Source organism: Elaeis guineensis, chromosome 15, assembly GCF_000442705.2.
Source record: "Elaeis guineensis isolate ETL-2024a chromosome 15, EG11, whole genome shotgun sequence".
Taxonomy (NCBI): Eukaryota; Viridiplantae; Streptophyta; class Magnoliopsida; order Arecales; family Arecaceae; genus Elaeis; species Elaeis guineensis.
Window position 1 is genome coordinate 61,251,489 of NC_026007.2, and position 72,089 is coordinate 61,323,577.

At 34.8% G+C, this 72,089-nt stretch overlaps 4 protein-coding genes across 5 annotated transcripts; 2 read left to right on the forward strand and 2 right to left on the reverse strand.

Moving 5' to 3' along the window:
• The first annotated feature begins 17,056 nt into the window (after positions 1–17,056).
• Positions 17,057–23,617, forward strand: LOC105058130 (microtubule-associated protein 70-4). The gene is made up of 11 exons (XM_010940939.4): positions 17,057–17,399; positions 19,553–19,638; positions 19,797–19,862; positions 19,962–20,132; positions 20,209–20,379; positions 20,470–20,625; positions 20,715–20,861; positions 21,174–21,245; positions 21,338–22,129; positions 22,236–22,384; positions 23,337–23,617. Exons 1-11 carry the CDS (start codon positions 17,303–17,305, stop codon positions 23,377–23,379), a joined length of 1,950 nt encoding a protein of 649 aa, XP_010939241.1. The 5' UTR covers positions 17,057–17,302; the 3' UTR covers positions 23,380–23,617.
• A 1,827-nt stretch (positions 23,618–25,444) lies between these two features.
• LOC105058131 (cysteine synthase 2) lies at positions 25,445–33,401 on the forward strand. Of its 2 annotated transcripts, XR_012137154.1 has the most exons (7): positions 25,445–25,714; positions 25,861–25,935; positions 26,431–26,574; positions 29,448–29,837; positions 29,935–30,170; positions 30,875–31,126; positions 32,655–32,841. XR_012137154.1 is itself a non-coding variant. In XM_010940942.4 (6 exons), exons 1-6 carry the CDS (start codon positions 25,487–25,489, stop codon positions 32,875–32,877), a joined length of 1,296 nt encoding a protein of 431 aa, XP_010939244.1. In that variant the 5' UTR covers positions 25,446–25,486; the 3' UTR covers positions 32,878–33,401. The 2 variants fall into 2 exon arrangements, 1 of the variants encoding a protein (XP_010939244.1); XM_010940942.4 differs by lacking the exon at positions 30,875–31,126 and having other exon boundaries at positions 25,446–25,714; positions 32,655–33,401.
• A 2,659-nt stretch (positions 33,402–36,060) lies between these two features.
• On the reverse strand, positions 36,061–37,468 carry LOC105037549 (pentatricopeptide repeat-containing protein At4g16390, chloroplastic-like). Its single transcript, XM_019847840.3, has one exon. It carries the CDS (start codon positions 37,181–37,183, stop codon positions 36,191–36,193), a length of 993 nt encoding a protein of 330 aa, XP_019703399.1. The 5' UTR covers positions 37,184–37,468; the 3' UTR covers positions 36,061–36,190.
• Positions 37,469–50,519: 13,051 nt separating this feature from the next.
• LOC105058133 (uncharacterized) lies at positions 50,520–55,071 on the reverse strand. Its single transcript, XM_010940944.4, has 3 exons — positions 54,816–55,071; positions 51,096–51,193; positions 50,520–50,970 (listed from the first exon to the last, which is right to left on the reverse strand). The coding sequence occupies exons 1-3, from the start codon at positions 54,865–54,867 to the stop codon at positions 50,689–50,691; spliced, it is 432 nt and encodes a 143-aa protein (XP_010939246.1). The 5' UTR covers positions 54,868–55,071; the 3' UTR covers positions 50,520–50,688.
• Between the last annotated feature and the right edge of the window lie 17,018 nt (positions 55,072–72,089).

The window sequence follows — 72,089 nt, forward strand, 5'->3', positions numbered from 1 at the left end:
ATAGAGAGAAAAAGTGGAGAGAGAAAATAGAGAGAGAAAATTTTTATATCCTTCAGACGAGGCAATCATAATCGAGATCATCAAAGATCATATCAGGGTGACTCAATATGGATTAACCATGATTGATGTTATCAATTTCGAATAAAGATCGGATCGAAATCTAATCTACTGCACAAATTTCGAAGCAATCTCAGGTCATCATATTTTTATATCAATTTTATCCTAGGATTCGTGATGAAATCAGAGAGAGAAAAGTCTAGAGAGAGAATCTAGAGAGAGAAATTTGGAGAGAGAAGGTAGAGAGAGGAGAGAGGAAAGAGGAAGAGAAAGGAGAGAGAGGAGAGAGAGAAAATTATCTCTCTTTTTTTTTCTTTTCTTTTCTTTTCCTTTTTTTTCTTTTCCTTCTTCTTTTTTCTTTTTTTTCTTTTCCTTCTTCTTCCCGTGGCCTCCTCTCTTGGGCCGAAACAGAGGACTGGCAAGTCCCCTCCTTTTGACCGGCCGTTCGGGCCATGACCGACACGACGAAGGCCGGCAGCAAAGGGGGTAACCCTCATGGGTTTAGAGAGGCCAAACCGGTGGTCGGCGGTGACCACTGGCGTCGAAAAATCGAAGAAAAATAGGCAAAATAGAGGTTCTTCCGCAACAAAATCTGACGACTCCGGTCACCGACGAGCATGCACACCAGCACGGAAAGGAAAGGAGAGAAGAGAGGAAGGAGGAGGAGGCTCACCTTCGACACCGGCGAGGCTTTCCAGCGAGAAACTGGGACGGGCACAGTAAGGATATCCACAGCACTTTTCCCAACGATCGCCGTCGATTGACCCGAGATTCTTTGATGAGAGGGAGAGAGGAGGGTTCTCCTCCTTAAATAGAGCCAGAGGGGGCTCTTTCCGACTCCGATGAACGGAGGAAGAAGACTCCCTTCGGGAGTCTTCTCCCCTGTTTTTTTTTTTTGTATGGACTGTGGGCTGATTCTGGGCCCAATTGGGTCGGGGTGTTACATTCTCCCTCCTTCAAATAATTTCATCCTCAAAATTAAGTTATATCGTTCGAGATACATATTTCAAAGTATACATTCTTCATGTCATTCTCAAGCTTACGATAATGCCTTATATATTATTTATTTCTCATGATCTTGTTATAACAAAAATTATTTAAAATTTTAAATTCATCTCCTCTTATTGATTTCTCAATTTTTTGAAAAACTGTAACATTTTAGACTTGTATTAATATACCATCGTTATTTATCTAATACATTCCACTCGAAATTCATAATTATCTTAGACTACTCTTGATAGAAAAATAAATAAAGGTCAAACATCGGACACTCTTCACAATCATCGATTTCTTTCTTCTCTTGACCTTCCAACAAATTTTATATATAGACTCTCATCTTAAGAAAACCTCAATCTTCTATATCAATCCAAGTAACAATATTAAATTTAAAAAAAATATGAGATCTATGTCAAGACATTCTAAAAGTTTGAACTAATATTAGAACTATCAAACTGTTAATAAACTTGAGACATCTAGAATTTCTTGGTATTATCTACAATGAAGCAACCTACCGACAAAAATTATCCGGCTATGATCAGATTAGATCAAAATTTATAGCATTCTTTCATTATCAATAAAATCCTTCCTTATTTGCAACTAATATATTTTATCATAATATATTTTGATTTAAAAGATTAATATTTCTAATCAATTTAATCCACCACACTTTTGTTGTGCACTCTGATCTTAATTTATCAAATTATATAAGTCTATCAAAGATAAAAAATATCCTTATATGTTAGATCAATCCAGGATAGATCCAACCTTCAAATTTCATATAAGACTTACGACAAAATTTTAAGTTTCTTTATCTTTACTACCTTTGAGTATAGCATATAAAAATTAAATCTTGATCTACTTCCTATGTTTAAAATCATTGTATAAGCTTCATCACTCTTCAAAAATCTAACATGTCTAGAATTAATTGAAGTTAACCTTAGATTTACCTTACAATCATTTAGATGATTTCTAAATCAATCTTTTTTTTTAAAAGAATTAATTCTAACTTGACAAACTAGAAGAATTCAAGCCAACATCTTTAAGTAGAATCAACTTGATTATTTCTTATAGATCTCCCTTCATCACAACCCTTAATATTAATCAATAAATTCATACAAAAATCTTATCCCTTGTATAAGTCATTCAAAATTTAACACTAACAAGATGTCTTAGTTCAATTTAAAAAAATCTAAACTTTGACTTGAATAATTAATACACTTCACCATCTTCAACAATCATAAAAAAATTAAAAAAATCTAATCCAAAGATAGTAATATGAATTATTAAAGATTTCATCATAACCTGTATATCATACTCTGATAAAATAAATTTTCTTCTTTAATTTAACAATAATATCAAAATACTTTTGATCCACTTAGAAAAGTAAACTTTTGACTTGAAATTCAATGCAACTTGAAAGATCAAGGAATCATATTCAGAATATGATATTTTGAGTAACCAAAGATTTCACCAAGATGTGTATCTCATATTCTCATAATAAAATTCAAGTATATTTTTCATCTAAGATTGAGTTTCATATATGACCTCTTATAGGTTCAGTGTTCAAAATATTTCTCTCTCATATGATGTAATTTTTTCTTAGACCATACCCTAATTAACTTTCTTTGATAAGTCCAAAATTCATAATGCTCAGACAATTATCATCGAAATTAAAAAAATATCATGATCTTCAATCATATAAGTTTTACATTCCAAAATCATCTAGTATACTCAACATAACTTATCAATACCTCCCACTTCCTTCTAAGGTCAACTCTTCTTATATTCAGACCACCCTACTAATTGAAATCCAAGATATAACTCGTCAATTTTATTATGGACATCATACGCCACTTATGCATAAATTTCATCTTAATATCTATTGATTCGAAATCTAAATATTGAATCTTCTCTTTTATATCTATCATGTTCCTCATGATCATAACCTAAGTTCAGATATCACTAAAATTATAATTCTGAATAATTATAACCTTAAATTCAAATATCACTTAAATCATATTTTCTAGTGATCATAACCTAAACTCTAATATCATTCTATCATACCTTTAATGATCATAATCTTAAACTCTGATATTATCAATCATACTCTATTGATTATAATCCCAAAGTTTTGATATCACTTATATGACAATCCCTAGTAACCTTAAACCTGAGCTCTAGTATCATTTTATCAATCCTAATCACTTATATCATAATCTCCAATGATCATAACCTAAACTCTGTTATTACTCTGTAATATTTAAATCACTTATATTATAATCCTTAATGATCATAACCTGAGCTCTGATACTACTTTGTCACATCCTATTAATCTTACATAAAGTTTTTAATATCTCTTCATAATCTCTGGTGATCTTAAACCTAAGCTCTAATATTATTCTATCACATCCTAATCATTTATATCGTAATCTTCAATGATCATAATCTAAACTCTGTTATTACTCTGTAATATTTAAATCACTTATATTATAATCTTTAATGATCATAACCTGAGCTCTGATACTACTTTGTCATATCCTATTGATCTTACATAAAGTTTTTAATATCTCTTTATAATCTTTAGTGATCTTAAACCTAAGCTCTGATATTATTCTATCACATCCTAATTATTTATATCATAATCTCCAATGATCATAATCTAAACTCTGTTATTACTCTGTAATATTTAAATCACTTATATTATAATCCTTAATGATCATAACCTGAGCTCCGATACTACTTTGTCACATCCTATTGATCTTACATAAAGTTTTTAATATCTCTTCATAATCTCTGGTGATCTTAAACCTAAGCTCTGATACCATTCTGTCACGCTCCGAACCTAATACCCGGGTTGGATACGTGATGGTCGCACACTCCATAAAGCAAGCCCTAAAGAATATGCAAGGCCAAATTAAATCGTTACAATCTTAACATCCATAATAATTTATTTCAACAATAATTCATAAAATCTTGCATAATTACAATTTAAATTTCTTCAATTCTCTGATCAGATACTATGACACTCTATTTATCCTTCTGTTCACCCATAAATCCAAGCCATAGCCAATCATAAGCATCCTGTAACTCTGAGAAGAAAAAGAAAGATGAAGAGGTGTGAGCTTTACAGCCCAGTAAGAATTCTCATATCACACTGATATAATAATATAATCTAAAAATAAAGATAAACAATAAAATATAAAATTCAATGTTCAATATTCAGAATAATGTAAATATCCATAAATTTTCTGTCATGTTAAAATAGATGCATCATCATATGTTAACAGGTGAAACACTTTTATTCAATAATTATTTTATATCTTATCTTTCATTTCTCTTTTCATAATCACATGATTTTTAACATTTTCTTTCTGACTTTGGACTAACCAAGTCTATACCTCAGTCATCATCCGGATCGAATCCACTTAAAAAGCCTTTCAAGACTGTCCCAGGATGAGCTCCTAACCGGCTGTCCCACATACGAAAGCCCATGAGAGACTGTCTCAGGCATAAGCTCCTGACAGGCTGTCCCAGGTATGAGCTCCTGACCGGCTGATTCATCTGTAAGCCAGTGGGGACTGTCCCAGGCATAAGCTCCTGGCGGACTGTCCCAAGCATAAGCTCCTGGCCGGCTGTTCCACATGACAAAGCTAGTCCATACCATATATCTCTTTCTTTTCATTTAATCATTATGTGTTGATTTCATCAAATCAATTCTGTCTTACATTATGATCAATTCAGATATGTCATATCCATATAATCATGCCATCAATCTCTGATACATATATATTGATATAACATACTCATGCTCAAAATCAAATAACAGTATCTCAAGTATAATAAATTCATCGATCTCAAATCCGACGATGCAAAACCAATTATGCAAGACCAACAGTAAAATAGCATATATATAATAGTGATCATGTACAGAGATTCTTACCTTTATCGGTGACTGATCCAAGCACAGAAATCAATGTTCTTCTTTGATTTATAATTTTTTTAATAAAATATTTTACTCGATATCATATGCAGACAATCATCTCTTCATAATCCTGATCAAATATAAAAATTATATATGAAAAAAATTACTGATAATCGATCCTATAACACAAATCGAGGACCTCTCTTAGGATTAATCAAAATTAAGATTTATCTAAGTATCTGGATCCTCCACTGATTCATAAGACTTCTAGAGAGAGAAAATTCATGAAGAGAGAAAAAATTTTAGAGAGAGAAAGTAGAGAGAGAAAGTGAAGAGAGAAAATAGAGAGAGAAAATTTTTGTATCCTTCAGACGAGGCAATCATGATCGAGATCATCAAAGAATGTATCACAGACACAATGTATACAATGTGATAGAAGAATAACTTATTTATTGATTTATAGTCAAAATTATAAATTTATCCTTAGATTTATACAGGAATGTGTCAGCCAATCTGACATCTAGGACACACATCTAACAAACTCTCACTTGACCTAATACCAATTGGCTACATATCTAAGTCCCATCTTCTCAAGGTGGGCTTCGATCTTTTGCTAGCCCAATGGCTTAGTCAATGGGTCTGCCACATTGTCTATGGAGTCGACTCTCTTGACCTCGATATAATCCTTTTCAAGGTAATCACGGATCAAATGGAATCGCCGCTCGATGTGCTTGGACTTCTGGTGAGACCTTAGCTCCTTAGCTAGAACTATGGTGCCATTATTATCGCAGTAAAGAGGTATGACATTCGATGACATCACTCCAAGCTCTGTGGCAAATTTTTTGTACCAGAATGCCTCCTTCGTAGCTTTCGATGCAGAATGTACTCTGCCTCCATGGTGGAATCAGCAATCACCGTCTGCTTAGAACTCTTCCAGCTGACTGCACTACCATTGCAAATGAACAGACTCCCAGATGTCGACTTTCGATCATCTATATCAGGTATAAAGTCTGAGTCTGTATATTCCTGAATCTGGAGTTCTCCATTCCCAAAGACTAGAAACATATCCTTAGTCTTTCTCAAGTACTTAAGGATACATTTCACAGAAGTCTAGTGCTCTTCGCCTGGATTCGACTGATATTTGCTTGTGACACTCATAGCATGGGCTGTATCAGGTCGTGTACATAGCATGGCATACATAAGACTCCCTATTGCCGAAGCATAAGGGATCTTGCTCATGCGTTCAATCTCCTCAGGTGTGCTAGGGCACATCTTCTTGGAGAGATGAATGCCATATCTAAAAGGTACTAAACCTCTTTTGGAGTTTTCTATGCTAAACCTTTTTAGCACCTCCTCTATGTACATCTTCTGTAAAAGTCCGAGCATCCTATTTGGTCTATCTCTATAGACCTTAATATCCAGTATAAAGGATGTCTCTCCTAGATCTTTCATAGAGAACTCCTTAGACAACCATACTTTGACTGAGGTCAACATGGGAATGTCATTTCCAATTAGGAGGATGTCATCTACGTACAATATGAGGAAGACAACCGCACTCCCACTAATCTTTTTGAACACACATGGTTCCTCCTCGTTCTTGATGAAACCAAATATTTTGATCACATCATTGAAACGAGTATTCCAGCTCTGAGATGCTTGCTTAAGTCCATAAATGGACCTTTGCAGCTTGCAGACCTTGTGATCATCATCACTGGATGTGAAACCAAGCGACTGTTTCATATAGATATCTTCCTCAAGATATCCATTTAAGAATGCCGTTTTCACGTCCATCTGCCATATTTCATAATCGAAATAGGCTGCAACAACAAGCAATGTGTGGATGGATTTTAGCATGGCTACGGACGAGAAGGTATCCTGATAGTCAATGCCTTCGTGCTGACTATAACTTTTCGCTACGAGCCTAGCCTTGAATGTCTCCACATTCCCATCTACACCTATCTTTCTCTTGAAGATCCATTTACACCCAATAGGTACAATACCTTCAGGTGAATCTACCAAGGTCCAGACTTGGTTTGAGTGTATCGAGTCAATTTCTGATCTCATTGCCTCTAACCATTTCTCGGAGTCGATATCTGATATCGCCTCGTCATAGGTCTTGAGATCATCACCATGAACCCCATTTTTCATGAGGAATATTTTCTCTACATCCTCTTGTATGGTATCTAAGTACCTTTCAGGAGGATGAAAAATCTTAGTCGATCTACGAGGTGGAAGAGGTTGTGTTAGGACTGATTCTGATTGATTGGATTCCTCAGGTTCTTTAGCTCGTTGCTCTTGGGAGACATTCTCCTTGAGCTTAATTATTCTTCTGATGCCACCATCTTGAATAAACTATTTTTCAAGAAAAATAGCATTTCAACTCACAATCATATTGTGATCTTTCAGAATATAAAAATAGTATCCTAATGACTCTTTAGGATATCCTATGAACCAAGCTCTAAAAGATCTGAACTCTAACTTATCCGTCTGCTGTCTCTTGACATGAGCCGGACAACCCCAAATTCTGAGATGATTCAGACTTGGCTTCTTACCAGGTCATATCTCATACGGTGTAGTAGGAACAATTTTAGAGGAAACCCTATTCAATACATATATTGCTGTCATGAGACAATGTCCCCAAAAAAATTCAGGGAGATCTGTGAAGCTCATCATGGAACGGACCATATCTAATAGGGTCCGATTTCTCCGTTCTAAAATCCCGTTGAGTTGAGGCATTCCAGATAGAGTCCATTAAGAGACTATACCATTATTCTTAAGATAGTCTAGGAACTCCCGACTAAGGTATTCACCTCCTCGATCTGATCGAAGAACCTTAATGGACTTTTATGTTTGTTTTTCTACCTCATGTTTGAATTCTTTGAACCTTTCAAAAGCTTCAGACTTGTGTTTCATTAGAAACACATACCCGTACCTAGACATATCATCGGTAAAAGTAATGAAGTAGACGTAGTTGCCTCTAGCTGGCACATCAAATGGGCCACACACATCCGTATGTACTAGGGCAAGTAGATCTGTGGCCCTTTCCCCATGTCCCACAAAAAGAAGCTTGATCATTTTGCCTTGAAGATATGATTCACAAACTGGATATGACTCGAAAGTCAACGGACTCAATAGCTCGAATTTTTCCAATTTGTTAACCCTGTCTTCCGCTATATGACCTAGCCTTAGGTGCCACAGATACCTATTATTTAGACTATCTTTAGGCCTTTTAATTCCTATGGCATTCACATTTTGCTCGATATTAAATACAGATACATCAACATGTAACTGATAGAAACCATTAATGATAAAATTATTTGCAACTTTATTATTTTTATAAAAAATATTACAATGGTCCTTATGAAAGCTAATCACATAGCCTTCTTATGCTAAACATGAAACAGAAATCAAATTCCTGCTTGCTGCAAGTACATAATAACAGTCTCTTAAAACTAAATCTAATCCTAACGGTAATCGTAGAGGGTAGGTTCCCACGATCACAGCAGCAACTCTTGCTCCATTCCTAATGCGTAGGATCATCTCTCCATCCCTCAACCTCCTGCTCTCCTCAAGATCCTGCATAGAAGTGCACAAATGAACTCTAAAACCAGAGTCAAGCACCCAACTAGATGCAGAAGAAACCGTAAGATTAGATTCTAAAATGAGCATACCTCCAGAAAGACCATCCTTCTTGTTCTTTAGGGTGGCCAGGTACCGAGGACAGTTCCGCTTCCAATGGCCGTCTGATTGACAGTAGAAATATTTTTCCTTATCAGCAGCCTTCTTCTTCGGTTCTGTCTTCTTCTTCTTGCCATCCACCTTCTGCTTCTTCGCAGACTTCTTTTTCTTTCCAAAAGACTTTCACTTGGAAGAAGTCCGCTCCACAGTAAGAACTAAGCCTTTTGAACCCTTCATAGAAAGCTCAGCCGTAACCAGCATGTTCATTAACTCGGCCAAGGTACACTGCATCTTATGTATATGAAAGTTCATGATGAACTGACCATATGCATCGGACAAGGACTGAAGGATCACATCAATCTGAAAATCTTTGTCTAAGATGATACCGAGCTTTTCAAGCTCCTCAAGATCCTTGATCATTATCAAACAATGATCTTGGACTGACTGCCCATCACGTATCTTGGCCTTAAAAAGTCTTTGACAGACTTGATACTTAGCCGTGCGACTCTGTTCACCAAACAACTCTTGCAGGTGAGCCAACATTTGACGGGTAGTCAAAATATTTTCATGTTGGCACTGCAAGTCATCAGACATTGCACCCAACATGTAGTACCTTACTTTGTTATCATTATCCGTCCACTTTTTCAAAGACGCTCTCTATTCAGCAGTCGGACGTGTTGGCATGGCAGGTGGGTCCTGGTCCAAGATATGAGTCAATTTTTTAGAATCCAGAATAATTCTGTAGTTCCTCAATCAGTCTTTAAAATTGGGTTCAGTCAATCTGTGGGTGTCTAGTATTTTGGTCAGGGGGTTGGAGGTAGACATGTTTCCTGTAGATAGTCGAAAGTTTCTAGTTAGATTTTGTAATCAGACTTAACCAATTTGTTTAGGGGTTTCATTTTCAAACAAATTAGGCTCCCACTATTTTCTCTGATCCCTACACTCCCTTGGTAGAGATGTGAAAATCTCCGTGATCAGTGATTTCTAGTGGGTGGTGCGGTCTCACCGACTGGCTCATCACCTCACCTAACAGTTATTCGTGATGGATCAACCAATGAGTGGACAACTCTTGTCCAATGATTCTCTAACCATGGTGCACCCAAAACTTAGTCTCTAATTCATGAAGTTCACCGTATCCGGAATATTGCTCCAATCCTTAGTTAAGCCAAACCCACCATTTGTACGAACTAGATTTCTGATTGGGTCCCTCACTGTATCCAGAATATTGAGCCCAACCCATCCTCTAATCCATAGCATCCAATGCCTAATGGATATGGTTGCGTCTTTCCGGTGTAACTGAGCCACTGTAACCAGCTGAGAACAATCAACTCCTGAAAGAGCCCGCACATCTACAATGGTGGAAGATCTAGACTTAATATTTTCTTAGGGAGATTTGATTTAGGTCTCTTTAAACTTGACTTGACATAGTCATAACAATTATGACTAACCTAGTAGCATAGGTTAGCTCGAATTGTTAGCCACCTCAAATCAGAATTGGATCGACATATATGGCCAGGTAAGTGAGACCGGTGGAAGGGATATGCCATTAACTCGACAAGAACACATTCAAGTCGAGTAGCTCCCAATTAAAAATCAGTCGGTCGCATCTGCCCAACTTACCTTAGACACCAAATTATCGAACCAGAACTAATTGAGTTAGCCTACAATCCAGGCTCTAACCACTGAACCAAATTAGGTCTTAACTTGATCGAGTCACATCTAAATATGATTCGACCTTGATCCAGACTTAATCCTATTAGGCTGGTCAATTATTAGCTTTCATGATCCCACCTAACCAACTATTGATTTGGTTTGATCAACCGCTAGACCTAATTGAGCTACCCAAGCCCGAACTCAATTTTATGAAAATGACTTAGATCTGAAATTCTCAATTTTAGACCTAATTTAATTTCATAAACTTAATTCATTAATTAAATCTTGGGTTCATAAATAAAATATGTAAAATAAATCCTAGGGTTTCAGGATCTAGGATTTTGCAGAAAAGTAAGTTTTGATTTTTGATTAAGGATGAACGCGCAACACCCCTACACGTCATAAGAACACCCCATTGAATGGGAGGAGAGGGCCTTTAAACCCTATTTTATTTTTATGATTGGACGGCCATGAGGAACACTTTAATCAAAAATATAAATTTAACTACAAAACTAGTTAGATCTAAATTTACATATCACATATACAATTTAAGATCTAACTAATACATGCTTTGCATACATCTCATGTATCAAAAATTGATCTAATTAATCATGCTTTCAGATTTAATACATCACATGTAATATCTGAAAAATAGAATTTAAATTAAACTATTCAATATAAAAATTATTCTAGACAAGTTACTAAAATAATTCTACAACTAGTCTAAGCATGCAACAGATCAATTTTATGGAATAATTAAAATTTTATTTTTTATTTTTTGATCTGATTATAATATTTATAACATCAAAAAAAATAGAGAATAAATTAGATCTAATTTATATTTTAATCACATTAAAACATAAACTAACAAGACTATTCATGGATTCAACTTAATCCTAGTCTAGTTATGCATCTCATGCATGTTAGATCTTATTAGATTTAATTTTAAATATTTTGATTTCAGATCCTATCACATCTGATGTGATATTTAAAATTCTTTAATATCAAATAAATTAAAATTAAAATCAGATCTAAATTAGATCTGAAACTGAGCCATCAACCTGGCTCTGATACTAGTTGAAGGGAAAAATCACCTTTTTTCTTTGTAGGATCTTCCAGATTTCATCAAATCTGGGGTGAAATAATTTAAAAATTTTATCCTACACTATTTCAGATCTAATGTCTGTTAGATCTAATTTTATTATCTGATATTTAAAATTTAAAATTAAATTTAAAAGTATGAGAAGTATAGACATACCTCAAGGATAATCTGATTACCCTGCAGATGATCTCAGCACAGTCCGAGGTTCTAATGTAGCCACGCAAGCGTCTGATCTCTACCGATATCCACTCAGACAGGACTTAGAACGTCTTCTCCTCACGAATCTACGCTCCAAAAATCAGATCTCTATCTGATTTGAAAGTGCTTCAGAACTCCTGAAGTTGGAGCAGCAACCTATCAAAGATGTCCTGCAGCCTTCCTATTTCAGACATCACCACGCCTTGGACCTTTGCCAGATGGACGTCCAACTCCTTGGATGTGAAGAGGGGAGAGAGGAGAGCAGGGAGGATGTGGAGAAGAGGAGAGGATTCTCATTTTGGTTGGGTATTGAGCAGAAACCCTAAAACCCTAGGTGCAGACAGGAATTTTATAGACCCTGTATGCTGCGCAGTGCCACATCATTCGATCAATCAAAAAATTTTATTTAATCTAGAAAAATTTTGATTGATGGAGTGATGTCATCTGATCACATCAGATAAGAACCCCACCTTATCTCCAAAAGTTGGCACCAACATTGGATAAGCACAAAGAGAGTTGGCACCAAGGAGTCCAATCTTATCAAGTCTCTCCAATCCTTATCCACTTGGGGCGCCCACTTAATCCAATTGGGCTCACACCATAATCTGATTATGGTGCCCAATTTAATGTGGTTTGGCATGTGGACACTCTACAATAATCCTCCAATGAGCTCTTGCCAAGTGGCCTTCAGTTTAAGACCCATATGTTAACATTTGACAGATGTCCTAAAATGAAAATGGCAGGTGTCAGGAATTAGCAGGTGTTGTCTTAAATTCATCTCATGAATTAAGAAAATCTTTTTTTGAGCTGGACAAGCTTTATTTAGACTGAAAGAAACCTTTCCAAGATTCTCTGGATGAGTCAAATCATATTTGGCTCAGTCGAGATAGAAAAAATTACACGAAGAGAAAGTTAGGCTCAATCGTGTGCTAGCACGATTTTTTTGAACCTAATTGGATCTAATCCAAATCAATTGGACTAGCCCAATTGATGACATCCAGATCCTAACCCTTGTTAGTGTGACCCAGTTAAGTTCAATTCTGTATGGTAATGAGACATGTCGTGATCTCATCATTGACATCATCGAAACTCTTTTCGATGGACCAGAACTCTTCTGATTTAGATAATTAGAATGATCGATCATCAAGATCATTCTAATTGCTCTCAAAATCTATCAGTGACACCTAGCAGTATATAATGGCAACCCATCAGAATTAAAGATGAACCTCTCGGTGCAGCTACCTGTGTGATTGAGTTCCTCTATCATGAGTCCCAACTGAATTAGGGTTAAAGTGAACTCGTCAAATCCAACATCAGTCATATGAATCAATCGATCGATCCGAGTCCGATGTGAAATCCCAATGAAAAACTCTTTTTTCATTATTTTACTCTGCCATGGCCATGGGCTTAAGGACTCGATCTTTCGATCATCATAGGACTACTCCTCTCATCTACCGAGGTTGATAGATCCCATCTTGGTGCGACCTAGTTCCTACAATGAATATGCTACAGCCAACATACACCTCAGAATTTCGAATGATTAGGAGACCGAGTTATGGTGTAGTCAAACTATAACACACTCAAGGTGAACTGTCGATGCACCTCAGGTCAAAGAACTAGACACATAACTGCAGCATCGAGCTAGTCATCGACGAGAAAGTAGACTTTCTTATGACTGCTCGATATGGTCACGCTCAGTACTCTCATTCTCAACGAATACCTGTACTCTCGCTCCGGTATCTCCACACCGTAGACTCAAGACACATCTACCCTAAGAAAGCGATCGTACACCAACCTTCCGGATCGATCACCATCCTCGTGATGATCCTATGGTCAGGAGCTATTTATGAGTTAGTTATGTAAATTCATGCCTTAAATTTTCAACTCTTGAAAATATGAATTAACATTCCTACTAACTCAAAGGATGTATCATAGACACAATGTACACAATGTGATAGAATAATAACCTAGTTATTGATTTATAGTCAAAATTATAAATTTGCTCTTAGATTTGTACAGGAATGTGTCAGCCAATCTGACATCTAGGGCACACATCTAACAATTTGAAAACTTATTCATTAAGAGAAGGATACATGCAGCCACTCTCTTTGTGATTTAACAGAATCAGAGTACACACTTTTTTTTTTTTTTTTGGGAAATAATAGAGTACACACATTCTTGCAGATGGTCAGGTTTAATTTTCTTCCGGTGGTTAACCATTTCAAGTTCTCTAATTTTGAAAATATCTTATTCTCGTCAACAAAAATGTGATAAAAGAATGGAACATGCTATAATCACTGTCAGTCAAGCTTGCTTGAAAAATAATTAAAGAGGAAACATGAAGGCTTGCCTATGACAAGGACTGAAGTCGAAAGGTTAAAAAAAATATTCAAGAAAGTAGCAAAGAGATTTTGTAGTCCTGAGAGAATACTTAATGGTGACGAAGCTTGATGAATGGTGATGACTTCTTTTTAAAGCGTCCATCCCTTTTATTTCATTGCATTGTTTCAGTCTGATTTGCTATGTGGGTCATGAAGATTAGTGATAAATGTCAGCACATCACAGTAAGAGCACCAACAGTCGCAGTTTGATGGCAAACTAAAGTTGCAACAAACACCAAAACAGGGATCTAGGCATGCTGTAAACCACAAAATTCAATGACTTGGCAGTTGCACTGAAGAAATTGCTAACTCAAGTAGTCTGATCACCAACCAATGCAGATATATGGATATGCTCATATTGGAATTTAACATGAACTTCTCCAACATTTTGCTCGCAAAATCAAAATGTTAAGGTCCCTGTTCCAGATTATATGATGTAGAAAGGCTCATGAAAAAGCTTCCCTTTAATTGCATTATGTTACATTAATTATTTTTATACCTCACTTTTTCCTCCATTATTTAAATATCTTTATATACTTTTTGATGTATTTAAATTTACTGATGAAGAAGTGAACACTGGATTGTCCCATTCTGAATGTTAATCACTCAGGTCATTAGTTTTTCCGGGGATAATGATAGATCAATATTAACTGATCATGATGCTTACCTTTATTTTTAGCCATTAACACCTATTTTACCAACCCATGACGTTTTCTGTTGATATGTGGCAATGATCTTACCATGTCCATTTCATCTCCACAGATTTCAGCTTCTAGTTTTAGAGCCACCTAAACTACCCTTCCCTTGCCACCCAAAATGTCACTCTCCTCACCTACCTTATCATCTATGAGCTTCTATGAATGAAACACGTTCTTATATTTAAGAATTAGCCTTAAGATAATTATCTTCTCAAGAAAAAGAAAGGGAAAAAAAAATCTTTCGATGTTGATACGGTCCATGGTGTGATGATGGATATGAATCTTTTCCAAGAAGATCAAATTTTTTAGTATTCGTAGCATAGCCCGAGCTCACCTACCACCGATTATAAGAACTTGGTCAAGCTTCATATCATTGCCTTGCACTAAATTCTTTGTTCCAAAACTCTATGCTATAAAGGAAGATTGCTATGTTTACTGATGTTTATGGAAAGGTTGTGATGTTCTCCGACTCTCTATTGTGGTGTTGGTGAGTGACAGAGCCTTCCCTTTGTCGCTTTTACCAACAAAAACAAAACAAAACAACAAAGGCCAAATGGCAAGGTGTCCCAGATTCCCAACCCTGATGTTATGAGACAATCTTTCAAGCAAAGAAGGGAGGTTTGTCTATTTTCTAATAATAACTTTCAAGCCACTTCAACCTTCAAAGAACAATCTTGTCTGGATGATCTTTGCATGACTACAAACAGATGTGAGCTATTTTCTGGTTGATTTCTCCCAATAAACAATTAAACGGGTCAGAGACAGGATGTTCAAACAGAGCTCCTGGTTCCCATGTGGCAAGAGATGAGAACCCAAAGCTTGTTTTTTGGCAGAATTATATTACCCTGGTCCTGTTGAATTGTTTGCTACCTTCTGCTAGTATCCATACTATCATCCTATCCGGTAATATTTATATTGCCTCTAATTATCTCATTGATTTCAAATAAGGCTTGTGATTTTGTTTGTAAAGTAAAAAGAAAAAAAAAAAAAAAAGAGCTTCCAAGGGTGAAAATCCCAATTTTAATCTAAAAACAAAGCCCTATAATTAGGGGTGGCAATCAGGTTGGATACAAGTCGGGTCAATATGAGTCGGATTAGAAAATTGTTAATCCAAATCTGATCAATTTATTAAACAGATTAAAAATTAAGATCCGGCTCCGGCTTATTTATTAAATAGGTAAGCCGATTCAATCCATTTAATTTATTTATTAAGCAGGTTAAATTAGGTTAAATGGGTTAAACGGGTTAAATGAGTTAAAAAGGTTAAATAAGTTAAAAACAATATGAGCAAGTTTTAAATAGGTTAAACAGATCTTAAACAAATTAAATAGGTTAAATAGCTCATTTAACTCAACCCGACTTGAATATTAAATTGATTAAATGGATTAGATATATGAAACCTAAATCCAATACAAATATTAAACAGGTTAAATGGTCGATCTATTTATATTCCAAATTGGTTGATCCTAAATCCAAACTTGTTTATGGTGGGTCAAATATGAATCGGATTGGTGGGTTTGGTCATATGTTACCGGCCCTATCTATAATCTTAGGCTTAAATGAGGTTAGGATTTCCAAGCATCTCCAACTTGTGTCTCAATTATTGAATGCATGAAAAAATGAATCATAAATTCCTCACATGCTCCCTTCGGTTAACATTGTAGTCGGTCTAAAAATCCAAATCATGCTGCAATGTCTTACAATCCATATATGTTATACACCGAATCCGTTTTGATATTATTTATAATAATATATGTTCTAATCCAAACAAGCTAGTCAAGAGGTATTATTTAGATTTTTTAGCTCTATATGCATATTTAAAATTTATCTAATTCATAACCGATATGAAATAAAAGAGATACCCGCATGAATCCTCACAATAATTATTACAAAAAGATGGACAAGCAAGATTTCTTTATCATTTGTAGATTTATCAATATATCGTAACAATGTTCCAGATGACTTATAGGGTTTTTGTGTATCCCATGATTTTTCCCCCCAATTTTAATGGTGGGAGCTCTGTCTTTCAAGATAAATGTCTTGAGTTTCTATTTTATCAAATCAAATAATTATAAAACCTATCTTTCTTATCAACCATGGCCAACATGAGAGAATAAAATGTGCAAACAGAAAGTACTAAGTGAAAATAATCAGCACAACATTTCTTGCATATGGTTTGAGATGTTGTGTGTGCTCCCCTGGGAGATCTTCCCTCAAAGACAAGCCATCATTCACCCATATCCTAATCATATGTGAACCCATTGGAAGATACACCTGTCCATCCTTTTGGTGGCCTCAGTGGGGCTTACCATGTTTTCCATATCCTTTTATTTCCCCTGGAACTCACACAGAAATCCGGTTAGCCACCTATATCAGCAAATTGGCATCCATCAAACAGCCGGCTGCAGCCGGCTTTCTTTTCCTTTTCTTCGATTTTTTTTTTTAAAAAAAATCTTCTCCCTTCTTAGCGACGAAACGCGCCTTCTCTCTCTATCGAGTCAAATTCCATTGATAAAATGGCTTCTTCTTCACAGAATCCATCCCATAAATCCCCCACAAACCCCCTCGTTCGGTTGCTGGGCTTTTCTTTTTGGAACAGAGGATTGCGAGGAAGATGGGTAGCTTGGGCGAAGCTGGTGGAAAAGAGATGTTTCCGAGCCGTCCGGATCCTGTTATGATTGAACTCAATCGATTGGAGAACCAGCTTAGAGGTATGCTTATGTATAAAGAGGACACCTCTGCTCTGCTTTTATGTTGACTGCTCTGCTTCGAGTGTTCCATTTTTCGCATGGAGAACCATAAAACGGCTTGTCTTTTCTAGGTAGTCGAAGGTAGCTCCTTTCATGGTGTTGTTTCCCAGGCATCAACAATTCTTATCAAAAATTTGTTCTTGGGTTCCTTGAATTGTTGAACTTTGGTTTCCATCTCATTTCACCTATTCCCTAATTGACAGTGTTCTATTTATAATTTTTGATTGAAATTATTCTTTGTTGTTTTATTTCGGTGATTTTATGATGAAACGTAGTTCTGCTTTAATGTTCTATTTCATGGAGTTAAAATGGGTTGATTTTTTTTAGACTAAGGAAACATAGTTTACTGTTGGGACATCATGTTGCCACTTGATGCTACTGCTATGAAAAAAAAACCTTGTGGTGTTCCTTCCTTAACAACAATCTAATTCTTAATCATTGTTCAAAATTTTGTTCAAAGAATTTTAGTATATTCATGTTCCAGGACATATTGGGATTGCCTTGCCCATGCTAGTTCTGCCTCTAGAAAACCATCTTTTTCTTTTGTAATATATGACATTGATCTCAGGTCATGATGGAGGATCATGTGTAATATTTTTTTTTTTTGATTGAATATGTGAAATGATTTTTATTTTTAGTTAATAACTTACCCATGAAGATGATGTATACCAATATGTAATACAGTAGATAGTCATACTTTAAAAACATAAAACAAGTTAGACTAAAACAAAACTGCTAAATGACTTCTAAAAAAATTGCTAGAACTTTTTATTTTGTATAGCTTTTCACTATTAATCATGTTCTTTTTTAAAAAAAAAATCTCTTTAATTTTAACATCAAATATCTATTTCTCACTCAGTGCTGGCCCATTTCTTCAGAGTAGCCTGAAAGGAATCTGAACATTATAGTAATAACCTCAAGCTTGACCCTTGTTATTAACAGGAAGCCATGACAGAAATTCTGGTGCAATTACATGGAAATTAGACATAGCGGAAAGGCAAAATTATTCTTCTTCCATGTTAAACTACATGAATAAAGATTTATAGCATAAGAAATTCGAGAGGAAAAAGTTATAAGTATTGCTCCTTGTAACATATTGATCTTTTATTCTTTTTTTTCTCCACAGTTTGGTGTTGCATTTGTTCTCAGTTCTCTTATTACTGTTTTTAGCTGCAAACTGTTTTTTCTATAATTTTACAATAGTGTTTGACTGCTTTCCTATTTTAAGGGATAAGATTGGAGATTGGGGCAACTAATCACTGAAGTTATTGTATATTGGATTAATTCTGGATAAACACATATAAGTTTGAGGTTCGTCATGTAATATACACCGGTGGACTCTTCAGCATTTTCATTTAGTAGCTGAGATCTAGAAATGGAACTGCTTTGTCTACGAACTGTTTTGTGAAAATAAAAAGCATCTCTTTTTGTGGAGTTTTTGTTGTGAATTAGATAAACAACTTATGCTTATGAAATTTTGAATGTCAAAAGTGCCTATACTCTGTTTATACCAAGACATAAATATGAACTTATTAGGAATGACTCAAAATTTAGACATCGCATACTTGCCTGCTTTACTTTCCCCCATATTTCCATATGACATGATTTTAATACAATTTTTAGAGCCATTTGAAAGCTAACTGTCATCTTATGAAATTGCTAATCTATGTGTTGTTTTATAAGTCAAATCTTTTTAATATGAAAAATATGGTTTTAGTTCCAGTGGTATTTAAAGCAAGGTTAATATTGAGAGAGCGACACTAGTCATCTATTCTTAGTTTGGTTGTAGCTTTAACCATGGAGGGGATAACTTGGCATATGACTTCATGTTCAGACAGTACAAGAGGCAATTAGAGATCTGAAGTTCCCAGTACAGCTCATTGGCTGTGTTTAGGTTCTTGCAGTTTAAGAACTCCTGCTTACAAAGACTAATAGATAGCATTGCTGGTTACACATCATCAATAACTATCAAGAGAGTCAAAAGATATTTTAATTATGAATTGTGCATTAGACCACACACTTGGATATTTAACATTAAAATGTGTTCTTAGTTTAACATAGCAAAGCACACTTCCAATTCATTTGCTTGTCTAAGTTCTTTGTTTAATCTGCAGACAAGGACAGGGAATTGGGACTTGCCAACTGTGAAATTAAGGCCTTGAAAGTGGCAGAACTTATGAAAGAAAAAGCCGTAGCGGAGGTAACAAATGTACCAAACAACTTATTCGTTCATGGCACATGCAAACCACACCTCCGCCCCCACCCCCACCAAAAAAAAGAAAAGGAAGAGTGGCTTGGATAGCATAGATGTTTTTTTTTTAATACTTAAATAGTGATTCTGTCTTTTATTGTTTCCAGCTTAGTAATGAATTGAAGAAACTTGATGACAAGCTCAGAGCTGCCGAGAAGCAACTAGAGCAGAAGGTGCATTCTGTGTTTCTTTAGTTTCGATTATGTGAATTTGCATGGTTCACTTTAGATGGATAGCCTCTTTGTTTACAACTTACATATAATGCTTAGCAGAATCTTGAAATCAAGAAGGCAATCAATAAGAAGAAAGAAGCCTTGGCTGCACAATTTGCTGCAGAAGCAGCTCTGAGAAGAGTTCATGCATCTCAAAAGGATGAGGAACATCTTCCAGTTGAGGCTGTTATTGCACCTCTTGAGTCTGATATAAAGAAGTACAAGAATGAGGTTAGGTTGTTCTAAAACCACTATAAGAAAATCTCTCAATGTTGGGGGTTTATGACTTTCATGATTTATACTGCAGATTGCAAAACTTCAAGAGGATAAAAAGGCTCTGGAACGAATTATGAAGTCTAAAGAGGCAGCATTGATTGAAGCAGAAAATATCTTGCACACTGTTCTTGAACGAGCATTGATAGTGGAGACTGTGCAAAACCGGAATGTTGAATTGAGCAGGCAAATAGAGATATGCCAGGCATGACCATAAATATATCCTTTCTGTTGGTTGACAAGCGGTGGAGAACTTAAGTCACTAATCTTTCTGGTTGCCTTTATCATGGTTCAGGAAGAAAATAAACTCTTGGAGAAAACGAATCGTCAGAAGATTGTGGAAGTGGAGAAGCTTACTCAAACCATTCATGAACTTGAAGAATCTATTCTTGCAGGTGGAGCAGCTGCTAATGCTGTGCGTGACTATCAGCGTCAGGTTGCTGAATTAAATGTAAGATTTTAGTTCACTGCTTATTTTTCCTCCAGATTCTTTCGCTAGAGGTTATTTGGGATATTAATTCATGATTAACTATTTTCTAGGAAGAGAAAAGAACTCTTGAGAGAGAGGTAGCAAGAGCTAGCGTTTCAGCCAATCGCGTGGCAACTGTGGTCGCAAATGAGTGGAAGGATGACAATGATAAAGTCATGCCTGTCAAGCAATGGTTGCAAGAGCGAAAATTTTTGCTGGTATGACAAAACACAAAGGATTTTCACTGGTTTACTTGACTAATATTTTACCTAATTTTCATGAAATTCAAATGCTCTTAAAGTTCTTTTTAAAAAAAAAATGAATAGGAAGCCTGGTTTTTTCTCAGAAACATAAGAAATTGCAAATGCTATTGAAGCATGGTCTGGAAATATAGCAAAAAATAAGCTATATATCATATATGCTTTCATCATTTGAAACTCTAGTGTTGTCTTGATAACACTCATGGATATATAACAATGGTAATATTATTTGCATTTCATGTCTTGACTTAAATAGTGATGCATTTGTAGGGGGAGATACAACGGTTGCGGGATAAGGTAACTGTAGCAGAAAGAACTGCTAAGGCAGAAGCCCAGCTCAAAGTATGAAATCTTACCGGTCACCTTTTTTGGTTAATCTTTTATATTTTACACTTGTTTCAAGGCTTTCTTTTCCTTATAAATTTAACGTACAGGATAAACTAAATTTGAGGCTGAGGACATTGGAAGAAGGTCTAAAGCAAGCAGCAAGCTTATCAATAAAGCAAGTTGAGAAGTCTGAGAAAAAAATAGGGTGCTCTTCAAATGAGGAACCAAAAAGGAGATCGACATCTCAGCCAAGGGCTTCAGTTGCTGCCTATAAAGTCTCAGTGCTGCAGCAGCCTAATTCTGTACCACAAGGTGTCGACACCAGGAGCCCAAGAAAAAGATCAACATCTCAGCCGAGGGCTTCTGTTGCTGCCTCTGGACTTTCAGTTTTACAACAGCCTAATTCAGTACCAGAAGGCTTTGTCACCAACAGAAATATCAAACGAACAAATAGCTTAAAAAAGAAGTTTGTTACTACAGAAAATCTGGTTAGAAAGAATTTATGGGCTCCCAAAGGCAAATTTTTTGATGGTGATGGGAAGGAGAATTCAGAAAGAATTACGAATGTTCGTGAGAATATGAGTGATTTTATTCAAGTAAAAACAGAGATTTCCCAAGAAGTTAGAGCCAAAGGATGTGATGACATTGAGCCACAAAATAAGGGTGGTTCAGAAGATGGCTGTGACGTTACTGCCCAAAGAAAGACAGAGGTTTCACAAGGAGTTGCAACCAAGAGATTTGGTGACGTCAAGCCGCAGAACAAGGGTGTTTCAGAAGATGCCTGCGAAGATATGGTATCAGGTTTTCTGTATGACAGACTGCAAAAGGAAGTCATCAACTTAAGAATATCACATGAGGAGAAAGATCGGCTGTTGAGTGCTAGGGATGATGAAATCAAGGTGAACAAAAAGGTTTTAGATAATTAAGAGTTGAACAACTGTATTTGAACAACTTTATTTCTTCCTCTTTTTCTTTTTCATGGCATATGCCTGTATTCCGATGCAGTTGCTCCAGAAAAAAGTTGATGCACTAACAAAGGCAATGGCAGTGGAGTTGAAGAAGATGAGAAGAGAAATGGCAGCTAGAGAAAAGGAAGTATCAGTCAACTCAGAGGATACTAAACCAAGAAGCAAAACCCCACTCATCTCAAGAAGGTACATGCTGATTTGACCAATTGGCCTCTTGAAGTGTGCCTAAACTAAATTTTATCTTGATTTGCTTCTCCTTTTAATTAACATGTTTCCTGTACTTTGAGGAGGGGGGTGAGAGAGAGAGGTAAAGCACCCTTAATCACGGACCAATATATTGGATTAACTTGCTCTACCTCTCTCTCTCTCTAGACACACACACACATACACATAGAGAGAGAAAGAGAGAGAGAGGGAGAGATTGGCTACACTTGAATGGACCTCTACTTAGATTCTGTCAAATCTATATTGGACAATGGAGACCCCACATCGGTGATCCGAGTGATGGATGTGATTTACTAACTGTAAATTGCTTATACATTAAAAATCATATGATTTGAGGACCTCTAGCCTATGCATCAAGTGGTCAAAAATTAGATAGTCTAAACAACTATAAATTATATATATTTTCAATGACCTATTCATAGGCTAACGATCTCCAAATCACATAATTTTTTATGTATAAGCTATTTAGAGGTAGTAGATCATATATAATAGCCCAAATCATTGGTTAGAACTGACATCATCCATTCTAAACCTAATCTGATCTTAGTAAATATCCACTTGAGTGCAGCAAAGCTCAACCATATATACATTGTTCTTAACTGTTATTTACAATTAGGTGTGACTGAAGCACTAACATCATAAAATTAACAAAACTCCCCTCCTTGTTGCATAGAGATAATTTGGTGTTCCTTTATATTCACAATTTCACATTTTTGAATTAATCATTTGTAGACCACACAATGTTTTAGGAACTCTAACACTTCACTGTCCGGTAATTCTAATATCCTGAAATATTTGCTTTTTATTGAATTCCTGAAACTCTGGACTGCTGCTAAGCAACTGATATATACATTTAGATTTGAATGATGTTGCTTTGCTTTCTTTAATTATGACATTCCATTTGTTCTCGTAGAGCTGTGAAGCATCAGGAACCCTCCACAAATGCAAGAAGTTAAGTACTCTTTCATCAGCCACACCCAGTGAGGTTCTCATGTACAGCTTGGGAGAATATGATGGTTCGTAGTTAAAGAAAATTGTTTTTATGGAGCGAGGGAGAATGCAACTCTGTAAAACTTTAGACATGCATGTTGAAAATTATATTCACAGTATGGAATGAGAGCACATTCTGTTTTCTACAAAAATAGCCATTTAAGATTGATGCCATAAAGCACTTGAAGCTGCTAATGCTGTCAATATCTCTTGGTGAAATGATTGAGACTTTTATGTAAACGTTCTGTCCTCGAAAGCATTATTTTTGTTATTTGGAAGATCAAGAAGAATCCTTTGTCATCACTGACCAAGTAGCTTTTCTGTATGCTTGTTAGAAGTGAACAATAGAAATTGCTTGGTCTTGCTCAAGTTGAGATATATCTTGCTTGGAGGAATGCTACCTGTAAACCAAAAACAAAACAAAGAGAGAATATGGTTTAGAATCAATTATCTTTTGATGATCAATGCATTCTGAAGAGTGTCAATTCACAAGGTTGATCAAAACTGTGTCTCTCTTCCTAGCAGAAGCTAACAGTAAGTGTACTGAAACCAACTAGATTCACTATTGGAGGACGGATGCTCCTTGCTGTCGTAGTACTGCATCTTGGAGCTTCAATACAGCTTCCTTGAGCTTCTAGTACTAATTCTTGTCAGCCTCTACAGCTTCAACTAATGAATGCTTACATTTGATATGCTTCTTTTATCAGTATTTGGAGATATTTGCAGTTGAACAGTCTGAAATTCTCCAACTTGCAGATGCATTGCTTAATGTTTGAGACAAGCAAATAACTACTAATAGGGTCAACCAAGAACATCTCACAAACCATCTTACACAAACCACCACTTAATGAGAGAAATAATTAACCGTTTCAAAGACTCTTATTTAGATACTAGACAATAGCCACCTATCAGTTGGTTTTATAGTCGTGCACAGAATGCACGCCTATTACTAGCTCTCCTCTTGATTGGTTTGTATGGTCCATAACTTACACCTTTTCCTATATCAAAACCAAAACTTTTAAAGTAATAAGAACTTTTCAATTCTATGCGAGACATCTTGATCTCTCTTCACCTCCATTGTCCTTGAGGTAACCTCATGGTGTATGCGGTCAATAGCAATCCAAGTCATTACATTCTTGAACATTAGATAACACACATAAGGAACACATTTGAATTATATCAGCAACACAAAAGCTCAAAGAGGCAAAGACCTGTCTATCATTTTTTACACGCATTTTGATTTCTATTTTTTCATCTGGAATAGCTGGTTTAGGGCTTGATGCATGTGGTTTCTACTTTTCTTTAATCCATTTTTCCTTTGTTTTCAGCTCAACAGATTACCGGGTTTTGTATATTAGTGTGAATGTCCACATACAAAGTTTTATACATCCATTGTATTGGTTTTGTATATTAGTGTGAATGTCCACATACAAAGTTTTATACATCCATTATATTGCTTTTCTATTTCAGAACGATAATTTATGATCTGCCCCACCAATCTAACCCACAAGCAATCAACTTTAAATAGATTTGAGTTTGACATAAACAAACTTGGATTATAAATGGGTCCGAACCTATTTATTAAATGAGTTGAATTCAGATTTAAACCTCCAAGCTATTTAATCCATTTTGACTCTCTAATAATTGAATTGGATCATGATCCGATTTATTTAACCCATTTAAAATCTACTCAAGATGTTTCCATCCTATTTAACCCAACCCACTTAATCTATTTAATTCATTTAAATCTATTTAATATATTAAAAATCTATTTAATATATTTAATCTATTTAATCTGATTTGATTTATTTACTAAGTAGTTAATATCAATTGAATCGGATTATATGTTTAATAATCAGATTCAGAATTTTGATCACTTTAATAAATGGGTCAGATTAGGGTTAACGAAATATTGATCCGGCCGTACATTCGGCTCAATCGACGACCCCGACCGACCCAACTGTTACCCACGCATATGGTCGCGTGTACTCTGAGTGGGGATGACTTCGTATTTATTTCCATGCGGTTTTTCTTTTTCCCGTATAAACACTTTATGCGAGAGAGAAGGGAGCAATGGCGGCGGCGAATCCCGCCGGAACGGTGTTCGCTGCCGCCGCTACCGTGGCTTCCTCCGCCGCCCTCCTCTCGTACGTCCTCATGTCTAACCATCGCTCAAAGTTCCTATGGAAGAGATCTCCCACAAACCCTCGAAGAAATAGGAGAAGGAGCGGCCTCGTTGCCGCCGTCGGCGACACCCCGCTAATCAGAATCAACAGCCTCTCCGACGCCACGGGATGCGAGGTAAAGTTGTCGGCTTTCATAGAGATCGCAACTCCTTTCTCTACATCTGTCGAAATTTCCGGTGAGAAGGCGGGAAGAAAGCCATTTGGTTCCTTCGTTAACTGGGGTGATTTGTTGTTGTTGTTGTTGTTGTTGTTTCCCTTTAGATTTTGGGGAAAGCCGAGTTCTTGAACCCTGGGGGGAGCGTCAAAGACCGTGTGGCCGTTAAAATCATTGAAGAGGTGATGACTGATGATCCTATCTTCTTTTCCCTTGAAAATATTCGTTTTTTCTCCGTATAACTGTTTCCATATTAGAAAGAAAGAAAGAAATTAGCAATAAAAATGCAACCTTATGAGCGTAGCAGGCGTTCTGTTTCCCGTGGGTTGTGCTTAATTTTTTTTTTTAATCAAATAAACTCTATGTTCTTCATTTTTTTTTTGTTTTCTATTACTTATAATATCAGAAAGGTGCTTCTTTTCAAAACAAGAGTGGAACTTTTATGATTATTTTTCTACTTTCCGGTTCTATGGAATTGCCATGTCCTCTTATGCATTTAGTTATAATCTTTATGGGTTGTGTAATTCTGACGAAATTATTCAGTGAGGCAGATTATGTATAATGAATTAGAATTTTAAAAAAGTAAGCAGCATGTCGTTAATTGTTGTTGCATTATGGATGTCTATGCCTATGGCTTTCAAGTTTCACAGGTTAGGTTTGGGTTGTGACTTTTGTAGGCTCTGGATTCTGGAGAGCTCGTCCAAGGAGGTGTAGTGACTGAGGGAAGCGCTGGAAGCACAGCTATAAGCCTTGCTACAGTTGCTCCAGCATTTGGATGTAAATGTCATGTCGTAATTCCGGATGATGTTGCCATCGAGAAGGTATGCATGTCAAACATATGCTTAATATCTCATAAAGTTGCCTATCAATATCTTTTATCCCTAGTAACTTCAACTCTTAAACGATCACTTTTATGCCTATCTGTGTTAAGTTGTCTATAAAGGCTTGTAATGTGGGTCACGTATGCTTCAGCAGCAAAGCCATGGAGTTATCTGCACTGCCTCTGTAGAAGAAAATTGTCCTTATTAAGCTTGTTATTTTCCTTTAAGTTGATGAAGTTTAAAGTTTCACTAAATTTTGGATCTATTTGTTAGTTAAGACTATGAGCAACATAATTTATTATGAATAATGTTGAAAGTTTTATTTTCTAACTTGAATCACATGATGTAAAATGTTTGAAGGTAGATGATAAGTGGTTAGATGTTGCATTTTTTAAGGATCGTTTGATTAGCTCATGTGAACAGGATACTAAATAAAAGTTATTTGATAAGTCATATTATGCAAATCATAGAATTCAGTTGTAAATTATTATTAACAAGAGCTTTTTCCCTCCTTTTACTGAAGGAATGGTAACTTGAGTGTTCTGAAGAACAATTTTTATAATAAAATCAGTAAGTACAATATATATATGAAATATTAGAGCTGTCAAGATGGGCCGGCCCGCTCCGACCCATCCCGACCCGCCTCTAAATGGGTCGAGGTGGGCTGGCTCGTTTAACTGATGGGTTGGAAAAATCCCAACCCGACCTGACCCGTCATGGACCGCGGGTTAAACGGGTCAACCCATCAAAATTCAAAAAAAAAAAAAAAAATTGTAAACAGTAATATAAACTGAATTTTGTATTCAATTTGAGCTCAAATCAACCTATCAAAGTCTCATATCTCAATTTTTAGAGTCATAAAATAAAATTATCAAAACTTAAACTAAATACTTAATACAATCCAAACTTAAAAGACTTTAAGTTTCAACTTTTAAACTAATTTAGAGGTAAATCAAAGTCCCAAAAAATTATCCTCTATATCATTATTGTGGTCCTCATCATTCAATTCTTCATCTTTTTCCTTTTCTTTATCAATTATCTCTTCAATAACATTAGAACCCTCTTTTGAAATATATATATATATATATATATATATATGTGTGTGTGTGTGTGTGTGTGTGTGTAAATAAAAAGAGACGGGTCAGCCTGCCCTGACCTGCCCTAACCCACCGACTCAGATGGAGCTGGTCATTTGATCCGCTTTTAAACGGGTTGCTAAAATATAAACCCAATCCGCCCCATTTACATGACGGGGCGGGCCAACTTGACGAGCCCAACCCAAATTGACAGCTCTATGAAATATTATCAGTATTTCCAACTGGGATGTTCGTTGTCTGGGTACATATTGACATGGCTTGTTCTATTAGTCAAAAGCCAGTAAGAACTTATATAAGTTTAAACTAGCAACAACACCGACCATCAAGCTTGTTCCTGTCATAATGAGCTCATCCATAAAACACCAGGCTAAACTGAGAAGGGTTCACAGATGGGTCAAGCAGAACTTGATGACTGGCCTTTGATTTCACCACCCTCCCGTGATGCCAATGAGCAACTAACAGAAGTGGGAGGAACCTCAACCACTCCCCTGCATGCCAGGGGAATATTCAGAAAATGTTGTATTCTTGGGTCTTGGGAGTTATTTATATGGACCTCAAAGCATGCAAAATTAATCTTTGGAACTAGATAGGACTGCTTATATAATTCTTTTATAGCTTCACATATTTTGGTTGCCAATCATTTTGCTGAGAAGGTGCATATATTTTGAACTTTTATTAGGTGGTTATACTCTCTGTCGTAACCTAAAGTTTATGAGACCAATCCTTGTCATTTCTGGTAAACCTTTGCAATTTATATGGAATAGTCTGGGTAAAAATGGGAAAGCCCAAGTAAACTTGCAATGAAGTGGTGAAGCAAAGAAAGATACAGATTATGATGAGAAAAATGCATTGAATTGATACTAACACTGTTACATTTTTTATAACTAGGCCATGACTTTTTCTCGATTGGTGTTATAATTACATTTCTTGGCATTAAAGAAATAATCATAGAAAAGGATGGGGGACAGGCAGGTTGATTAAAAACAGTAATAAAAATAGCTCAATAAATCAGAAGAGAATGGCCTATTATGTTTGTTCAGGTATTTTTATACCCTTAAGAAAATATAAATGGTCGTTTTACTCATGTTACACATGTCATATGCTCATATAATACAAAGTTAAATTGAATAACTAGTATGAAACCAAAATGTAGACTTGCAAAGAATTGCATTACTCTGTGGACTTTGTGTTAGCTTTCAGAACTCTTACTACTTGAAATAATTGAAATATTGCAAACATACAGACCATGCTCACTGAAAATTTTAACTTGTCTTGGTGACATGTGCTTTGACTTGTGAATGCCATGTCAAAGATTCGATATGTGCCCGTTCTTCAGCCATGACCACTGTGAAAAAGTATATTTGCAATATGGAGATTAGAACTTTTCTACACATCCTGTAGAGTTTCAGAGGTAGCCAATGAAATGCATGGGTTGTTTTATGACACATTATGCCCATTATGCTCAGTAAGATAGTACCTATACAGAAAATGTAACTCTCTTGTGATATTTTGAACTTAAAATTTTACTGTTCATGCAATGCTTCGAGAACGTGGTTGTTGGACATATTAATAGATACAGTTTTGTAGGATGTGATCTTCTAATTAGTTTGTTGGTAAAATCAAAATCAAGGTTGACTATATTCGTATAACTGCCAGGAAATTGTATATTATATTGATTATTTAATTACATTACAGATGAAGTGTAGCTTCAAAGTTGGTGCTATTTGTTATGATTATATCTATCCCTTAATATTTGGCTCTTAAAATTCTTTTCAGTCTCAAATACTTGAGGCCCTAGGAGCTACTGTAGAAAGAGTGAGACCAGTTTCGATTACACACAGAGACCACTATGTGAATGTTGCAAGGAGGAGGGCCTTGGAGGCTACCAAGTTGGCAGCAATACAAAGAGAAGCTAGTAAAATAGAAGGCAACAGCTTAGTACACATAAATGGTCATACACCACAGCAAGAAGCATGTCATCCCATCTCCTCTACTGATTGTAAAGGAGGTTTCTTTGCTGATCAATTTGAAAACTTGGCCAACTTTCGGGCCCATTATGAGTGGACTGGTCCTGAAATATGGGAACAAACTCGAGGGAATCTGCATGCCTTTGTTGCTGCAGCAGGTACAGGTGGAACTGTTGCTGGAATTTCACGGTTTCTCAAGGTCTGTCTTCACCATATGTCTTTCGTGTATTGCATTTTGATATTCCATTCAAACAAAGTGCGTTTTGCACTTCTCAACCATTGTGTTTGTTTTCCAGGAAAAGAATCCAAATATTAAATGCTTCCTTATTGATCCACCTGGATCTGGTCTGTTCAACAAGGTCACAAGAGGAGTAATGTACACAAGGGAGGAGGCAGAGGGCCGCAGACTGAAGAACCCTTTTGACACTATCACAGAAGGAATTGGAATCAACAGGCTGACCAAGAATTTTCTGATGGCAGAGTTAGATGGAGCTTACCGTGGCACAGATGGGGAGGCTGTTGAAATGTCCAGGTCTGCAATCCAAACTTTCATGCACTTAAATAGTGATATTTTCCCATTGGTGTTTGCATAAAAATCAAGAGCCGGTTCTCAAGGAGATAGATTTGTTTTATGTACTTATGAGTGATAAATTGTAAAGAATATAAAACAAGGAAGCAGAAATTCTAGGATGTGTTATCACTTTTAAACAGCCCGTTGATGATTATGCCTGTCATTTTATGTCGGTATCAACACCACCTCTGCTATGGATCATGAGTATTACAAGAATATTGTGTTACTGTCATAACAGCCCTTTTTGAAATTATTATTGTCTTAATTTCTTTTTTGTCTTCTCATACTTTTATTATGTTTATTAAAAAAAAAATCAACAATGATATAATGAAAATACTGTTGATTTTGTTGCTTTGCTGTTGTACGACTTATGTTATAGCATACCAATAATTTTATATAGAAAGTTTTCTTTTAATCTTATCTGGCCTTGTTATGGTCCATCATGACTGTCGTATGTGAAAAGTGCTGCTATCATAACCATGATTATTGGTCGTCTAGTAAACGATTTAAATTCTGGAGTCAACTTAGCAAGGCAGATGTCTATGTTGGATAGATTTTGATGAGTATAGAGTGAATTCTTCCAAATTTAACCAATTATTTTTGCTTAGCAAAGTATTTAACTCTACTGAGTTTGATGCATACATACTGAATAAATATGTTTCTAGTTTTGAAGGGGGATTGCAAGTTCTTGACCAACTGGAACACTCTAATAACTAGATAAGTTGCTATATCTCATTTTAGAAATATCTATATTGATGTTAAGATGAAATCAATGCCACAAGCCCAACAAATTCTTTCAGATGTTCATGGTTTACCTGATTGCGTGAGGAAGCATCAACGCTGTGGTTTCTTTAAAGAAAAAAGAGCCAATCACTGATTAATTCTATTTACTTTGAACAAAAGAACATGCCATATTAGTAAGCTCCTTGTCTCTTTTCTTGTAAATTTAACTATCCTTGTATCATTCCTTGGCTCGCATGTTAACTGTCATCTTGTTGGATTGACATATTGTGGTCAAGCACATAGGTTAGAGGTTAAACTTGGTTTGCTTTACCTAGATATTGGTCCCCATAATATATGTAACATTGTTGGCAAGGGGTTAACTTGTATTCTCTTGTCAGTAGAATGAATACGGAACTTCAACAAGTTCACAAGAAATGTGTGATTTACTTGATAGCCCGTGTTTCAAACTGCAACACCTATTCTGAGTTTTGGAGTTAGCAGTGGCAAATGGTCATGTGGCCTTGGATACAAGTCAAGTTGGATACTGGTCACCTCAAATATTTCTGAACCAGAACCTGATCCATTTATTAAACGGGTTAAAAATTCAAAATCAAACCTATCCTATTAACTAAATAGGTAACCCTACTCGACCCACACTGCCTGTTTAATAAATAGTAGGGTCGGGGTAGGTTTGCAGTGACCTGTTTGAATGTCCCATCTTCTCTCCAAAATTGTCTATCACTTTATGTTAGACCTTAACCTAAATTCTGATGAAATTTGGGGATTGAGAGTAATGTAACTCGAGCCCTCTCTGTGAAAGGGGTGTTGTAGTAGTTTAGAAAATTCTTAGACCAACAAGGACATGTTGAACATTGAGGTCACTAGAGCAGCTGAGGGAGGTATCTTGGCAACGGCTATGACTCATCGATGATGGGAGGTGGGAGGGATGGTGGCACCGAAGGGGCGTGCCAGGCGGAGCGCAATGAGGTTATAGTCGGTGACCTCCTCGTAGATCATCGATGATAGGAGGGTGGAGGGATGTGGATGCCTAGGGAGGCATTGCACCATGCAGAGGATGGCAAAGTCACGACAGGGGCTCTTCATATATGCTCTTGCTGGGCTAGGTCTTGGCATATGGTGTGGATCAGCAGGGTCTTGTTCAAAGGGAAAAGGAAAGGAGAAAAGAGAAAGAGATGGAGAGGGAAAGGAAGATCCATTCCTCTCAAACTTTCCTAGGTTTCTCGGTGGCCTAGCCTAAGCCACCCCAAGCCCCTAATGAAAGCTCTGATCACCTGATTCCTTAATCCTAAACCAGTCCAGCTCTAAACAGATTAATTGGATCAGGTCTAAACAGGTCCGCCTGATCTAACTCAATTGTTAAACAGGTCAAGCCTCTAAAACCCATATCTGACTTTTTTAATAAACAGGTTAACATTGGTCAACCTTTTATCTCGGACCTGTTTATGCCAAACCCAATCTAGTTTAATGAAGGTTGTGTGCATGTCATCTTAGGAGGTTGGGTCATGGATTGCCGCTCCTATTTGAAGTGCACTCGTATGTTTAACCCAACCTCCAATATTGATTCTGCTTTGTTGAAATCAACATTAGTTTTGCAAGTTTCAAGAAATGTAGTTTGTTTGTCACTTAACCTAAGCATACAGAACTTCTGCAGATAGTGTAACTTTCTTGGAATCAACATTTTGGTTCTATATTTTCTCTCAGGTTTCTTCTGAAGAATGATGGTCTGTTCGTCGGGAGTTCTTCAGCCATGAACTGTGTCGGAGCCGTACGATTGGCACGTTCCTTAGGTCCAGGTCACACAATTGTCACGATTCTGTGTGACAGTGGAATGAGGCATCTCAGTAAGTTCCACAATGCTCAGTATCTAGCTGATCGTGGCCTGACCCCCTATGCAACTGGTCTGGAGTTCCTTGATCACCCTTGAATTTGGTTGGACAAGGTTGTATGACTGTCTTTCCTCTCCTCGGTTGAGTTTTGCAATTTTAGCCGCTGATGCAATAAATGAGAATTCAATGGATTTTTATCAGCAGTACATATAATGTACAACAATAGGAAGATATATGGTTCTTCTGTAGTTCATGCGCAGTGGGATAGAGCAGATCATGCAGTTTTTGGCATCTAGAGAGTGCTGCAAAAGATGAAGGGGACCATTTTATAGATCTTATTTATACCAGTAGAAAGCAGCTTCCTTATCAGATGGTATGAATGATTCTGCAGGTCAATTTCGATTTTTGGTTAAATCACTTGAGATGGTGCTGCTGCCAGTCTCAGGGTTGCTGGTTATTATACTTTATATGTTGAAATTCTCATTTTTATGCTGCCATTCAGCTGGTCATCTACAGAATCTTGTGCTTATATATATCCCTCAATTTTGTAAAATGTTGTTGTGAAAGATTGTGAACTGTTACTATGATGATTAAATCATTAAAGATTCATTGTTCAGGTCTATTTTTTGTGGTTGTGGGTGTTCACCTGGCTCCCTTTAGTAACTCTAAAGAGCAGTGTTTGGTACTCATCCAACAGTGTAACCATACTTCCCATCCCTACTGCATTTTGTGGACAAATGATCTAGGATCTGCAAATAGAGCCACTGCTGAATGTCTGATAGCTAGGAATGAAGCTGAAATATTTACTTCCACTGAAATAAAACCATAACCTTGGTGTAATAAGGGACTGCTATATTCGACCAGTTCATTAAACATGCCAATCTGAGAATGACCGTATATGATTATATATTTTACCGGGCCATTGAGGTAAAACATCACCCACATTTGGCATTAAGATGCACTAAAAACCCTATGTCAGATCATACTGCTACCATCCGACCTGTAGGTTTGCGATTTCCCCTGGTGTCTATGGATTAGATTTCATGGTCAGATGGGTCGGTGGCTTTTGACAAAGTCTGGAGATTGGCAGCATTTGTTTATGATAGAGACATTAACCTAAGATAAGTTTCACATATCATGGCATTGCCTCTTGTAGGCACTGACTTATGGACCAAGGAGAACTCAATTAGAAGCAAGATTGTGGACAGGAGGAAGCTCAATGAGAATGTCAAAAGGTGGTTTCTCCGCCTGATGCAGAATGCTTTGCCTCCAAATACCTCACAATTTGCTGGAACATCTCCTTGACTCATTATGGAATTCTGATATTGAATGGAATAATTCTGCAAGATTGTCAGAGTGTCACTAGACTCGAACAAAACATGTCTCAAATGTGCTGAAAGACAAAAAATAACATGATGAAGATTCAAAAGATACAGAATGGTTTTAATTCTAAGAGCATACCAAATTCTGCAACCATGGATGGATGCTTTGCATTAGATACCTTTTAACTCAGAAAGTTGAATCCCATGGTTATGAAGCACTCATAACTGCAGGAAGGACGAGGACAAATTCCATGTACAAGCTATGTTTTCTAATTTACTACTGGGATTCATTATAGCAATTCTATGTAGTTTTCTTAGAGTAATGACGTTTCAGCCTTGTTGACCCAGCATCAAGTTGGAGTCAGTAAACACAATATTTACGAATAAGATTACATTAATAACCCAGCATCATTCTACTTATGCATGAAAATTGAGTGTCATATCCTCATTTTTTCAGATAAATGCTAAGGGGTCCAAATCCATTAAAAAGTTTCCCTGCGCAGATGCCTTGCCGCATCGTACAATGGGATAGGTGATGTACGGAGTAAGTTATGGATTGTAACTAGAGTGAGGATCCTCCCCACGAACCAGATGAAGGGAAAAAAAGAGACAGACATGCACCAGAGAGAGAGAGAGAGATCTGCCAAACCAGACCTTGTAAGAAGTTCTGAAACCAGAAAAAAGAAAAATATACATGTATTTGGAATAATTTTGAAATGGTTTAGCGACAATTCTCTGATGCATTATGAAGTTCATGGCAGTTTCTTTCATTAGAAGCTTTTTTCTTTCAAAGTTATCTTAATGAAGAAATTAGAAACTAGTGAATGGAATTCATGATTATTGTGAAAATTTCTAAAACCATTCAAAACTTTTTTTCCAAGATGTTCTGTAATATAATTTACTTCTTTCTTGAACACAACTTTTTGCTCCAATACAAACTACTTCTTTAGATGGATTTGAATCATTACTTTTTTATGACTCACAGACAACTGCAGTACGAGGGTGGAGGAATTCAGATGAAGCTGAACAAGCCCATATATTATTACAAAGAGACTAAAATTAAATCTACATTGAAATCAATAAATCTGAAAACTGTTTCTGACAATAATATACCTAAATAGTAGTAGTTAATAAAGTTTTAATGTAAAGTTTCTCCAGATAACCTGTAGTGAGACTTGTTCATGATTATGATTATGTTCAGCCTGTGTTGCTTGGATACTCACGTCAAGCTTCTAGAATTTGTATCCGATATGTATTTAAATCAGTTACCACTAGGATACTTATGAAAACTTTTTAAAAACAGCTTTTCTTCTTTTCAGAAATTGGTCAAAATGTAAGTTTTAAAATAACTTTACGAAATACTGTTTCTCAAAATCCATAAACTAACTAGAAGTTTGGATAAGAAAGATGCATATGCTGGAAATATAATATATATATATATATATATATATATATATATATATATATATATATATATATATATATATATATATATATATTTTCTATGTATCTCTATATCTCCTTTTTTTTCCCCTTCCACCAACTCAGACACTTGGACACATGACTGAATTTGATTCTCTTTTCACATCCATGCAACAAGTCTGCTTCTTGTTCAAGCATGTAGGAAGTCTGCAACAAGGAGGAATAGAAACATTTTAAGAAGTCTGCTTCTTGTTCAAGAATAAAAAATCAATGATAAATGCATGGAAATTAAAAACAAAATTTAGGAGCTTGTAGATGGAGCTGCAAAGACTGACTTATTCTAATAGAATGGTGAATATATTACAAAGGAAGCTGTGCATATTCTCAAATGGTTGAAAACATTTTTTGTCAATAAGGGATCAGCTTCTTCATTTGACATCACTCCATATATACTGAAAATATTAATAACAAGAATCGATGATTAGGGCACAGAAATGTTATCGGCAAGCTATAGGGAGAAACAGGAAAACAAGAACATGAATTAAGCTGGAAACATATGCCAAAGAAAACATCTAAAGCACAAAAACCTCTGAATATGTGCGAGAAAATCAAAATGATATTTCATCTGCATGGAGGAAAATGTTCCTTACAGGCACAATTCTTTTTCCTAATGATACAACCTAAGCAGCAACTGCTCAGATGAATTACTCAACTCCAACCATGACTTAGCAGCAACTTCTGTGGTCAGAAACCATCCAGCCGTATTTGGTGCCTCATGAAATGGCGCATTCAATTCTCTCAAGTGTGACTCTAACACAGGTGCCAAGCCTTTATCCGAATATTTATGCTTCCCATGCCCCATATGAATAACTAGCAGTGGGGGCAACTCCTCCCCATTCTCTAAGGCCTTAGACAAATCATTCATCCAGACACTGAAATCAGTCAGAGCTGCTCCAGGTGAGAGACTCTTCACGTGTAAAGACCACCGTGTGGGAGATTTTGATGGAAGATCTGTATATATCTCCAGATGAAGTGCCATATCCAGAAGCACATAAGCTTTTTCGGACCGATTGATGCTTACACAGGGATCTATCAAACAATTACAATAAGCCTTCTTCACTTCATTAATGATGTTGCTAAAAAGCTCTTCAGCTTCTTTTTTGACTGTCCCATTTCCAGCTCCTTCATCCACTAGCAGATTCGCTAAGGAGCCCAACTTGACATTAGCTCTCTCTATACAATCAATCACCTTCCCTAATTCTTCTGTTGGCGTCTGGGTCAGCACATTCAGAAGACAACCACAGAACCGGTCATCTGGAGTCATGCCCAATTTCAATAGCTTGTCAAAAGTTCTCACAACATCACCCGTCTGTCTAGCTTTCCCATAACACTGGATGATTGAAGTAAGCACAAAGATATCTGGCCAATATCCAGCTTCCAACATCTCATTCAACAAGCCTTCTACCTCCGAAACATTTTTGCTACAAGCATATGCAGTGATTAAAGCTGAAGAGCTCCAGCTATCAGGCTTACGTTCATCAGGCAATCCCTTCATCTCTGCAAAAATCTTGGCTGCTTCATCGACACAACCAATATCAGCACACATCCACAAGAGCATGTTATACAAGATCACATTCATCTCCATCCTTTCCTCCTTCATCTGCCTACAAACACTAAGCACATCCTCAGCATAACGAGCCTAGCAATAGGATTGCAGGAGAGCAGCGCCATGTTGCCCTCTCAGGCACCAACCCCTTCTTACCCGTCTCTTTAAAGATAGTCTTCACTTTCCACGGCCACCCAGCCTAGCCCATGGCATCCAATAATGTGGTATAAATGATCACATTTGGCTTCACGCCCAGTACCTTCATTTCCTCATACCCATTAAGTAAACCATCGAAATTCCCCGAATTGCAGTAAACTTTGAGTACCGTCGCGAATGTAACAGGTCGTCAATTAATTTGATGATTTTAATTTTTTTTTAAAAAAATAAAAAAATTAATAAAAATTATAATTTTAAATTTATAAAAAAATAAAAATTATAATTTTAATTAAAATAAAAATCATCATTTCAAATTAGTATCCCCATTTCAAATTATCTTTTAAAAAAAATATCTGAAAAAAATTAGTATAAAAAAAATAAAAAATATCATAAAAAAATTAAAAAAAAATAAAAATTATAATTTTAAATTTTAAAAAAAATAAAAATTTTAATTTTAATTCAAATAAAAATCATCATTTCAAACTATAATCTCCTTTTCAAATTAATTTTTTTAAAAAAATATCATAAAAGAAGAAAAAAAAGAGAAAAAAATAAAAATTATAATTTTGAATGAATTTTAAAATATAAAAAATTTTAATTTTAATTCAAATAAAAAATATCATTTCAAATTATTTTCTCCATTTAAAATTAACTTTTTAAAAAATATCTCAAAAAAATATTAAAAAATTAAAAAAATAAAAAATATCATAAAAAATGAGAAAAAAATAAAAATTTTAATTTTAATTCAAATAAAAAACATCATTTTAAATTATTTTCAAAATTTAAAATTATTTTTTTTAAAAAAAATATTTCAAAAAAAATCTTAAAAAATTAAAAAAATAAAAAATACCATTAAAAAAGAAAAAATGAGAAAGAAATGAGAAAAAAATAAAAATTATAATTTTAAATTTAAAAAAATAAAAATTTTAATTTTAATTAAAATAAAAAACATCATTTCAAATTACTTTCCCCATTTTAAATTAATATTTTTAAAAAAATATGTCAAAAAAAATAAAAAATAAAAAGTACCATAAAAAAGAAAAAAATAGAAAAAAATAAAAATTATAATTTTAAATTTAAAAAATAAAATTTTTAATTTTAACTAAAATAAAAAACATCATTTCAAATTACTTTCCCCATTTCAAATTAATTTTTTTAAAAAATATTCTAAACAAAGAAAAAAAAATAAAAATTATAATTTTCAATTTTAAAAATAAAAATTCAAATTTTAATTCAAATAAAAAACATAATTTCAAATTATTTTTCCCATTTAATTTTTTTTAAAAAAATATCCCAAAAAAATCTTAAAAAATTAAAAAAATAAAAAATACCATAAGAAAGAAAAAATGAGAAAGAAATGAGAAAAAAATAAAAATTATAATTTTAAATTTAAAAAAAATAAAAATTTTAATTTTAATTCAAATAAAAAATATCATTTCAAATTACTTTCTCCATTTCAAATTAATTAATTTTTTTTCTCCATACCGCACCGTATGTAGCTGTTCGTGTTCGTACCAGATCGAGATGTACCAGTACGGTTCGATTCATCTCATATATCGGCTTGAACTTTGATGGTTCTCCACCGACTTGTCTGATTTAACTTATTTTTAGATATTTTTAGAGATATAATTAAATTATCTGATATATTATTATTATTTATGTTATAATTTCTATAGTCCTTTTAGCATAATTTTTTTTCTCCTAATGTTCTGAGACACATTAGAGTATGTATATTCATATTCACAAAGCATAATATCCGATCACTTAAAATTAAATAATATAAAATAAAATTAATAATTAATAATATTAAATAAAATAAAAATATCAAGTGTACAAAAAATAGTACAATAAAAATTTTAAAAATACTAAGTACAAATTTAAATCAGACTAAGTCCCATGAGGACGTTGTGGTGCCCGTGGTCGCTTGGACCTTCTCAGAAAGGTCTTTAACGGCTGCTCCTGCTCCTGCTGTGATAGCTCCTCCTCTATATCAGTGAAGGTCTGCTGGTCATGCTGCTCAGGAATAACTGATGCTGTCGGATCATCTACGGACTGAGCGACCCACTCAACCCTCTCATCTGCATACACGGATGGGCTTGAAAAGAAAGTATCATACTCATGTGGCCAACTGGTACCCGATGATGTCATCTGGGGGATGTAGGAAGAAGGCGCTGCCATTTGTGGATCAAAAGGCGATGGCATCTGTGCAGCATCTAGTGATGACATCTGCGGAATATGCGGTGATGACATATGTGGAACATATGGTGACGGCGTATATCTCATATCTGGCGCATCGGCTGCTCCATACCAAGGTGCACAGCTATATGGATCAACACCAATTGCCACCAATGTTCTGAAATTTATTCTCTCTATCTCATGCAGTAATCGAATCCGTTCGTCCTCATCAGTCGTAGATAAAGCACGATGAGCGTCCAACACAAGACCCGACATAAAATCAGTCTACAAAATAAAAATAAAGCAGTCAATATACTGTAAAATATAAAATAAATTGCATAACACAAACAACATAAACTAATTTTTGTAGTCTTACCAAAAGACGCATAGCAGAACTCTCGCCTTCGTATCTGGAAACTGCATACCGAGGCTGTCCAATGATTCACACTATAATGCTAAAAAACCAAGCCATGTAGTCCTCGAAATATGAACGGCCTCTCAAAATGGGATCACCATGAACAATGTTATCTCGACGTGCATCCCAAATATCGATGTACTCTGCATGTCTGATACGCCAGTCAATACGAGCTCTCCCTCGTCGATCAATACGATGAAGTCCCTGGCTGGTATCAAACTGCTCTGGGATGCCCTAAATCTGACCAAACTGCCGCAGGACACGATCAGAAAGATGCCACTCTACCACATCAAAGCAAATAAGTGGTACCCTAGTAGTCCATATGTCATGTCCAACTGTACACATTTGCAGCAATGTAGCCAATATCTTATCTGTATATGGCTCCCACAAAAACTAATAGAGTTAAAATAAAAAAAATTAGTAAGCTAAAATTTTAATGGATTATAAATACTGTAAAATAATATTTACAAAAAAATTAAATTTATCCGTCTATATGTATCAACTAATGTATCCAACTGGCACCTATAAACCCGTGCCACTCTCGTCGATACGTGATGAACATTGAATACAACGTTCCATCTGTTTCACAATCTACTCATGTTAAATAAATTTTATCGGATTTAAAATAGTAAATTTCAAGTAAAAAAGGTAATATTTTTATACCTATATCCCAATGATCCGTCTAGTCTGAATGAAATATTAGGATTATGCTGCTTTGATGGCATCTCGAGCAACTGTCGTCGTAATGGACTGATAGTCGGCATACGCTTCTATACCCAAATATGCAAATTTTAAAAAAGTCATATATGATATACCCAATGTGAACTATAATTGAATATTAAAAATAAAAATTTTTAATTCACATACTTGTAATAATACAAGATAACCATCAATCTCGCTCTGATCAGCATAAGAACCCCGACACATAGCTCTGTACAAGCAAGCTAGTACTGCACTGCCCCAACTGAGTCTACAAGCGAAGTCTAAATCCTCTAATAATGGCAAAAACATCAACTTCATCTTATTCGATGAAGTATCAGGTAACAGGATACCACCTAACAACCGCAGTACAATACAACTTAAACACAAAATTCAGTTCATCTCTGGATATTAAACACGTATACTCAAATACAATCTCACAGAAATACATAAAATAATGACGAAAATATATCTTCGGAGTCTTTAATTTCTTCCACTACTTGAAGTTGAAGTGTGTTGAAGTATCCTAGAACAGCGATGGCGGTAGTAGAATGTTGTTCTGCAAATATGGCCTCAATACTATCGATTTGCACCATAGGAGTTACGAAAGGTGAGGAAGGCCCAACATTATTATCCGCTTGAATTAAAAGCCAACTATAGTATGCAAAGCTCGATACATCTTCCTTTTCAATATATAATTCTAAAAATCGACATTCTAAAAATTTCAAAAGAAAGGTCAGTATTTCTTCGACATCTTCATCGTCATCGATTGGAACTAAGATATACTTGCTCTTCATTAATTATCTCGATAGATTAGGAAATTTTCATTTCAATTTTATTTCATATTTTTCTTTGTCTACAGGAATACTGCTGTATAAATGGTCCAATAATTCTTGACGTGATAATGATGAAGATACTCTAATCATTCGATTTGTAAGGTGACTGTACTGCACACCAGTTTCGTCATTTTGTATCATGCCATCATAATACAATAGTATACGAACTCGAGTACTGGCCATTTTCTCAGAGAAACCTATGATAAAATCAAAATCAAAAAATTTGATATTACTAATTATTTTATCATTTCAAAAGATTTACATGATAAATGTATCATATCATCAATAAATAGGTACAGATAGATCCTATCCCATTCGAGAATTGCATTAATTCTATAGGTTAATTACATTAATCAAATGATACGCAAAAAGAACCGAAAAAAATTTTGGCGGTATTTTCTCTTAGTTCTCCCCACACGACTGAAAATGTGTGAGGAGAACTAAAGAAAAATACTGTCTGAAATTTCTCTCGAATTCTCCGCATATCATTCAAATAATGTAATTAGCTATAGAATTAAATATAATTCTCAAACTGTCCAAACTAGACAATCAATTGACCAATGTATATATTTTATGGTAACTGTACAAAAATATATAATCAAATATATATTTTATATGGATATCGTAGAATATCTTATATTGGTCAACTGATAGGTCTACGTTTTCATGAAATACAATATATTTTAAAATTTTTAAATTATGATCGAATCAAATTTTAAAATAAATCTGAATCTAATGAGACAAAAATAAAAAATAAAAAATAATGAGATAAAAATAAAAAAAATAAAAAGATCGAAATAGAAGGACGCCGCAGGGCTGCACGGGCCCGCCGCAGGGCCCGCCACCAGAGGGCCGCCACGGGACCGCCATCGGGGGCCCGCCGTTGAGGGGCCACTGTGGGGCCACCACCGGGGCCCACAGTCGGGCCGTCGTCGGGGCCCGTCGTCGGGTCCTGCCGCGGGGGGCCGCCGTGGGGCTATCATCGGGGCCTGCCGTGGGGCCCGCCGCAGCGGGGCCATCGTCGGGGAGGGGCCACCGCGGGTGGGGATGGGGCGGGGCGGCCAGCCAAGGGAAGGGAAGGGGCCCGCCGCCGGCCAAGGGAAGGGGAGGGGTGGGGCGGGGAGGCCGCCGGCCAAGGGAAGGGGACCACCACCGACCGGCTGTCATCGACGGGCCAAGAAAAAAGTGGGAGAGAGAGGAAGAGAGAAGGAAGAGGGAGAGAGAGAGAGAGAGGAAGAGGAAAAAGAGAGGGGGCCGGCCAAGGGAAGGAGAGGGGCGGGCCGGCCGCTGGCGGCCCACCGGTGGACCAACCACATGGGGGGCGCACGGGACTGCTGCTGGTCGGCTGTCGCCGGCGGGCCAAGCAAAAAGAGGGAGAGAGAGAGGAAGAGGGAAGGAAGAGGGAGAGAGAGAGAGGAAGAGAAAAGAGAGAGGGGGCCGGCCAAGGGAAGGGGAGGGGCGGGGCGGCCGCTGGCGGCCCACCGGGGACCAACCGACGGAAGCGTGCGGGCCCGCCGCCGGCCATCTATCACCGGCGGGCCAAGGAAAAAGAGGGGGAGAGAGAGAGGAAGAGGGAGAGAAGAGAGAGAGAGAGAGGAAGAGGAAAGAGAGAGGGGGCCGGCCAAGGGAAGGGGAGGGGTGGGGCAGCCGCCGGTGGCCCATCGACGGACCAACCGGGGGGGCGCATGGGCCCACCGCCGGCCGTCTGTCGCCGACGGGCCAAGGAAAAAGAAGGAGAGAGAGAGGAAGAGGGAGAGAGAGAGGAAGAGGAGAGAGAGAGGGGGCCAGCCAAGGGAAGGGGAGGAGCGGGGCGGCCACCGGCGGACCAATCGGGGGGGCGTGCGGGCCTACCGCCGGTCGTCTGTCACCGACGAACCAAGAAAAAAGAGGGGGAGAGAGAGAGGAAGAGGGAGAGAAAAGAGAAAGAGAGGAAGAGAAAAGAGAGAAGAGGGAGCTCATCGCCGTCAGGAGCTCGCTGCCGTGTCGTCGGAGAAAATGTCGGAGAAGCCGGAGAAATACCGGAGAAGAGGGTGAAGAGGGAGAAGAGGGTTTTCTTTTTTCTTGGGTCTTATGGTTCAAAAACACCAAAAGGAATGGCATTTTCAAAAACGCCATTCCCTTTGACATTTTATTTCAATTTTTATTTTTTTTTATTTTTTTATGATATTTTTAATTTTTTAAATTTTTTAGTTATTTTTATGTGATTTTTAAATAAAAAAATTAATTTAAAATGAAGATAGTAATTTGAAATGATAATTTTTTATTTGAATTAAAGTTAATTTTTTTAATTTATAATTATAATTTTTATTTTTTTACCATTTTTTCTATTTTATTCACTTCTTTTATGGAATTTTTTTTTATTTTTTGGAATTTAAATTAAATTTTTTATAATTTAAAATTTTAATTTTAATTTTCTCCCATTTGTACCCTTTTTGGCATTTTTTTAGGTATTTTTTCCTTTGTTTGGAATATTTTTTAAAAATTTAAATTTAAATTAATTTAGTAATTTGAAATGATATTTTTTATTTGAATTATAATTATAATTTTTATTTTTTAAAATTCAAAATTATAATTTTTTATTTTTGAATTAGAATTAGAATTTTTATTTTTTTTCAATTCAATTTTTTTCTCTTTTTTTATGGTATTTTTTATTTTTTTTACACCAATTTTTTTTTTTACAGATATTTTTTTTAAAAAATAATTTAAAATGGGGAAAGTAATTTGAAATGATATTTTTTATTTGAATTAAAGTTAAAATTTTTATTTTTTTAAATTTTACTTTATGATTTTTATTTTTTTCCCATTTTTTCAATTTTTTATGATATTTTTTATTTCTTTTATTTTTTGAATTAAAATTTAAATTTAAATTTTTTATAATTTGAAATTATAATTATAATTTTTTCCTATTTTTATCATTTTTTTCTATTTTTATTATATTTTTTTAGGTATTTTTATCCTTTATTTGGAATATTTTTTAAATAAATTAATTTGAAATGGAGAAAGTAATTTGAAATGATGTTTTTATTTTCATTAAAATTAAAATTTTATTTTTTTTAAACTTAAAATTATAATTTTTATTTTTTCCCATTTTTTTTTATTTTTTATCATACTTTTTATTTTTTTAATTTTTTAATATTTTTTTAAGATTTTTAAAAAAAAATAAATTTTAAATGAAAAAATAATTTGAAATGATGTTTTTTATTTGAATTAAAATTAGAATTTTTATTTTTTAAAATTCATTCAAAATTATAATTTTTTTTTCTCATTATTTTCTTCTTTTATGGTATTTTTTAATTTTTTAATTTTTTTTAGATTTTTTTTGAAATATTTTTTAAGAAAATTTAATTTTAAATAGAGAAAATAATTTAAAATTATTTTTTTGAATTAAAATTAAAATTTTTATTTTTTAAAATTTAAAATTATAATTTTTTCTCATTTTTTTCTTTTTTTATGATATTTTTTTTAAATTAATTTGAAAAGGGTATTGTAATTTTAAATGATGATTTTTATTCGAATTAAAATTAAAATTTTTATTTTTTAAAATTTAAAATTATAATTTTTATTTTTTTAATTCTTTTTTATGATATTTTTTATTTTTTATTTACATCAATTTTTTTCAGATATTTTTTTGAAAAGATAATTTGAAATGGGGATACTAATTTGAAATGATGATTTTTATTTTAATCAAAATTATAATTTTTTATTTTTTTATAAATTTAAAATTATAATTTTTATTTTTTTTATTTTTTTCTTTTTTTGGAGAAAAAATTAAAATCGTCAAATAAAATGGTGTTTTCTTAAAACGTCATTTGAAATGACATTTTCAAAAATGCCATTTCAAATGGCGTTTTAAAAAACACCATTTGATTTGGCGATTTTAATTTTTTTTTCGATCGTCTATGTAGAAAATGAAGAAAAAAGGTGGGTGACGTAGCCATCATAAAATGTCATTTTGAATGGCATTTTATCATGTTTGCATCAATTTGATAAATAAGTTAGAAATTAAATTATTTTTATAAATAATTTTTTTAGAATTAATTAAGTAAAGCACAGGAGACGTCGAGGCCTGTGGGCGAAGAAGTGGCTGCGGAGGGATCACAAGTAGGACCGAAATTCGATCTAATATCACTAGACTCATACTTATTTTATTTGCTAAATATGAATATAGAAGTAGATATTGTTTATTATAAAAATTTATATTTATATTATTTAATACGATATGAGTCAAATATTAAAAATATGAATATAAATATAAATATAAATCATATAATTGAATTTTACGACAACAATACCAAATATATTACTAAATAAATAATAAATTAAATTAATAACATGTCTTGTAGTTATATATTTTTTTAAAAGATAATAAATATTACATAAAATTAAATAGGATTATAAGAAGAATCAAATACTAGCTTATAACCCTATTCGATGCATGGGATGTAATTTTTTTAAAATAATATTTGATTTTATTATTTATTTTATTATATCTATTCTATATATATTTTAAAAATATCTCTCAAATCTTGCAAATATGCATTCATTGCGAGGATTGTACCAACGAAGTTACTGGATGACTGCAAACAAAGCTTATCCATTTTCAACCATCATTAAATTAATCAATTTTTAAGCTATCTAATTCCAATTATTTGCTACAGAAGATTATTTCAATTATCTTTTTTCTCTCTCTTCGCTCTTTTCTTCTTTCTTTCAATTTTTGCCCATCCCTCAATCCCCATTGATTTGTTTAAATCCATCCTCTCCAACCCCCAAGATGACGACGTGGATGACGTCAAGGAATCGCAGCTAACTTCAACCCTCGTCTTGTTCCTTTCACGAGCAGTGACACTATACTGAGCATCCATTTTTTTCAAATATTATATAAAATATTTATTATATTTTTAATAAATATAAAACTATATATTTTGCTCCTAAATTTTATTTAAATAATGTTATTATATTTATATTAATATAAAAATAATATTAATATATTATAATATAATATTAAATCATAATAATTTGTTTTATTAATATATATTATATTATGTTAATATAATATTTATAGTTTAATAATAAATTTATTAATATTTTAATTAATATAATATAATATTATATATATATATATATATATATATATATCTTGTGGGCGGGTGACCGCATCCGCATGCACCAATAGATGCAGGAGAAATTATTGCATGCACTGTATGCAAATGAATCGGGGCAAATCATGAATCAAGAAAAACCCCAGAGCATATGCACGGTGGATTGCACGCAATCAGAACTTGGTAAAACGGTGGCGTGGCGTATTATCCACCGTGGAATTTGACATGATGTGGCGTATTATCCACCGTGGAATTTGACACGGTCCAATTGCACCTGGTGCATGCAATACGAAGGCCAACAACCAATTCCATGCGGCGTGGTCTCAGATGTCAAATGGAGGCACAAAAGCCTCCTTCCCCGAACCTCTCGAGCGCCGCAATGCCCATGTGTAGTCCAGCATATTCTCGAGGATCTATCTGTTTTTTTTTTTTTTTTACAACACGCGACGGATAGAGGTATTTACATTTGACAAACGTGACGGATGGAGATTTCTTCACTGAAAATTTTTTATTTTAATATATATATATATATATTAAGTTTAAAGTTGAATCATATAATTATCTATTTATATCAATATTTTTTTTTTTATGGATATGGATATAAATACATATATGAGTGAGATGCTTCAAATTCTATCTATATCCGTAGGGATGGCAAAATCGATCCGATCTGATGGGTATGCATCCTATTCAAATCCGATCAAATTCGAAAAATAGGATTTGATCGGATTTGGATTCGGATTTGGGTAAAATCCGAAAACTGTAACACGGATATGGATAGAATATGGATAGACTGGTTTCTACCCAAATTCGAAATCGAACTCGATCCGAACCTATGGATATGGGTATACCCGAACCCATACTCAAATATACATGTTTATAATTCTGTTTTGGTAATTTTATTTTGATTGATAATATGTATAAAATTATTTTAATTATTTATATGTTCTATATTGAATTGTAATTCTATTTTTATGTTTGATTTCTATAAATCTGAACTTATAAATTATGTTCATATTGAATTGGTAATTTTATTTTGATTGATAACATGCATAAAATTATTTTGATTATTTATTTTTTTAGGGTATGGGATAGACATGAGGTGGGTATGAGTTGAGTATGGAGAAATGGATTAGCCGTGGGTATTTCCGAATCCGTTGGGTATGGAGATGGGTATCTCTTTTCTTATCCGATCAGGTATCGGATAAGCTTTGGATATAGAATATTAAGTTCGGATTTGAAGATGAATAGTACAATATCCGATCCAAATCCTATCTATTGCCATCCCTATATATCCGGATATACTCAGATACGAAAATAAATCTGAATGAATATGTTGGGAGGTGGTGTCCTGGCCAGACATCCACCCACCGGTGGACCGGGACACGGTCTGTGGACCGCGTGGGCGTTTCCCACGCGTTTCTCGCGGTCCACGGCACTATTCCATGGACCGGAGCGCGATCCAACGACCCAGGAGGCTCCCAGTCTTGATCCGACGGTTCAGGGATTTTCTTGGCTTTGTTTAGGACTCCTAAACCCTCTCTAATCAAGGTTTAAAGCCCGTTTAAACCTATAAAAAGCCCTGTGACCAAACAGAGGGGTGTGGATTCGATTTTCTCGCCGCCGTACGAACCAAGAGGAGAGAGAGAGGCGTGAGGCGCTGTGAGAGAGGAGCAGTAGGCTCCTGGACAGCGGTCGCCAGGCTCTTCAGGGGTTCAGGGGGGTCTCCAAGAGAGAGAGAGCTTTTGTGAGGGGAACTTCAGGTGAGAGAGAATTGGGTGTACAAAGGTTGAGGGTGAGGTCTCTTCTTGTAAAATTTTCTTTTTCATAGTGAAGTTTGCATGCTCCGTGGAGGCGAGCCCTTTTGTGGCTGATCCACGTATTTTGATTGTTTTTCTTTTTGTTTTGTTTCTTCTTTCTTCCTGCTGCATCGCGTGGTACTGAAAGGATCTTGGGAGGTGGTGTCCTGGCCAGACATCCACCCAACAGAATATTATCCAATCCTCTTTCACTTTTAATTGGAAGAGAGAGGTGGACGTAGGAGAGCAAACAGATTGGATCAGGGTTGAAAAGGAGAGGTAGAAATAGGGGTACAAATGAGTCGAATCAAATCAAGTCATGGGTGACTCCGATTTGATCTGGTTTCTTCATCGAGTCTTAATATTAGATCTAGATCCAACTCAATAAAAAATTAGATCGGATCGGATTAAATCTATAATCAAAATTTTTAATCCAACTGATCATTCGGATTATGTCAAATTCATATATAGTCCGATCCCAATCCAACAATTCGAGTTTGGATATGATCGGAATCAAATGCAGCCAATTATATTTTAACTACCACATAGTCAACCTTTATTAACCACTTAGAATGCATAAAAAGCAATATTGCTCTCAGGATAATTTAGGATATAAAAATAAATTTAAACCTATCTCTAAGTTAAAGATATGGCCCGTAAAAGTTTTAAAGCACAGCTTAGAGGCTCTAATAGGTTGGGCCTGTATGCTGAGTTTGGATTGAGCCGATCAGATTTGAATTCAATAAACCCAATCCCGATTCAAAAAATAGAATGAATATAATTTTAAAATCTAACCCGGCCTCACGAGTCCTTTAAAATGAGTCAGATCGAATCTAAATAGGTCAGGATAGGTTGGTTCACGGATCAACCTAATCCATTTGCAGCCTGATAGAGACTCAGCTTGGTTTTAGGGTGGAAGGCTTTTACTCCCACCGAGGTCTAAAGATCTCGTCATTCAAATTGGTACCTAGTTGTATGACACAACAATGCCGCTTGCCAAGTCAAGATCTGCATCGAATGGTTTGGCCTACGCCAATCTGATCCCAAAAGCCAACAACATAATACTGGAATGGCAGGAAACTCCGGAACAATTATAAGTATCAGGATGCTATATCTCTTGCCGGCAGACCCCCAAAGGCTCACCGCGGACTGCGTTTCATATGTAGTCAGAGCCAGCAATGCGGCCGACCCGAGTGGGTGGCTTCTCATTTAGCGGTGAATAAAACGTTGCTGACCGGTAATTGCCCCACCTCCTACCACATTAAACTTAAAATATAGTTGGGAGCAATAACTATTAGGATTAAAATAACACAATCCCTACGGTTTTTAGACTTCAAGTAATTGCTGATTACAGAAAATGCGTGAAATGCATTGATTGGTCCTGCTAATAGCGGTACAATCATGGATAAAGTTCACAGATATTGAACTTTATTTTGTACAAGTGTAGCAAATCAGATGCAAAAGATTGCAAATCAGGTTTGGGAATGGGGCATGCATGAAATCCAAAAGAAAGCGAACAATAATCAGGAGTTGTAAATAAGTTTTCCTGCAAACATTTTATTACGGAGAAAAAAAAGGAAGAAAAGAGAATATCCATACCTATTTAACCGCATAGTTCTTATAAAGGTCTTCTCTCCTTTCTGGATTTAAGGGTTTGGATGCAGTTATTAGGGGAGCAAGAATTTGGGGCTTTGCTGGTTCTATGTTTGGGAAAAAAAAGAAGAGAAAGATGAGTGAGACGTAGGCACCCATACATATGATGGAAGACCGTTTGTATCCCATACAAATCATATATGGTCGCCATTTTGGAGTAGCTCAATTCTATGTCACAATATGTTGGAAAAACTGGCAACTGATGGAACACAAACCCCTCTATGAGAGATGACAACAGAAACTACATATTTTTCCTCCTACAAGGATCATAAAAGGTGATGGTAATGTGATTCTTTGCACTTTCTGCCAATCCCTCAAATAGGATGACAAATGGACAGAAAATGGAGGTATTCATATGATGCTATCAACAGAGACAACTGAAGAACTTCCATGATCAATTTGAATGTCATTGATTCTGCTCGACAAAATAGAATAACTGGCATGTGGTACAGACATTGCACAAAGCACACAAAGCATTATTCAAACAACAATCAATAAACATGTAATTAAGGTTGATGATGAAGGAAAAAATGACAAGAAAACCAGACGAGAGAATGCTGATGAAACACAATCCATTTATTGCGGGTAATAAAACATTCGGTAATAATAGACAATATCCACAGTTCATTACAAGGATGCATCCCTTGTTAGTAGATACTATGGCTTTTAAAACCATAAAGAAGATGTTCCACATATGTATCTTAGAGTTTGCTTGAGTATGCTCTTAACGACGGTACCTCTCAAACTGAGACTCATGGCAATGTGGGTCGAGCCAATCTCGTGCAGAGCTCTTTGGCATGGGTGCACTGCTTACCTTGCTGCCCACAAGTTGTCTCAGGGTTTCCACCTTGTTTTCATGCCCCGTCCCAGAGAATTTATGATCTGCTTCCTTGAGCTTCTGCTTGAAACGCTGCTTACGGCCAGCTGCGTTCAGCTCTTGCTGCTTGGCTTGAGAAGGCGGAGCCCCGTGAGGTCCCAGGTAGATATTTTCAGCTTCCTTGATGGCCTGTTTGAAGGGAATACAACCAGAATATGAATGTTCAAATGAAGGAAAATGGAGATAGATTCTGTTGAGAACTGTCAAACACATAATAAAAGCTGCTTCAGCAAAGAAATATTTTAAAGACCGACCTTTGGAGGAGGTGGGCGATCTGTTACTCCTGGCACATCTGGTTTACCAATATCAGAGTCTCCAACATTCAAACTTGGGATCACAAACCCATCAGTATCTGTAAGATAAAACCTAATAAATTGATACTTCTGAAACTATTCGTAGGCACCAATTGTACATTTGGAGAGCCAGTTGATCCAGAAATTAATATATCATACTAAATAACGATCAATAATCCATCCAGTCCAACTTCAATAACAACTCCTATCCCATGATTGTTAAATACAAAAGGACTTGCTCATGAACTAAGTTGTAAACATAGGTGATTGTGAAGAGAAGCAAACAAAGATAAAAAAAACTAATGCCAGCATATCAACCAGAATAAAAAATGACAAAATGACGCAGTCTACCAAGTTCCCACAACACATGAGACATTTACCAACCCCTACTAGGACACCAAACATGTGCCTATCCCCTTGAAAAATGGGTAGATTTGTTAACTGCTGTTAAGTCCAGAAGTTATATATCCTAATGGACCAAATTCACATCAACCATGCAGAGACAGCAATATATGATTCAACATAAAACAACCATTAGTTCCTTTATCAACATGATTTTTGAGCCCACAGGTGAATTTCTTTCTTTCTTTCTCTCTTTCTTTCTTTCTTTCTTTACTCTTATCATACATTACCAACAAAATCTCAAACTATGTTAACATGACAACTTAAGTAGCTATAATTTTCTATAGAGAAACATACGTGCATAGAAACAACCTAAGAGACAACATAAGGAGCTATAATTTTCTATAAAGAAACATATGTGCATAGAAACAACATAAGAGAATTTCAAATGCCAAAAAAGGAGGAAATGCTAAGGCAAAAGCTCCTACACATGTTAGCCAAATGTTCTCTTTTCTTTGTTGTCTTCATTTCTTTAATATATGAACAGATGTATAAAAAAAATAAAAAATAAAAAACGACATATATCTCCCTTCAGTGTTTTTCTTAAATGGATGTAAAACTGATATTTTTATAAATATCAAAACAATTTTTTGGTTCTAGAGAAGCAAACACATGAAGCATATGAACACCTGGGTAAAACCATGTTGCGACAATGTGCTAATGTTGACAATGCATGCATATGGTTTGGATTTTTATTTGACATGAAAACTTTTCAGCTTTGGAATGTTGGTTTTACCCTGTTCGAGAAAACATCAGTCTGCCAAAATTGAAAACAAGCATCATACATCTCAACAGGAGTCGATAAAACAATTCTTTGATTATCTAAAAGCAGGGTTTTACACCTAGGCTACATGAAAGAGTGGGAGGTTAAGGTTTAAAGAGAAGGGTCTTCACTGTTCAAAATCTATATTGGCCATATCTCCCAAAAGACAGAGGAAGAACAAGCTTAAGAAGGGAAGGCAGAGGAAATGAAAAATGATTAAATTTCAGGGTAAAAATGACTAGATTTAAAACCTACTTTGAGATTTTCTATTGCAAGACTGGCCAGATCTGATGACAGATCTGAAGAAATTGAGCGAAATGGGGAAACAGAGATTTAGGCTTAGGTTACACTTGGGCTGCACTTAAATTTAATCAAATGACTAAGACTGAAAAGTGGATAGGATGATAGCTGGGTCAATGCTATCTTTCCAATCTGTCTCATATTTACCGCAAAATATTCAGGGATGAGGTTAACATATGAATAGACATGTCTGGAATAGACAAAATATTCAGGACTAGGCCTGATTTGTACCATAAAATATTCAGGAATGAGATTAACATATGAAATGACCTGTTTGGGACACTGGGTGACATTTGTATAGATGAGTCCAATATTCAAGGTAGTGAGTCCATCATGTTTACCAAGGATCAAGGTAGTGAACTTCAATGGTACTTACTAGAAACTCTTGCAAGTTGTCATGAATAATTTTGGAAATGCTGTGTGTGTGTGTTAGAGAGAAAGAGAAAGAGAGCGAGCGAGCAAGTGCGAGAGAGAGAGAGAGAGAGAAGGGAATGGGTCAAAGATAGGTCAAACATTACTCATGTCCACACTACCATGAAGTCTCAACATGCATTTGACCCCTTTTAGCAATCCCATGGGGTTCAGACCTTATCAGCAGGAAAAGAAAAACGAAGGAAAAATTGCATTCATCCCCCCATATCTTACCGAATCCCCAACCTGCTGATAGGCTTCACATCATCTCATACATAAAGAAGATAAGAAAAATATAGCTAACTCCAACGCTTACATTTTGTCAAAGTCATTCAATAATCTCCTCATCATGTCCAAAGAGTTAAACTGCTGTCTAAATAAGCAAGAATCAAATTGATGTTTTCCGGGCTTCAAAGAAAGAAACTATTTTAGTCTTAAAGCTAGAAAAACCTTTAGGGCAAGGCTGCATGGTCTTCTTGATCTGCATCACATGCTTCTAATCATTGATCATTCAGTCTCGAGAAGGCCAAAGAAGTGGAAGCTTCTAATTCTAATAGCTGGAACCTTGATTGCTTTTGAAATTGCATTCAGCTTTGTTGAACTAGCATATAACAAATTCCCTTAGAATGCATATGTACTTGCTCAATCCAACAGACAATGACAGTCTTCCAATAAATATATCTGCAACCTTTACATGACTGACGCTCCATCATCCTTCACATTCATTTCATCTCTAACTGAGAACTTGAGCAAGCCACATTTTGTGACTGTTTCTTTCATCTTCTCATCTGGCTATTAAAAATATTTCACCTTCAAATTATATTATAGCATTATCATATTATACATTATCATATTACATTATTATACTATAATTTTGCGACTGTTTCTTCCAGCTACCCAGCAAAACCTGAACATGATTTATCACATCTTTCATGTTCTTAATGAAAGTGACTTAAGCTCCGCTCAACTATTTCTTCTAAGAAAAAAAGGGTCCCCATACATGCATAGAGATAAGCCAGGTGATTTCATTTGTCGTACAAGGTTAGGCTCCATGTAACTCATAACAAAGAATAATTGGTCATGGAGGATATCTAACAGTATTTTTCATTTGATACTCTATTGCAAAAACATAATTCTCAGCATAAATATTAGCATAAACCGAGTATCCTAAATAAAGATGTGTCTCCATCATTCAGGATTAATCAAGGAACCCTCTCCAGTTACAGACTTCCGAAATAAGTCAGGCCTCCTTTGCTTTATTCCTGATGTACTACAGGCTGTTACCCTCGCCATGTGCCTAACGTATACATTTTGAATTATACCCAAACTAAAAAGGTTAAATGACCTTTATCCATGATTTCATCACTCCACCAAATACAAACAAACCCCCGCATCACCAGTTAATTGGTTGATAGAGAAACAAATGGAAGTTTTCATAACAACAAATAAATCAACCAAATTCGAATTTGTTCTACGAGAATCCAAATCATTGACTAAAACTACAAAAGAAAATGGTAATAACATCTATACCAACAGCAACTCAGTAATCTCACCAAGTCTACAAATTGTAGACAGATTCGTTCAAACACACAAATTTCTCACGGATCTTAACAAGAAAACACTTTTTTGATACCAAAATTTCCAACCAACACGACTAAAGATTAAAAAATGGAGAAAAAACATAAATCAAAGTTTCTCTATAGACGTATGAATCCTTGGCAACAACCAACCAACAATCTCGACATAAAAAAAGACCAATAGAGCAAGATTTATGTGCGGAAATATGAGAGAGAGAGAGAGATCACCCCACTCATCTTCTTCGACCTCTGGAGCGGGCTGAGTCACAGAGGGATCCATGGATCGCAAACGAACATGGATTTCAACAGCCGCTGGGGCGCGAGAATGACGGCAAATTTCTCGGATATCCGGGAAAAAGAAACAAAAAAAACAAACTATATAATGCTATTCACAGAGAAATTTCAAGGAAAAAGATTCGCAAATCGATGAAGAAACGAGGAACCTTTGAGAAGAAGAAGAGGGGAGAGAGGGGAAGAAAGATGCGAGGCCACGAGGGTTCACTCGAAGGGGAATATTAGAGGCTAGATTTTCCTCAGACTTAAATGACAAAACTGCCCTAGCATTTATTTAAATGACGAAAACGTGTGGCTGTTTAGTTTGCATGCCAGAAGGTGGAGGGTAATTCCATCGGTGAAGATGCCAATGGGGTTCTTAGAAAAAAAAGTAAGATGCCATAGGGGTAGTTTAGTCTAAAAAAATTGGTTTTAACCGGATTCCCACTTACCGTGGTGTCCTTGCATTGTTTTGAAGTTATAATTAAGCTGCAAGTTGGTTGTATTGGCCCGTGACCTGATCCGCTTAGATTTAATCCATCAGAGTTTAAAAAAATTATGGGGCCGGACTGGATTCTACAATTGAATCCATTTTATTTTTTTAGTTGAATGTAAGTTTATAGAATCTGAACCAATCCGATCCAATTTGATCCATTTAGTTTTATAGATTGATTTTGAATCTCATGTTCAATGGTCCGACTCAATCTAAACTCAATATAATGTGAACCGAACACTATTATCATTTGATTGTGGATCTACGTCCAAGGAATGCATCAAGTTTGTTTCTGAGATGACTCAAGTCATGAACAAAGCAAATACAATAAAAAATATAAGGAAAAATGGAAAGACAACACTTAAATAGAAGGTTTATCTTGTGGCATTATATTTGTTGTCTACGTTTTATTGTGCAGATGCTTTGATTTTGTGCATTCGATGAACCTAATGGCAGAGGGTTTGGGGTATGACTTGAAATCTATGATATAAACAATCTGATGATACAAGAATTTAAGCATTTTCTATACATTCTTCACTGTATTTTCTCCAGCTTTCGAGGTATTGATATGATTGGAATCGGAGAAGAACATTTCCATTTCATTTATAAATCAAGAGTGAAGGAATGGGTAATGTTTTAAGGGGGATAACATGGAAAACTTGAACATAATTGTTGTGATGATAAGGATACAGTGGTGGTGGATAGTTAGAAAGAATCTCAGAATTTTCGATGGAAAAAAGTAAATATGATTATAGATCATTAATATTGTTAATAAATGGATACAATAGTGTTTAAGGATTATAAATTTAGATTGAATTTTTTAGATTTGAGGTCAAGTTATACATGGACCTAATTTGACCTGAATGATCCATTGGAGTAAAATTTTTTTTATTAGATTCAGCCCAACCTGATCCGATTTTCTTTTGGGTTGGGTTTGGATCCAACATTAGGACCTGCTCGAGAAAACAGTAAAATAATGCTGGATAGGGTGGCAAATCGGCAATCATAACTCAGCATCTAACATATAGGTAAGGCTGAAAATGGGTTCGAGACGATCTGATTGTAGGTTAGACTTTGGATTAGGCCTGAACAAAATCAGCTCAGATTTGGGCTCCGATAGAGAATCCATTTCATTATCGGGCTAGGCTCAAGCCTACCACTTGCCTGGCCCGGGCCTGAGTCCGACTACAAATCCGATCCTAGCCCAAAATTCAGGCCCAAGCCCAAGTTCTAAATATAATTTTTTATTATATAAAAGATGGCTAAGTTTAGCCATCTAACTTAAGTTAGGCTCGAAGACTTTGGACTCCTTAAGAAATCTCTCTTCTAACACTTCCTATTTCCCAACTACAGCATCATTGTTCTTCTTCATTTCCTCAAATTGGAGCAAAGCCTCACCCCTAGAGTTAAGTTCTCCTCTTCACCTCCACCGTCGGATGCTGGTCGGCCACTTCAAAATCCTCATCATCATTCATCAATTAATAGTCGTTAGTGTCGGTGATCTTGAAGGGCTACTGGGGGTCTAAGCACTGTCATTTTCACCGACCTCTTATCCGATCTTTTCGGCAACAACCCGGTTGCCTTCCTCCTTGTGCTTGCCATTATCCCTGCTGCTGTCTATACCACCGCCATGTTCTTCCTCTGTGAATCCCCTATCGGCGTAGCAACAATGGAGGACAAAACCGACACCAAGTACTTCAAGGCGATAAATATGAGGGCGGTGGTCATCACAGTCTACTTCTTTGCCTATGACCTCATCCGCAAGCACGATGCTGCCGTGTCCTGTGTCTTCACGACCATCCTCCTCACTGCTATGGCGGTGATCCTGATCTATATAGCCTTCAAGGCCAGATCCAAGTTTGGATATGGAGAAGGGTGAGATCAAAGAATCTCTCCTGATTGAGAAGATGGCGGTGCACCACCGACCATAGCAGAGGAGAAAGAGGAGGGGAGGAGAGGGCCGGCGATCAGAGAGGATAACAATATGGGAGGCGGTGAAGTCATCACAAACTTCGTGGTTTATCATCTTCCTTAAAGTAATTTGGGCCAGCTTCATTGGGTTCGCACTAAGCTCGGCTTGGGTGCAGACTTGAATTTTTAAAAAATTTGCAGGCATAGGCCCTGCTGGAAGCTTAAAAAAAATATTTCGGACTGAACTTGGATAGGGATATGATCCGGTCCAACCCGACCTATTTTCAGTCCAAAATGTAGGTGTATAATCTAAGTAGATTCGAATCATGATTAATCGTTTCGTATGTTAGTATGTATACATATGTATTAGATATATTATATAAGACCATCCTTTCTGTAATTTTGATAGAGAAATTCTAGCTACCAGTACAACATAGTTACATTTAGATTTGGCATAAAAGAATTTAGATTATAAACAAGTTAGAAAGTGAATCAGATTTTTGATCTATCTAATAATTAGATTGAATCACCCATTTAATCAATAAAAATCCATTTAATTCATTTAAAAATTACTTAATTTATTTTTATTCCATTTAACAAAATCTATTTAATTTTTTTAATCCTTTTAAATTCATTAAATCCATTAACAAGCTACTTAATTTATTTAAATGATTAATTTGATTTTCGGTTCATCAAATAAGTTATGTGAGTCTTGATGATTTATTTATTTAATTTATTTAATAAATAGAATGGGCTTGATGTAATAAATATATGACCGTACTTGTGGCGAACCAAAACCCAACAAGATTGCCCCCCGCGTGTTAGGGACACAACAAGCTCACACTGGGAAAAAGAAACATAAAAAAGAAAAAGAGATAAAAATCAATAGCTATCATGGAGCTTTGAGTTCAAGTAACACCATGGATGGGGTCCGCATTTATTGAGTTGTCCAACCTGGTCTTGCTTGGTAGGAGTTTAACTGAGTCAAGTTTGAATATAGTTCTTAGGCTTGAAATAAACTTCCAGATGAGATTATTTGGTTCGATCAGGTCTAGCCTGACAAGGCTAGAATTTAGAAAGGGAAATGCTCAAGTAGGACTACATTAGCGATGTCTTTGTAATGCCCAGTAGTTTTTTAAAGACCTCCTTCCTGTTTGGGACTTGTGGATAAATTGGCAATTGATTTGGAAAATTGACCTTACTGGCCTAAAAAGAGTAAGATGCACATCCTGTGTTAGAGCTTCACCTTCTATCAGTATCCAAGACTAAAAGCCCAAAAAGGGAAAAATAGGATCACGATCAAAAACCATGCTAGAGTGTTTCATCAAAGCCCAAGGATTATGGATCGAGTCTAGGCATGGGATTGGGGAAGGGAAGTCTCCCTATGAACTAATAGGACATACCAAACCATGAAAATAAGATTGTGGGGGAGCTATACAAGCATGGTGATGGTAGGCAAAATAGTGGAATGCAGTACTGTAGATGGCAAAAGTCCAATAGCTAAAAGCTTAGCAGTAATAGAATACTAACTCTACACCTTTGCATAAGCATTGATTATTTACTAACCCGGGTGTTATGAAAGATATGAGAAAGAGAAAAGAAAAAACACACTGACACAGTAATTTATGTAGTTCGGCGGTGTACCTACTTTACGGACGAGGACAGAGCAAAAAAATTTTACTATAATAAAATAGAGTACAAAAATAAATAGTTATCTCTCAAACCCAAAATCTCAATACACCCAAATCTCACACAAAAGAGAAACTCTCAAGTCTAAAACTCTTACTCTCTTGCTTTCTTACAGATGGTGTAGAATAGGAATATATATAATAAGGAGAGAGAAAACAGAAGAGAATATTCAAAAAATAGTATTGCCGGTTATGACTGATTCTCTTGACAGATTTTTTTAATTGTCAAAATCGTACTGCTGGTTATGACTAATTCTCTTGACATATTTTCTTAATTGTTGAAATCATAGTTGACCCTTGATTATTGAAATCTTAGATTGATTCTATCATTTCTTTCCTTCCTGACTTAATTTTATAAGATCAACATGATTTGGATTATTCTGTCAGATTGATACCATAACAAATATACCATATGATAAAATAAAAAACTTATCTCATAATTTTAGAGCCATATAACAAATCTCCATCTTGGCTTAAAATTGGGTCAAGCTACTCCAAATATAGTAGAAACATTCTTTATCTTCTCCATTATTTTTCGAAAGGAAAGAAAAAAAAACTCAAATGCTGCAAACACCAACCAAATTCAAGCAATGCTTGAACTTGATAATTGGAAGAGACTTTGTACATATATCAGTTGGATTATCTGTAGTACCAATCTTACTCACAATAACATCACCCTGTGAAATAATATCACAAATAAAGTGATACCTCACGTCAATATGCTTTGTCCTCTCATAAAATATTTGATCTCTAGTCAGATGGATAGTGCTCCGACTATCACAATGAACAACAGTCATATCTGTATCAAATTGAGTTCACAAAACAAGCCTCTCAACCAAATAGCTTCTGTCACTATAATGTACTCAGCTTCTGTTGTTGATAAAGCAACAATAGGCTGTAAAGAAGCTTTCTAATTAATAGCACATCCACCAAGAGTAAATACATAACCTGTAATGGATCTCCTCCTATCAAGGTCTCCTACAAAATCAGAATCAACAAAACCAACCATATTGCTGTCATATCTTCCGAACTCTAAGCAAACATCAGAAGTACCTTGCAAATATCTAAATGTCCATTTCACTACTTGCCAATACTCTTTATCAGAATTAGATATATACCTGCTAACAATACCAACTACCTGTGAAATATCTGGACGAGTACAAATCATGTCATATATATGACTGCCAACAGCATTAGAGTAAGAAATGCCAGACATTTGATCCTTCTCATCATCTGACTGTGGAGATAAACTAGCTGAAAGCTTAAAGTAGGCAGCAAGTGGAGTACTAACTGATTTGGCATCTTTCATATTGAAACAGTCCAAAATTTTTTAAATATACTTTTTTTGAGTTAAATGAAGCAATCTTGCCTTCCGATCTCGCTGAATCTCCATACCAAAAATTTTTCTGGCTGCTCCCAAATTTTTCATCTCAAACTCACTACTAAGCTATGATTTTAACCTATCAATCTCAGACATATCCTTAGCAGCAATAAACATATCATCCACATACAATATTAAATAAATAAAAGATTCATCAACAAGCTCTTTAAAGTACACATAATTATCATATTTACTTTTGAAATAACTACAACCTATCATGAAAGAATCAAATCACTTGTACCATTATCGAGATTTCTTGAGCAAGCATACATCATCCTCCATGCCTTCAATAACAAAACCTTCAGGTTGATGCATGTAAATGGTTTCTTCAAGTTTTTCATGTAAGAATGCTGTTTTAACATCAAGCTGCTCTAACTTCAAATTATGCATGATAACTAAGAAGAGTAACACACGAATAGAACTATGCTCGACTATTAGAGAGAAGACATCATTAAAATCAATACCAGCAACTTGGCTATAGCCTTTAGCCATCAAACGTGCTTTATATCTAGCAACTTCTACTCCAGGGATATCTTCTTTCTTCTTAAAAATTCACTTGCAACTGATAATCTTCTTTTCTTCAGATGGTTTTATCAAGTCTCAAGTATTATTCTTATGCAGAGACTCAATCTCTTCATGCATGGCCACTAACCACTTAGTAGAATCAATATTAGAAATTGCTTCTGAATATGTAAAGGGCTCACCAGTGTCATTTGTCTCTTGAGCTACAAATAAAGCATAAGCAATAAAATCAGCATGACTAGATTGTGCAACATGACTATACCTGGCTGGTGGCTTTATCTCCCTCCTCTGTCTATACTTGGCAATGTAGTAAGTCTCATCTTGTTGTGAAGTCTGCTCTAAATTAACTTCTAGCATCTGTTTTGAATGAAACTGAGGAGTAAAATTCTGCAAAGAATTAGAATCAACTGCTCCCAGCTCCACCTGCTTGATGTTATATTTAATCTATATAGATTCAAAGCTAATAGTATTTTTTTGTCTAGGATTAATCATAGCATATTCATCAAAAGTAACATCTTTACTTATAATAAATTTTGATGATTTAGGATCAGGACACCATAATCTAAACCCTTTCACCTAGATGCATAGCCAAGAAAAATATATTTTTTAGCTTTAGGCTCTAGCTTTCCTTCATCAATATGAGCATATGAAGGACAACCAAACACTCCCAAATTAGAATAATTAAGAGGATTACCAGACCATACCTCTTTAGGAGTCTTGAACTCGATAGCTAAAGCAGGAGATCTATTTATCAAATAACATGCAGTGGAGACTACTTCAGCCCAGAACTGTCTAGACAAGCTAGCATTCAAAAGCATGTATCGTGCTTTCTCCAATAAAGTTCTATTCATAAGCTCAGCTATCCCATTCTGCTGTGGTGTATGCCTTACAGTCTTGTGTCTAATAATGTCTTCATTCTTATAGTATTCATCAAACTCAGAAGAATAGAATTCTAGCCCATTATCAGTTCTGAGTCGCTTAATCTTGTTACCAGTCTGCTTCTCTATCATCACCTTCTACTGCTTGAAGTTCTTGAACACTTCACCCTTGTGCTTCAGTATGAATACCCAAATTTTCTGGAGTAATCATCAATAAAAGTCAGCATATACCAAGCACCACCTATAGAAGAAACACGTGAAGGCCCCCAAAAGTCAGAATGAATATAGTCTAAAGTAGCTTTTATTCTGTGAACTCCTACACTGAAGCTAACTCTCTTTTGCTTTTCAAGAACATAATACTCATAGAAATCTATCTTTCCGACACTTTGATCACAAAGAACACCTCTTTTACTTAAAAGGAGTAGTCCTCTCTCATCCATATGATCAAGTCTCATGTGCCACAACTTGGTAAGCTCTGAGTCAGACATGGAAGATGTAGAAACTGCAATTGAACCTATAACAATAGCACCCTGTAAGACACATAAATTTGAAAACAGTCTCTTTACTTTCATAGCAATCAAGACATCATACTGACCTTCATGACTCCACTTTCAGATGAATATTTGTACCCTTTAGCATCAAAAGTACCTAAAGAAGCTAGATTTTTTTCATCTCAGGGACATGCCGAACATTTATCAAAGTCCTCACTACACCATCATGCATCCTAATTCGAACTGTTCCTATCCCTACAATTTTACAAACTGCATTATTGCCTATTAGGACAACTCCGCTACTCATAGTCTCATAGGTAGAGAACTAGTTCCTATTGAGATACATATGGAAAGAATAAGCCGAAACCATGAGCTAGTTGTTTCTAAAATAAGCATCACTGGTTGCAGCAAGAACATAGTCAGCACCATCAAAATCTTCTCCCACAACATTAGCTTCTGCCTGTTTTTCAATCTTTTTTTGACCCTCACCCTGTTTGTTATTCTGTTCCTTATTTTTTAATTTATAACATTTAGATTTAATATATTTTTTTTTCTTGCAGTAATGAAAAGTCAAGTTTTTATCTCTTGACTTAGACCTATGCTTCTGACTACTGTTGCTTGAATCTCTATCATCAGACCTTCCCTTGGCAACTAAAGCATCATCCTGTTCTTCGATAACACTTCCAAACATATGCTTTTCAAGTAGCTCCTTAGAAAATAATGCAGCTTTAACATCTTTTAAGGATATAGTTTTTCTACTGAAAAGAAAGATTTCTCTAAAATGCTTATAAGGGGAGGTAAAGAACACAATAATAATAGGGCCTCATCTTTCTCTTCAATCCTAATATCAATAGACTTTAAATGTATAATGATGAAATTAAATTCATCAACATGAGTTTTCATGCGTGTATCTTCAGCCATGTACAGTATGTATAAACGGTGCTTTAAGTATAACTTGTTGGTAAGAGACTTTATCATGTACAAATATTTCATCTTCAACTATAAATTAGCAGCTGTCTTCTCTGAAAGCACCTCTCGCAAAACTCCATCAGACAGACACAAGTGGATCGCTGTCAAAGCTTTATCATCTATCTTCTCTTTCTACTCTTCTATCAAATTACTAAGCATCTTCTCTTTTCCTAGCAGTGCCTTTTTCAAGCCCTTCTATGTTAGGACTGTACACATCTTAATTTGTAATAAATTAAAACTATCAGTACCATCAAACTTCTCAATATCAAATGGTGAAGAAGCCATAGCGATTGATCTCACGAAACTAGCTCTAATACCAGTTTGTTATAAAAGATATGAGAAAGAGAGAAGAAAAAACACATTGACATAGTAATTTATGTGGTTCGATAGTTTGCCTACTCCACAAATGAGGATAGAGTAAAGAAATTTCACTATAATAAAATAGAATACAAAAATAAATAGTTATCCCTCGAACCCAAAATCTTAATACAGCCAAATCTCATACAAAAGAGAAACTCTCAAGTCCAAAACTCTCGCTCTCTTATTTTCTTACAGATGGTAGTATAGAATGAGAATATATATAATAAAGGAAGAAAAAATAGAAAAAAAATATTCAAAAAATAATACTGTCAGTTATGACTGATTCTCTTGACAGATTTTTTTAATTATCAAAATCATACTGCTGGTTATGATTGATTCTCTTGATAGATTTTTCTAATTGCTAAGATCATAGTTGATCCTTGATTGTTGAAATCTTGAATTAATTCTATCATTTCTTTTTTTTTTTGACTTGATTCTATAAGATCAATATGATTTAAATTATTCTATCAGACTAATATCAAAATAAATATACCATACGATAAAATAAAAAACTTAGCTCATAGTTTTAGAGCCACATAACACTGGGCATGCAACCTATAAACATAGAAAATGGCTTACTCAAAGAAAACTCTATTAGAGCTTGGTATACAACTCAAGCGATTGGATCAACAAGTTGTAAATTAGTCAAGAAGGTGGTAAAACATAAGGAGCAAGACTTGGAGACATAGGAAAGAAATGAATAGATAGATGGTGTGAAAATGGATCGCATTTTTATATGGGATTGAATTTTTCCAATTATCATAATTGATATAAATCAATAAAATATAAGATATCAGATGATACATATATTGATGTCCATTGATATTCTTCAATAATTTTTTTATTTCTTTAAATAGATTTTGAATTAATAAAATCTTGAAATTAATGTGTGAATGGTTTTCAATCATGAATTTACTGTGTTGGCTAAGATTTTGGTATCTCAATCTGAAAAAAACTATTAAGATCTTGAAAAATCTTGGTTCCTTCTAAATTTTCCAACTTTCAATACTTATTAAGATATACCGAGATCTTAGTTTATCTCGATTTCTGGTCACTCACAGGAATGACAACTATATCAATATTTAAAAATCTTGTACACCTACAATAGTTATTTTAATGATTTTATATTAATTTATGATTCATGATTGAGGCTCAAATTGTTGGATCATTCAAATTATGAGAATCATATTAAACTCTATTCAAACTTAGGTTAAGCTCTGGTTAACAAACTTGTAACAAGATTGAAATGATTTTAGCCTAATTTAAAATTACAATTTAATTGAAATACATTCATGTTTGGCTTACCTTTAGGCTTCATCATATAATTCATGAAATAATCTTGATCTAACCCTCTATTTGGTACAAAAGATGAATTGAAGAAAAGATGAGTGGAGGAGGAAGGATTAGATGAGAGAGAGGATAGATGGATCTTTCATCGATCCTTTCGTATATTTGGTGAAATATAGAAGGATAGATGAAGATGATTCCCGTGTCTGTTTGATATATGAAGAATTAAAGAGGAGATGGATGATATTTGTATAATATTCTAACTAGATTATCCTTTAATAAAAATATTACTATTATTAATTTATAATATTTATTTATACTAAAGAAGTAAACAATTATAAACTTATAATCTTTATTATCTATAATTAAAAAATATATAAATATTTAATTTTAATTTAATTAAATTTATACATAGTTTTATGAATTAATTATATATTAACCATGTAAATAAGTAATTAATTTATAAGTTAATTTAAATAGTTAATTAAAATTATACAAATAGTTAATTAAAAATAGTAAATAAAAATATAAAAATAAAAGATATTTTAATTATTTAATTAAAATTATTAAAATTATGTACTAAAATTAAAATAATTAGTAATAAAATTTAATAGTATATATAAAAATATATATAAATAATATGAAAGAAAAAATGAATAAATATTATAATTTTATCAAAAAAATAATAAGAGGTTATTTTTTCAATACAAAGATCCATCTATTAAGGTCTCCATCCATTCTTCCTTGCATCCTCCCAATTTGGAAGGATGCAAATTGATGGGATTGGGAGGATGTAAAATGATAAGCTAGGATGGATGGATAATTTCTCTTTTTTTATCCATCTTTCCTCTAACTTTTTGAACGAAATGATAGACAGAATCCATCTATCTTTTCAATCCCATCCATCTACCATCTCATAAATTCCAACCAAATACAGGGTCAATATCATAAATTTCTCCTTTTTTATCCATCTTTCTTCTAATTTTTTGAATGAAACGGTAGATAGAATCTATCCATCTTTTCAATCTTATCCATCTACCCTCTCATAAATTTCAACCAAACACAGGGTCAATGTCATACTGAATTATTTTCAGGTCCAGCTTAATTGGATCTTGCCTTAATCAACCTTGACTTAATTGCATCTCTAAAATATTACATATGTCCCTTATTTTAAGACCCAAAATTGATTTACTTCTACCATTGCGATTGTTGGAGCCAATTTAAAATGAAAAGAGGAACTATCACAGATACCCATACATTTTTTCGGTAAAAGGTCATTTGCATCATCCAAAAATTTGGCGAGAGTTTACAGATTCTGTTAGCATATACAACACACCATAAAAGACAGCATACATACTTTGAAGCCAAAAGGTGATAAGAGTGGACCAAAAGGAAAAGTATTCAGAGTGTAATACACCACACGAAAAATCCATAGGGAGAAGTATCAATGATGGGAGACACTGTTGACCCCAGAAGTGGTGACTATTTAATCATTGAGTAACTCTGCAGGCGGTTGGAATCACTACAATAAAAATAATTTTTAATGATAAATTATTTGTGATATTTTTTATTATATATTACTAAATTTTTTTTACTGTATTTTGATAAAAATATTACTATCTTTCAATAAATATTTTTTATTAACAGTATTTTATCATAAATACCACTATAAATTTATATTTATGGTATTTTGTTATAAATACCACTATAAATTTATATTATATAATATTTTATTATAAATATCACTATAAATTTATATTTTATGATATTTAATAAATATATCGATAAATAATATTATAATTTATAGATTTTAAAAAAATATATTATTATACATATATATTCTTAACATTACTTATTTAATGACGTGAATGTATGTTAATAAGTTAAGTAAACGATATTTATATGTTAATAATATAAATTATAGGTTGGTGATTAAGAGCTTGTTATTCAAATGAAAGATCATTGGTTCGAATTTTACTAGAGATATATAATACAGTAAATGGGAAGGAGGGTAGCGCACCATGCTGAGCCAAAGACTGCGCACCCAATGCAGATCCCACGAACGAGCAACTGGCAACAACCCATCATAAACTGGGTAAAAAATAAGTACAAAATTGCTGCACAGCTGAATTATGGTTATGAAACGATACAACCTCGCCAGCAGGACACCTTTTAGATTAGCCAGGGTGCTTTGAACTCAGCTATGGGGCAAGTATACACATACCTGAGCCCCATATCATCATTGTTCAGTGCATAAACAACAGCAAAAGCAGGGAACAACTCCATGACATAAGCTATAGAAATGTGAGAAAAGGACTGAAACCAATGCCTCAAATCAAAGCAAGAAAGGGTTATCCAGAGATTGGGGTCACAAAGCATTATGCAACCAAGAGATTACAGTTGTAGAGTCACCTTCAATCAGCACATTTGAAACATGCAACTGAAGTGCTGCAGCCTTTACACTAAGCCAAGTTGTAGTTAACTCAGCACAAGACACCGAGTAATGTAGACGTTTCCCTCCAGCAATCAAAGGTGCACCCGAAGCGTCACGAATAGCAAAAGCTGCTGCAGCCAGTTGAGAGGTAATCAAAGCATCAAAATTTATTTTGATTTTTCCATAGGGAAGGAGCACCCATACAATATTAGGAGCAGAATAATGAAGCTGGAAGAAGGAGAGAGCACCCCAGCACCTAGATAGAGAATGTATTTATTGCAACTGGTAAAAAGCAGCAGATGATATGGATCGAGCCTTCCTTACCAAACTTGGTATAGATATGTTATTATAGTTAAACAATCTATCGTTCCGAGATTGCCACAATAGTCAAGTGACATATGTCACGAGAGATTTCACCTTTTCCCCCACCTGGGCATAGATCATTGTCTTCCACAGCTTCTGGGCATAGATCACAATAAGAATCCAAGACATGAATAATGCCATGATTGGGGAATGTATTTTTACGAGGTAGCCAACTCCATTGAAGCTTCCATAGAAATGTTTTGACCCTTGCTGCACAATTAGCTTCCAGACCCAAGCAAAATTAGGCAACAACGAGGATAGTTACCTGTTGAGAATTTATAGAAATCTTTAAGCTTGACTTGTGATGACTTAGAGGAGGCCCACACTAACTGGTCTGGCCAGGAACCATGAGAAATAGGGATAGATAAATTACGGTTAATAATGTTGGAATGGAATAAGTGAGACATGAGAGCCATGTTCCCAAGTCCTATCCCTATTAACAAGATCAGCTACTTTAAGATTATAGTCCATAGCATAAATATTGAAGTATGTAGGCCACACGATCAAAGGGATTTCAAAAATCCAAGGATCAGTAAAAACATAAATAGAGGTACTGGTACCCAAAATCCATTGAATCTGAAAATTTAATGTGCGACCAAGATAGCATAAATGACTCCAAATAGTAGAAGCTTGACATATTTGCATGAACAAAAATCATATGGGGCGGGCACTATAAAAGATCATATGGGGCGGGCTTCATAATGTGCCACATGTCCCTTAATACTAATCTTAAAGTATGAGTCTAAAAGTCAAAATTTTTTTCTACTGATGGAATTATTTATCTCATGATTAAAGCATTCTCTTTCTTACTCGTTTTCAGTACATAGTGATACATACTATATGACCAAATGATATATACTAAATATATAATCAGATGATACATATTGTAAACTTTTTTGATACACATCTAGTAACAATCTAATACACACCTACAGCTAAATTGATACATAGTTTACCGGACTTAATATTCACCAGTACATAATATATGACTAGTTGATACACATCTACCAAACTATTCATCCAACATTCCAATATACACTTCTAGATAAAGCGATACATAGTTTTCAAAATATAATATTTATTAGTACATAGTATATGAGCAAATGATACACACTAGATAGCTTATTGATACATACTGTAGATTTTTTTGATATACACCTAGCAATGACCCAATACATATCTCGAGGTTCTTTTTCTTCTTCTAATTTTCTCTTCTTTTTTAAGATCTTTGTATCTAAAAGTTTACAAAAACTGGATATCGTTTCACTTAGAGATGTATATTAGAACGTCAAATAAATATTTTGCTAGATGTGTATCAACTGATCATATATTATGTATCAGTGAATACTAAGTTCGATAAACTATATATCAATTTATCTATAGATATGTATCAAATCGTTACTGAATATGTATTAAAATTTTTTTTTGTATATATCAATAAGTCGTCTAGTATGTATCATTTACTGATGTACTATGTATTGATAAATGTTATGTTTTGAAAACTATGTATCACTTTATTTAGAGGTATGTATTGAGATGTTGGATAAATATTTTACTAGATATATATCAATTAGTTGTATATTCTGTACTGGTAAAACTAAATTCAGTAAACTATATATCAATTTAGCTGTATATCTGTATTAAATCGTTGCTACATATGTATCAAAAAAGCTTACAATATGTATCACCTAGTTATATATTTAGTGTGTATTATATGATCATATAATATATATCGCTATGTGCTAAAAATGAAAAAAAAAATACTTTAATCACAGGACTAATAACTCTGTTAGTAGAAAAGTCTTTGACTTTTAGACTCATACTTTAATATTAGTATTAAAGGACACGTGGCCCATTGTGAAGCCTGTCTCATGTGATCTTTTATGGTGCCCGCCCTATATAATTTTTGTTCTATTTGCACCAAATACCTGAGAAATGGTACTTGGCCTTGACTAGTTGTGCCCATAATGAGGAGGCGTTCAGAACGAGTTGAGCAGCAACCTTTAAAAGTGAAGCATGTTTACACCTTCTTAAAGACAAGAAACCAGGTCTTCTTTTGGCTTTAGGTTCACAAACCGAGTACCATGCAATAGGGTGCATACCTTTTTTATCTGATGAGTGTCCCCATAGAAATGCTTGGAACTCCTTCTCCAACTGATTTAATATAGATAGTAGAATGTGGGTGGAAGCAAACATGTAGAGAGGTATAGCTATTAGGACTGCGTGAATAGGTGTAGTCCGATTAGCAAATGAGAGATACCCATATATTCGAGAAGATATTATAGATAAGCCCATTATGTTAGTTTAAGCTAGTTATCTAGTTTGTCAGAATTAGATCAAATCAATCAAAAAACTGTTCAATTTAATTCGGTATAAACTTTTGTGGTATCTGAATGGAACCAATAAACTAGAATCGTCGAAATAATCAGAAGCATTCTCGAAAACTTGTACAGATTTTTTCTTGTCTCAAGATTTTTACATAATGACTGCAGAACTTATAGGCAAAGAATCTGCAAGTAATTAAAAACTCGATTATAGACCTATATGCAATTTTATTTTTAATTTGTATAATATAATAATCATAGAACTATTAATTTTCTGTGGTAATTGTATAAAATGTATAACTTAGTAACTCGAAAATAATTAAAACCTTACATGACAACCTTTGGTAAAATTTTTTTTGAGAAACTTTTGGTATAGTTTTTGTTTGACATTCCTCATATTGTGACCTCATGGCCATTATGCAATAGCTTGATACTAGGAGTGGACCATTACAAGAACCCTCCGTCCACCCCGACCTTTCAGACATATCTGATGTGATACAGCACTTGCAACATTCTAAGGCATCGCAACTTATAAGAAGCTAATTTTACAACAAGGTACCTTGCTTCTTTTATCATCATACTTATGGGTACATGATTACCTCATCCCCCAAATTCTCTGATTTTGTAAATTTCTATGTATATTTCAAAGGTTAATATAACAGATATACAACTTTAACCAAAAAATAGTTTAGATCCATTCAAAGACTTATATATAATTTTAACTCCCACATTATTGATATAGACATGGTAAATTGGATCCAATCTCCATATCGAACTTATAAGGCAGGAAAAAATAGCAGAATAAGTAAAGCATATACTTGGAACTAGCATATAGTTTTCTTTTAAATAGATAAGTCAAATTCAATCCTCAGCTTGTTAAATCTGAACCTTAGGTCTCCCCTATTGGTTTTTTCTAATTATACTTTTGACATTTAATTTGTTGCAATTCAAAATTTTAATTATTTTAAAGCCTATAGCAACTTTCTTTTAGAATATCTCAAAAAGATGCATCTTTTAGTAAATAGTGGTTATTCTATCAAAAGATGCATCCTTCCTTCTTAAGATAACTCCTCATAAAAAGGTATGCCCCTTCATTGAAAAGATGTATACAGGGATAATTCTAAAGAATCATATCTCTTGAATTGCATCATTTTGAAATCTATGGATAGGAATTATAGGATTGCTTAAGGGATATAAGTAAGTTGATATCTGAATAGTAATATATATGAAGATAGATTTAGCTTAGAGGAATGAAAAAATCACTTTCTTATATATGCACTTGTCTGCACTATTATGTTTAAAACAATTTGACAAGATCGCATTGTCAACTCTCTCATACTATTATTTTGCAGCCTGCTTTAAATCATATAAAGATCTTATTAATATACACACTTTCCTTTTATTATCAAGAAGAATAAAACCCTCATGTTGCTCCATATATGCTTCCTCATTTAAATTCTCACTTAAAAAGACTATTTTAAAATCCATTTGGTTCACATATAAATTATAGATTGATGCTAAAGCAATAAGCACTCTTATAGAGTTATTCTTGCCACTGGTGCAAAAGTGTCAAAGTAATCTATGCCTTCCTTTTGTGCAAAATCTTTAGCAACTAATCTCATCTTGAAAGTTTGTACAAAACCATCAATATTATATTTTCTTTTAAACATCCATTTATATTCAACAGGCTTAGAAGTTGGAGGTAAATCAATTAGGACTCAAGTATTGTTTGACAAAATTGAGTCCATTTCATCGTTCATAGCTTTTTTCCAAAAGACTACATCTCTAGAAAACATAGCTTTATTGACAGTCCTTGGATTATTCTCTATATTTAGTAAAATAGATATTTTATTGAAAAATTTGGTTCTATCTCCTTCAATCAAGAAGATGATAGAATCCGAAGAAAGAAAATCAAAATCTAAATAATTTTATTTTCTAACTCTTTGACTCCTTTTAAGTTCAGTGAGTTTATCTTTTTCTTTTTGTTTCTCACTTGATATAATAGAAGAATGCAAGTCTAATTGATCTGATTTATATCCATTAAAATCATGCACATTTGAACCATATTCTATAGGTTCATTAATAGTAGAAACATGCATAAATTTATTTTCTAAAAACTCAACATAAA

Coding starts and splice junctions, on each gene's coding strand:
- LOC105058131 (XM_010940942.4), top strand. CDS start 25,487: ATGGCGGCGGCGAATCCCGCCGGAACGGTGTTCGCTGCCGCCGCTACC. Junction 25,715..25,860: donor CCGACGCCACGGGATGCGAG/GTAAAGTTGTCG, acceptor GTTTCCCTTTAG/ATTTTGGGGAAAGCCGAGTT. Junction 26,575..29,447: donor ATGATGTTGCCATCGAGAAG/GTATGCATGTCA, acceptor AATTCTTTTCAG/TCTCAAATACTTGAGGCCCT.
- LOC105037549 (XM_019847840.3), bottom strand. CDS start 37,183: ATGAAGGAGGAAAGGATGGAGATGAATGTGATCTTGTATAACATGCTC.
- LOC105058130 (XM_010940939.4), top strand. CDS start 17,303: ATGGGTAGCTTGGGCGAAGCTGGTGGAAAAGAGATGTTTCCGAGCCGT. Junction 17,400..19,552: donor ATTGGAGAACCAGCTTAGAG/GTATGCTTATGT, acceptor TTTAATCTGCAG/ACAAGGACAGGGAATTGGGA. Junction 22,385..23,336: donor ACCCCACTCATCTCAAGAAG/GTACATGCTGAT, acceptor TTGTTCTCGTAG/AGCTGTGAAGCATCAGGAAC.
- LOC105058133 (XM_010940944.4), bottom strand. CDS start 54,867: ATGGATCCCTCTGTGACTCAGCCCGCTCCAGAGGTCGAAGAAGATGAG. Junction 51,194..54,815: donor GGTCGAAGAAGATGAGTGGG/GTGATCTCTCTC, acceptor TTTATCTTACAG/ATACTGATGGGTTTGTGATC. Junction 50,971..51,095: donor ATCGCCCACCTCCTCCAAAG/GTCGGTCTTTAA, acceptor CCCTTCAAACAG/GCCATCAAGGAAGCTGAAAA.